The sequence below is a fragment of the Amblyomma americanum genome, chromosome 7, assembly GCF_052857255.1.
Source record: "Amblyomma americanum isolate KBUSLIRL-KWMA chromosome 7, ASM5285725v1, whole genome shotgun sequence".
Taxonomy (NCBI): Eukaryota; Metazoa; Arthropoda; class Arachnida; order Ixodida; family Ixodidae; genus Amblyomma; species Amblyomma americanum.
In genome coordinates, this window is record NC_135503.1 from 154,304,725 (window position 1) to 154,376,813 (window position 72,089).

Sequence of the window (72,089 nt, forward strand, 5' to 3'; positions counted from 1 at the left end):
CGAGCAGGTTTCTGCGCAGAATCAGGCCCCAGCCAATGCTTGCAGAGCAAAGTTGCGGCGGTGATTAAATCTGCAAAAAAGCAGAATTGCATTTAGCAGTACATTCCTCGTGCTGCTGCCATTGCCGAATGCGTTCCGCCTTCGGAAAGCACCTCTTTATCTTCGGTGTGGCTGCCAACTGTGATGCACCTGGTGGATGCTCGATGCCCCGATGAACACCTGAGGGTTGCTGCGCAGAATCAGGCCCCAGCCAATGCTTGCTGAGCAAAGTTGCGGCCGGTGATTAAAACTGTAAAAAAGCAGAGTTGCATTTAGCAGTACATTCCTCGTGCTGCTGCCGCTGCCGAACGCGTTCCGGTTTCCGAAAGCAGCTCTTTATCTTCAGTGTGGCTGCCAACTGTGATGCCCCTGGTGGATGCTCGATGCCCCGATGAACACGTGCGGGTTTCTGTGCTGAATCAGGTCCCTGCCAATGCTTGCAGAGCGAAGTTGCGGCTGGTGATTAAAACTGCAAAAAAGCAGAGTTGAATTTAGCAGTACATTCCTCGTGCTGCTGCCGCTGCCGAATGCGTTCCGGCTTCCGAAAGCACCTCTTTATCTTCGGTGTGGCTGCCAACTGTGATGCCCCTGGTGGATGTTCGATGCCCCGATGAGCACGTGCGGGTTTCTGCGCAGAATGAGGCCCCAGCTAATGCTTGCAGACCAAAGTTGCGGCCGCCGGTGATTAAAGCTGCAAAAAAGCAGAGTTGCATTTAGCAGTACATTCCTCGTGCTGCTGCCGCTGCCCAATGCGTTCCGTCTTCCGAAAGCAGCTCTTTATCTTCAGTGTGGCTGCCAACCGTGATGCCCCTGATGGATGCTCGATGCCCCGATGAACACATGCGGGTTTCTGCTCTGAATCAGGCTCCAGTCAATGCTTGCAGAACAAATTTGCGGCCGGTGATTAAAGCTGCAAAAAACCAGAGTTGCATTTACAAGTACATTCCTCGTGCTGCTGCCGCTGCCGAATGCGTTCCGCCTTCCGAAATCACCTCTTTATCTTCGGTGTGGCTGCCAACTGTGATGCCCCTGGCGGATGCTCGATGCCCCGATGAACACGTGCTGATGTCTGCGCCGCATCAGGTCCCAGCCAATGCTTGCAGAGCAAAGTTGCGTACAGTGATTAAAACTGCAAAAAAGCAGAGTTCCATTTAGCAGAACATTCCTCGTGCTGCTGCCGCTGCCGAATGCGTTCCGCCTTCCGAAAGCACCTCTTTATCTTCGGTGTGGCTGCCAACTGTGATGCCCCTGGTGGATGCTCGATGCCCCGATGAACACGTGCGGGTTTTTGCGCCGCATCAGGCACCAGCCAATGCTTGCAGAGCAAAGTTGCGGCCGGTGATTAAAACTGCAACAAAGCAGAGTTGCATTTAGCAGTACATTCCTCATGCTGCTGCCGCTGCCGAATGCGTTCCGCCTTCCGAAAGCAGCTCTTTATCTTCAGTGTGGCTGCCAACTGTGATGCCCGTGGTGCATGCTCGATGCCCCGATGAACACGAGCGCGTTTCTGCGCAGAATCAGGCCCCAGCCAATGCTTGCAGAGCAAAGTTGCGGCCGGTGATTAAAACTGCAAAAAAGCAGAATGGCATTTAGCAGTACATTCCTCGTGCTGCTGCCGCTGCAGAATGCGTTCCGCCTTCCGAAAGCACCTATTTATCTTTAGTGTGGCTGCCAACTGTGATGCCCCTGGTGGATGCTCGATGCCCCGACGAACACGTGCGGATTGCTGCGCCGCATCAGGCCCCAGCCAATGCTTGCAGAGAAAAGTTGCGGCCGGTGATTAAAACTGCAAAAAAGCAGAGTTGCATTTAGCAGTACATTCCTCGTGCTGCTGCCGCTTGCGAATGCGTTCCGCCTTCCGAAAGCAGCTCTTTATCTTCAGTGTGGCTGCCAACTGTGATGCCCCTGGTGGATGCTCGATGCCCCGATGAACACGTGCGGGTTTCTGTGCTGAATCAGGCCCCAGCCAATGCTTGCAGAGCGAAGTTGCGGCCGGTGATTAAAACTGCAAAAAAGCAGAGTTGCATTTTGCAGTACATTCCTCGTGCTGCTGCCGCTGCCGAATGCGTTTCGCCTTCCGAAAGCACCTCTTTATCTTCGGTGTGGCTGCCAACTGTGATGCCCCTGGTGGATGCTCGATGCTCCAATGAACACGTGCGGATTTCTGCTCTGAATCACGCCCCAGTCAATGCTTGCAGAACAAAGTTGCGGCCGGTGATTAAAGCTGCAAAAAACCAGAGTTGCATTTACAAGTACATTCCTCGTGCTGCTGCCGCTGCCGAATGCGTTCCGCCTTCCGAAAGCACCTCTTTATCTTCGGTGTGCCTGCCAACTGTGATGACCCTGGTGGATGCTCGATGCCCCGATGAACACGTGCAGGTTGCTGCGCCGCATCAGGCCCCAGCCAATGCTTGCAGAGCAAAGTTGCGGCCGGTGATTAAAACTGCAAAAAAGCAGAGTTGCATTTAGCAGAACATTCCTTGTGCTGCTGCCGTTGCCGAATGCGTTCGGCCTTCCGAAAGCAGCTCTTTATCTTCAGTGTGGCTGCCAACTGTGATGCCCCTGGCGGATGCTCCATGCCCCGATGAACACGTGCGGGTGTCTGCGCCGCATCAGGCCCCAGCCAATGCTTGCAGAGCAAAGTTGCGGCCGGTGATTAAAACTGCAAAAAAGCAGAGTTGCAATTAGCAGTACATTCCTCGTGCTGCTGCCGTTGCCGAATGCGTTCTGCCTTCCGAAAGCAGCTCTTTATCTTCAGTGTGGCTGCCAACTGTGATGCCCCTGGCGGATGCTCCATGCCCCGATGAACACGTGCGGGTGTCTGCGCCGCATCAGGCCCCAGCCAATGCTTGCAGAGCAAAGTTGCGGCCGGTGAATAAAGGTGTAAAAAACCAGAGTTGCATTTAGCTGTACATTCCTCGTGCTGCTGCCGCTGCCGAATGCGTTCCGCCTTCCGAAAGCAGCTCTTTATCTTCAGTGTGGCTGCCAACTGTGATGCCCCTGGTAAATGCTTGATGCCCCGATATACACGTGCGGGTTTCTGCGCTGAATCAGGCCCCAGTCAATGCTTGCAGAACAAAGTTGCGGCCGGTGATTAAAACTGCAAAAAAGCAGAGTTGCATTCAGCAGTACATTCCTCGTGCTGCTGCCGCTGCCGAAAGCGTTCCGCCTTCCGAAAGCAGCTCTTTATCTTCAGTGTGGCTGCCAACTGTGATGCCCCTGGTGCATGCTCGATGCCCCGATGAACACGAGCAGGTTTCTGCACAGAATCAGGCCCCAGCCAATGCTTGCAGAGCAAAGTTGCGGCGGTGATTAAAACTGCAAAAAAGCAGAATTGCATTTAGCAGTACATTCCTCGTGCTGCTGCCACTGCCGAATGCGTTCCGCCTTCCGAAAGCACCTCTTTATCTTCGGTGTGGCTGCCAACTGTGATGCACCTGGAGGGATGCTCGATGCCCCGATGAACACCTGAGGGTTGCTGCGCAGAATCAGGCCCCAGCCAATGCTTGCAGAGCAAATTTGCGGCCGGTGATTAAAACTGTAAAAAAGCAGAGTTGCATTTAGCAGTACATTCCTCGTGCTGCTGCCGCTGCCGAATGCGTTCCGGTTTCCGAAAGCAGCTCTTTATCTTCAGTGTGGCTGCCAACTGTTATGCCCCTGGTGGATGCTCGATGCCCCGATGAACACGTGCGGGTTTCTGTGCTGAATCAGGTCCCTGCCAATGCTTGCAGAGCGAAGTTGCGGCTGGTGATTAAAACTGCAAAAAAGCAGAGTTGCATTTAGCAGTACATTCCTCGTGCTGCTGCCGCTGCCGAATGCGTTCCGGCTTCCGAAAGCACCTCTTTATCTTCGGTGTGGCTGCCAACTGTGATGCCCCTGGTGGATGTTCGATGCCCCGATGAGCACGTGCGGGTTTCTGCGCAGAATGAGGCCCCAGCTAATGCTTGCAGAGCAAAGTTGCGGCCGCCGGTGCTTAAAACTGCAAAAAAGCAGAGTTGCATTTAGCAGTACATTCCTCGTGCTGCTGCCGCTGCCGAATCCGTTCCGCCTTCCGAAAGCACCTCTTTATCTTCGGTGTGGCTGCCAACTGTGATGCAGCTGGTGGATGCTCGATGCCCCGATGAACACGTGAGGGTTGCTGCGCAGAATCAGGCCCCAGCCAATGCTTGCAGAGCAAAGTTGCGGCCGGTGATTAAAACTGTAAACAAGCAGAGTTGCATTCAGGAGTACATTCTTCGTGCTGCTGCCGCTGCCGAATGCGTTCCGGTTTCCGAAAGCAGCTCTTTATCAAAAGTGTGGCTGCCAACTGTGATGCCCCTGGTAAATGCTCCATGCCCCGATGACCACGTGCGGGTGTCTGCGCCGCATCAGGCCCCAGCCAATGCTTGCAGAGTAAAGTTGCGGCCGGTGAATAAAGGTGTAAAAAACCAGAGTTGCATTTAGCTGTACATTCCTCGTGCTGCTGCCGCTGCCGAATGCGTTCCGCCTTCCGAAAGCAGCTCTTTATCTTCAGTGTGGCTGCCAACTGTGATGCCCCTGGTAAATGCTTGATGCCCCGATGAACACGTGCGGGTTTCTGCGCTGAATCAGGCCCCAGTCAATGCTTGCAGAACAAAGTTGCGGCCGGTGATTAAAGCTGCAAAAAACCAGAGTTGCATTTACAAGTACATTCCTCGTGCTGCTGCCGCTGCCGAATGCGTTCCGCCTTCCGAAAGCAGCTCTTTATCTTCAGTGTGGCTGCCAACTGTGATGCCCCTGGTAAATGCTTGATGCCCCGATATACACGTGCGGGTTTCTGCGCTGAATCAGGCCCCATTCAATGCTTGCAGAACAAAGTTGCGGCCGGTGATTAAAACTGCAAAAAAGCAGAGTTGCATTCAGCAGTACATTCCTCGTGCTGCTGCCGCTGCCGAAAGCGTTCCGCCTTCCGAAAGCAGCTCTTTATCTTCAGTGTGGCTGCCAACTGTGATGCCCCTGGTGCATGCTCGATGCCCCGATGAACACGAGCAGGTTTCTGCGCAAAATCAGGCCCCAGCCAATGCTTGCAGAGCAAAGTTGCGGTGGTGATTAAAACTGCAAAAAAGCAGAATTGCATTTAGCAGTACATTCCTCGTGCTGCTGCCACTGCCGAATGCGTTCCGCCTTCCGAAAGCACCTCTTTATCTTCGGTGTGGCTGCCAACTGCGATGCACCTGGTGGATGCTCGATGCCCCGATGAACACCTGAGGGTTGCTGCGCAGAATCAGGCCCCAGCCAATGCTTGCAGAGCAAAGTTGCGGCCGGTGATTAAAACTGTAAAAAAGCAGAGTTGCATTTAGCAGTACATTCCTCGTGCTGCTGCCGCTGCCGAATGCGTTCCGCCTTCCGAAAGCAGCTCTTTATCTTCAGTGTGGCTGCCAACTGTGATGCCCCTGGTGCATGCTCTATGCCCCGATGAACACGAGCGGGTTTCTGCGCAGAATCAGGCCCCAGCCAATGCTTGCAGAGCAAAGTTGCGGCCGGTGATTAAAACTGCAAAAAAGCAGAGTTGCATTTAGCAGTACATTCCTCGTGCTGCTGCCGTTGCCGAATGCGTTCGGCCTTCCGAAAGCAGCTCTTTATCTTCAGTGTGGCTGCCAACTGTGATGCCCCTGGCGGATGCTCCATGCCCCGATGAACACGTGCGGGTGTCTGCGCCGCATCAGGCCCCAGCCAATGCTTGCAGAGCAAAGTTGCGGCCGGTGATTAAAACTGCAAAAAAGCAGAGTTGCATTTAGCAGTACATTCCTCGTGCTGCTGCCGTTGCCGAATGCGTTCTGCCTTCCGAAAGCAGCTCTTTATCTTCAGTGTGGCTGCCAACTGTGATGCCCCTGGCGGATGCTCCATGCCCCGATGACCACGTGCGGGTGTCTGCGCCGCATCAGGCCCCAGCCAATGCTTGCAGAGTAAAGTTGCGGCCGGTGAATAAAGGTGTAAAAAACCAGAGTTGCATTTAGCTGTACATTCCTCGTGCTGCTGCCGCTGCCGAATGCGTTCCGCCTTCCGAAAGCAGCTCTTTATCTTCAGTGTGGCTGCCAACTGTGATGCCCCTGGTAAATGCTTGATGCCCCGATATACACGTGCGGGTTTCTGCGCTGAATCAGGCCCCAGTCAATGCTTGCAGAACAAAGTTGCGGCCGGTGATTAAAACTGCAAAAAAGCAGAGTTGCATTCAGCAGTACATTCCTCGTGCTGCTGCCGCTGCCGAAAGCGTTCCGCCTTCCGAAAGCAGCTCTTTATCTTCAGTGTGGCTGCGAACTGTGATGCCCCTGGTGCATGCTCGATGCCCCGATGAACACGAGCAGGTTTCTGCACAGAATCAGGCCCCAGCCAATGCTTGCAGAGCAAAGTTGCGGCGGTGATTAAAACTGCAAAAAAGCAGAATTGCATTTAGCAGTACATTCCTCGTGCTGCTGCCACTGCCGAATGCGTTCCGCCTTCCGAAAGCACCTCTTTATCTTCGGTGTGGCTGCCAACTGTGATGCACCTGGTGGGATGCTCGATGCCCCGATGAACACCTGAGGGTTGCTGCGCAGAATCAGGCCCCAGCCAATGCTTGCAGAGCAAATTTGCGGCCGGTGATTAAAACTGTAAAAAAGCAGAGTTGCATTTAGCAGTACATTCCTCGTGCTGCTGCCGCTGCCGAATGCGTTCCGGTTTCCGAAAGCAGCTCTTTATCTTCAGTGTGGCTGCCAACTGTGATGCCCCTGGTGGATGCTCGATGCCCCGATGAACACGTGCGGGTTTCTGTGCTGAATCAGGTCCCTGCCAATGCTTGCAGAGCGAAGTTGCGGCTGGTGATTAAAACTGCAAAAAAGCAGAGTTGCATTTAGCAGTACATTCCTCGTGCTGCTGCCGCTGCCGAATGCGTTCCGGCTTCCGAAAGCACCTCTTTATCTTCGGTGTGGCTGCCAACTGTGATGCCCCTGGTGGATGTTCGATGCCCCGATGAACACGTGCGGGTTTCTGCGCAGAATGAGGCCCCAGCTAATGCTTGCAGAGCAAAGTTGCGGCCGCCGGTGCTTAAAACTGCAAAAAAGCAGAGTTGCATTTAGCAGTACATTCCTCGTGCTGCTGCCGCTGCCCAATGCGTTCCGCCTTCCGAAAGCAGCTCTTTATCTTCAGTGTGGCTGCCAACCGTGAGGCCCCTGATGGATGCTCGATGCCCCGATGAACACGTGCGGGTTTCTGCGCTGAATCAGGCCCCAGTCAATGCTTGCAGAACAAAGTTGCGGCCGGTGATTAAAGCTGCAAAAAACCAGAGTTGCATTTACAAGTACATTCCTCGTGCTGCTGCCGCTGCCGAATGCGTTCCGCCTTCCGAAAGCAGCTCTTCATCTTCAGTGTGGCTGCCAACTGTGATGCCCCTGGTAAATGCTTGATGCCCCGATATACACGTGCGGGTTTCTGCGCTGAATCAGGCCCCATTCAATGCTTGCAGAACAAAGTTGCGGCCGGTGATTAAAACTGCAAAAAAGCAGAGTTGCATTCAGCAGTACATTCCTCGTGCTGCTGCCGCTGCCGAAAGCGTTCCGCCTTCCGAAAGCAGCTCTTTATCTTCAGTGTGGCTGCCAACTGTGATGCCCCTGGTGCATGCTCGATGCCCCGATGAACACGAGCAGGTTTCTGCGCAAAATCAGGCCCCAGCCAATGCTTGCAGAGCAAAGTTGCGGTGGTGATTAAAACTGCAAAAAAGCAGAATTGCATTTAGCAGTACATTCCTCGTGCTGCTGCCACTGCCGAATGCGTTCCGCCTTCCGAAAGCACCTCTTTATCTTCGGTGTGGCTGCCAACTGCGATGCACCTGGTGGATGCTCGATGCCCCGATGAACACCTGAGGGTTGCTGCGCAGAATCAGGCCCCAGCCAATGCTTGCAGAGCAAAGTTGCGGCCGGTGATTAAAACTGTAAAAAAGCAGAGTTGCATTTAGCAGTACATTCCTCGTGCTGCTGCCGCTGCCGAATGCGTTCCGCCTTCCGAAAGCAGCTCTTTATCTTCAGTGTGGCTGCCAACTGTGATGCCCCTGGTGCATGCTCTATGCCCCGATGAACACGAGCGGGTTTCTGCGCAGAATCAGGCCCCAGCCAATGCTTGCAGACCAAGTTGCGGCCGGTGATTAAAACTGCAAAAAAGCAGAATTGCATCTAGCAGTACATTACTCGTGCCGCTGTCGCTACCGAATGCGTTCCGCCTTCCGAAAGGAGCTCTTTATCTTCAGTGTGGCTGCCAACTGTGATGCCCCTGGTGATGCTCGATGCCCCGATGAACACGAGCAGGTTTCTGCGCAAAATCAGGCCCCAGCCAATGCTTGCACAGCAAAGTTGCGGCGGTGATTAAAACTGCAAAAAAGCAGAATTGCATTTAGCAGTACATTCCTCGTGCTGCTGCCACTGCCGAATGCGTTCCGCCTTCCGAAAGCACCTCTTCGGTGTGGCTGCCAACTGCGATGCACCTGGTGGATGCTCGATGCCCCGATGAACACCTGAGGGTTGCTGCGCAGAATCAGGCCCCAGCCAATGCTTGCAGAGCAAAGTTGCGGCCGGTGATTAAAACTGTAAAAAAGCAGAGTTGCATTTAGCAGTACATTCCTCGTGCTGCTGCCGCTGCCGAATGCGTTCCGCCTTCCGAAAGCAGCTCTTTATCTTCAGTGTGGCTGCCAACTGTGATGCCCCTGGTGCATGCTCGATGCCCCGATGAACACGAGCGGGTTTCTGCGCAGAATCAGGCCCCAGCCAATGCTTGCAGACCAAGTTGCGGCCGGTGATTAAAACTGCAAAAAAGCAGAATTGCATCTAGCAGTACATTACTCGTGCTGCTGTCGCTACCGAATGCGTTCCGCCTTCCGAAAGGAGCTCTTTATCTTCAGTGTGGCTGCCAACTGTGATGCCCCTGGTGGATGCTCAATGCCCCGATGAACACGTGCGGGTTTCTGCGCTGAATCAGGCCCCAGTCAATGCTTGCAGGGCAAAGTTGCGGCTGGTGATTAAAACTGCAAAAAAGCAGAGTTGCATTTAGCAGTACAGTCCTCGTGGTGCTGCCACTGCCGAATGCGTTCCGGTTTCCGAAAGCAGCTCTTTATCTTCAGTGTGGCTGCCAACTGTGATGCCCCTGGTGGATGCTCGATGCTCCGATGAACACGTGCGGGTTTCTGTGCTGAATCAGGTCCCTGCCAATGCTTGCAGAGCGAAGTTTCGGCTGGTGATTAAAACTGCAAAAAAGAAGAGTTGCATTTAGCAGTACATTCCTCGTGCTGCTGCCGCTGCCGAATGCGTTCCGGCTTCCGAAAGCACCTCTTTATCTTCGGTGTGGCTGCCAACTGTGATGCCCCTGGTGGATGTTCGATGCCCCGATGAGCACGTGCGGGTTTCTGCGCAGAATGAGGCCCCAGCTAATGCTTGCAGAGCAAAGTTGCGGCCGCCGGTGATTAAAACTGCAAAAAAGCAGAGTTGCATTTAGCAGTACATTCCTCGTGCTGCTGCCGCTGCCCAATGCGTTCCGCCTTCCGAAAGCAGCTCTTTATCTTCAGTGTGGCTGCCAACCGTGAGGCCCCTGATGGATGCTCGATGCCCCGATGAACACGTGCGGGTTTCTGCGCTGAATCAGGCCCCAGTCAATGCTTGCAGAACAAATTTGCGGCCGGTGATTAAAGCTGCAAAAAACCAGAGTTGCATTTACAAGTACATTCCTCGTGCTGCGGCCGCTGCCGAATGCGTTCCGCCTTCCGAAAGCAGCTCTTTATCTTCAGTGTGGCTGCCAACTGTGATGCACCTGGTGGATGCTCGATGCCCCGATGAACACCTGAGGGTTGCTGCGCAGAATCAGGCCCCAGCCAATGCTTGCAGAGCAAATTTGCGGCCGGTGATTAAAACTGTAAAAAAGCAGAGTTGCATTTAGCAGTACATTCCTCGTGCTGCTGCCGCTGCCGAATGCGTTCCGGTTTCCGAAAGCAGCTCTTTATCTTCAGTGTGGCTGCCAACTGTGATGCCCCTGGTGGATGCTCGATGCCCCGATGAACACGTGCGGGTTTCTGTGCTGAATCAGGTCCCTGCCAATGCTTGCAGAGCGAAGTTGCGGCTGGTGATTAAAACTGCAAAAAAGCAGAGTTGCATTTAGCAGTACATTCCTCGTGCTGCTGCCGCTGCCGAATGCGTTCCGGCTTCCGAAAGCACCTCTTTATCTTCGGTGTGGCTGCCAACTGTGATGCCCCTGGTGGATGTTCGATGCCCCGATGAGCACGTGTGGGTTTCTGCGCAGAATGAGGCCCCAGCTAATGCTTGCAGAGCAAAGTTGCGGCCGCCGGTGATTAAAACTGCAAAAAAGCAGAGTTGCATTTAGCAGTACATTCCTCGTGCTGCTGCCGCTTCCCAATGCGTTCCGCCTTCCGAAAGCAGCTCTTTATCTTCAGTGTGGCTGCCAACCGTGAGGCCCCTGATGGATGCTCGATGCCCCGATGAACACGTGCGGGTTTCTGCGCTGAATCAGGCCCCAGTCAATGCTTGCAGAACAAAGTTGCGGCCGGTGATTAAAGCTGCAAAAAACCAGAGTTGCATTTACAAGTACATTCCTCGTGCTGCTGCCGCTGCCGAATGCGTTCCGCCTTCCGAAAGCAGCTCTTTATCTTCAGTGTGGCTGCCAACTGTGATGCCCCTGGTAAATGCTTGATGCCCCGATATACACGTGCGGGTTTCTGCGCTGAATCAGGCCCCAGTCAATGCTTGCAGAACAAAGTTGCGGCCGGTGATTAAAACTGCAATAAAGCAGAGTTGCATTCAGCAGTACATTCCTCGTGCTGCTGCCGCTGCCGAAAGCGTTCCGCCTTCCGAAAGCAGCTGTTTATCTTCAGTGTGGCTGCCAACTGTGATGCCCCTGGTGCATGCTCGATGCCCCGATGAACACGAGCAGGTTTCTGCGCAAAATCAGGCCCCAGCCAATGCTTGCAGAGCAAAGTTGCGGCGGTGATTAAAACTGCAAAAAAGCAGAATTGCATTTAGCAGTACATTCCTCGTGCTGCTGCCACTGCCGAATGCGTTCCGCCTTCCGAAAGCACCTCTTTATCTTCGGTGTGGCTGCCAACTGCGATGCACCTGGTGGATGCTCGATGCCCCGATGAACACCTGAGGGTTGCTGCGCAGAATCAGGCCCCAGCCAATGCTTGCAGAGCAAAGTTGCGGCCGGTGATTAAAACTGTAAAAAAGCAGAGTTGCATTTAGCAGTACATTCCTCGTGCTGCTGCCGCTGCCGAATCCGTTCCGCCTTCCGAAAGCACCTCTTTATCTTCGGTGTGGCTGCCAACTGTGATGCACCTGGTGGATGCTCGATGCCGCGATGAACACGTGCGGGTTTCTGCGCTGAATCAGGCCCCAGTCAATGCTTGCAGAACAAAGTTGCGGCCGGTGATTGAAACTGCAAAAAAGCTGAGTTGCATTTAGCAGTACATTACTCGTGCCGCTGTCGCTACCGAATGCGTTCCGCCTTCCGAAAGGAGCTCTTTATCTTCAGTGTGGCTGCCAACTGTGATGCCCCTGGTGGACGCTCAATGCCCCGATGAACACGTGCGGGTTTCTGCGCTGAATCAGGCCCCAGTCAATGCTTGCAGGGCAAAGTTGCGGCTGGTGATTAAAACTGCAAAAAAGCAGAGTTGCATTTAGCAGTACAGTCCTCGTGCTGCTGCCGCTGCCGAATGCGTTCCGCCTTCCGAAAGCACCTCTTTATCTTCGGTGTGGCTGCCAACTGTGATGCCCCTGGTGGATGTTCGATGCCCCGATGAACACGTGCGTGTTTCTGCGCAGAATCAGGCCCCAGTTAATGCTTGCAGAGCAAAGTTGCGGCCGGTGATTAAAACTGCAAAAAAGCAGAGTTGCATTTAGCAGTACATTCCTCGTGCTGCTGCCGCTGCCGAATGCGTTCCGCCTTCCGAAAGCAGCTCTTTATCTTCAGTGTGGCTGCCTACCGTGATGCCTCTGGTGGATGCTCGATGCCCCGATTAACACGTGCGGGTTGCTGCGCCGCATCAGGCCCCAGCCAATGCTTGCAGAGCAAAGTTGCGGCCGGTGATTAAAACTGCAAAAAAGCAGAGTTGCATTTAGCAGTACATTCCTCGTGCTGCTGCCGTTGCCGAATGCGTTCCGCCTTCCGAAAGCACCTCTTTATCTTCAGTGTGGCTGCCAACTGTGCTGCCCCTGGCGGATGCTCGATGCCCCGATGAACACGTGCGGGTGTCTGCGCCGCATCAGGCCCCAGCCAATGCTGGCAGAGCAAAGTTGCAGCAGGTTATTAGAAGTGCAAAAAAGCAGAGTTACATTTAGCAGTACATTCCTCGTGCTGCTGCCGCTGCCGAATGCGTTCCGCCTTCCGAAAGCAGCTCTTTATCTTCAATGTGGCTGCCAACTGTGATGCCCATGGTGGATGCTCGATGCCCCAATGAACACGTGCGGGTTTCTGCGCTGAATCAGGCCCCAGCCAATGCTTGCAGAGCAAAGTTGCGGCCGGTGATTAAAACTGCAAAAAAGCAGAGTTGCATTTAGCAGCACATTCCTCGTTCTGCTGCCGCTGCCGAATGCGTTCCGCCTTCCGAAAGCAGCTCTTTATCTTCAGTGTGGCTGCCAACTGTGATGCCCCTGGTGCATGCTCGAGCCCCGATGAACACTTGCGGGGTTCTGCGCCGAATCAGGCCCCAGCCAATGCTTGCAGAGCAAAGTTGCGGCCGGTGCTGAAAACTGCAAAAAGGCAGAGCTACGTTTAGCAGTACATTCCTCGTGGTGCTGCCGCTGCCGAATGTCTCTGGAATTCGTCAGGACACGATGACCATGACCAGCAACAGCTTGCGGAAGTTGTCAGCGTAATCGTACACGAGGAGCTACGACGACTGCTGCCATCCTCCCCACAGCCGCAAGCAGTGACTCTCAAGGATGGGGTACTGGCAGAGGTGCAATAGGCACTTGGCACCCCGAGAGCCACAGAACCATAGGTCATGACGTACGCAGCAGCAGTATACAGTCCTCAGCCCCATTGCTTTGGGGCTGATGAGTGCATAGGGGGTTTCTACCCCCTATGTCCTCTCCGACATGAACCACTTGTTCCAGAACGCCGGCTCCCTGCCCCCGCCGCCAATCCTACGAGCGACGCTCAAGCCCCAGGAAATGCGACGCCTGGACGACTTCCGAAAAACAGTCATTGTGCTTCCATTGTGGTGAGGCCGGCCATATTCTTCGTCACTGCCCGTACCGGCGTATACTTCTTCGAGGATTCACCGTTGACGCACCACGACCACGTTTCGGCCAACGCTCGCAAGAAATCGACGAGTACCTGCGCCGAGAGGAGTACGCGCCGAACCGCCGTTCGCGCTCACCATCGCCGTCAGCCTCGCGTTTTGCGTCGCCGCGCAGCAGCTACGCAGCCGCGGTACAATCTCAGCAATCTCTGGAGATGAGGTTGCTCACAAGCGAAGCGCCGAAGATCCTCCGACGACCATGCCGCATGAAGACGCCACCCCAGACACGCCGATGACAACCTCGACCAGGACGCAAACTGCCTTCAAAACGACGCCGCCACCCAGAAAAGCTCCCACGATCTGCCCTGCGAACTATTCACATTTTCGACGAAGCCGTGACCCGACGCCGAGCACGACGTGCAACGCAGAAGCCAGGACATCTGACTTATGATTTTTTATCGACGGCCAGAATGTTACTGCTCTGATGGACACAGGAGCCGATTACTGGGTGATGAAGGGATCATTCGCTCCCCAGCTGAGGAAAGTCAGGGCCGCTTGGGGAAGGGATTTTATAAATGAACATCCGGCGATCATCCACGTTCGATCCAAGCTCGCCACGCTTTTACGGGCGAGGCCATTCCTTCAATGACAATCATGGAGCAGCATGTGGCCCTGAGTGTCCTAGATGAGCAAGTGAGCGTCCCGCCGCGATCAAGCGTGATGGTCACCGTAGGTGCCACGGATGCGAAGAACATGGAAGCTCTCATCGAGGGGACCGCGGCGTTGCTTCGAGAGCGAGGAATCGGCATCGCAAGAGGCATTGCACAATTCCGAAATGGTCAAGCTGAAGTGCTGCCGACGAGCTAGAAAATTGGGAAAAAGGGTAAAAAAATCTTTGAAGTCCACATATTTACCACCAATGGCAGAGAATTATCCCTGCTGTATTGTAAGCAAGAATGAGATTTTCAGATTTCTTTTCCGATTTTGTGCACTCAAAAATTCATGAGAATGAAATTGTACTGTCTTTGTTTTTGAATTTTACAAAAGCATTTAACCGAATTTAGAGAGATCTGCTATTGTGTGAGCTAGAAAATTTGGGATTTCAGTGGTCTTTTGCGTCTGTTTTCCAAAACTACATTGAGAATCGTAAGCAAACAGTCAAAAGTGGGGAAAACTAAAGTGACCTAATGTTAACAAAATACGGACTTCCACAAGGTTCTTTGCTGGGGCCTCTGTTATTTAATTTTAACGTGAATGACCTCGAAATGCGAAATTTCAAATCAGTAATCTATCAATTTTCAGATGGCTCAACGTCGGTCTTGCCTCAGCCAGACATTCATGCGGCATATAATTATTTTCAGTCCGACATTTAAAAATTATGACCTGGTTTGAGAAAAGCTTCATATTTGTAAGCGAAACAAAAAGGAATCTACCGTGCTTCCACAGTCCCCACAAGAAATTAGATGATCCAGAACCAACAATTCTGCACACTGAGACATGAACAAACTGCATGTGAATCCGTATTCAATACAGCACCGATGCAAAATATTTCGGTATTGAGTTTCATGATGTTCTATCATGCAATAAGCAGGTCGAGTCTGTATCTAAGAAACAAGGACACTGTCAGCGCAGCTGTACCGCATCAAAAATTGCAACCCTATAGTTAAGAAAATGTGTGTTTAAATTACTTGGCGCAAATATGTTATGGAAGCGCCTTGTACGGACTTCGTTCGGGCCGCTTGAGGAATCAAATAAACAAGATCATTTACAAATGCGTAAAAAATATGACACACGGTGTTTCAACGGATGGCATGAATAAAAAACGTAGTGAAGCTCGCAGACGTTTTACTTATAGGGGAGCTACGTGATTGCGTCACATATAAAAAACAATATTTCAATCATGCATTTAAAATGAAAACCCTAAAAATAAATTTAGCCAAACGAAAACGGAACTTTATACAATGCCAAAAATATTCACGAAATTTGGTAAAAGGTGCTGAAAATTATATGTCCCACTCTAATTAAATAAGTTAACTGAGCAGGAATTATGCTTTTTCTCAGTTAAACATGCGAAGCGAGCACTCAGAAACATGTTTTTTACGACTGTTGTAAATTGTGATGATCACTAAGTTGAACTCATTGCTTCCTTATTTTATCTTTTTCCTGATTTCTGTAAAAAAGGTTTTTTAGAACTGTGCAATACTTGTGTACAAAGATGTCTTGGGGCGTGTTGTTAACTATCCGCCATTCAGAGGGAATTCTATATCTACATTTTGTTGACTTTGTTAAAAATAAAATTGTTACTTGTTTGGCATGACGAGCCGCTTGTGTATCTTGCTGGCTGCCAGTGCCGCACACAAGCACAGTGTGCTTAAGCGGCGCAGGATTATGAAAATGTAAATTGGTGCCAATAAAGCAATTGCAGCTACAAAAGCAATCACAATTACAACTTCAGCGATGAATACCGACACTGACTGCTTTCCTCGACAAACTATCCGCCGTTCGCGAGGCCTTCGCACTCTCCGACCGAGCCCCAGGAGGTTCACAGAAAGAAGATCACAAGCGCGTCTTGGACATAAAGAGAGCCATGCCCCTTAAAAAACATGACCAGATCCGCAATCTGCTTCGAAGATACAGACATTCCCTCTCGTCATCGCCGAAGGTCCGAGAAACTCCGATTGCTACGCATCTCATTGTAACCGACCAGCACGTCGGACCTCTCCGCCAACGCTACTAGCGTGTGTCGCCCCGAGAACAAGCCGTCCGGGAACAAGTGGAAGGAATCTGTGATGACGTCACCCAGCCATCAAAGAGCCCCTGGACGGCAGCGGTTGTTCAAGTGAGGAAGACGGCCCACTTGTATTCTGCTTGATTAACGCCGCTTGAACAACATAACAAAGAAGGATGTCTACCCAGTTCGCCGCATAGACGACACACTGAACTGGCTCTGCAAAGCCACGTAGTTCTGGTCGATTGACTTCAATAGTAGCTACTGGCAAGTGAGGTCGATGAAAGAGATCGCGAGAACACCACATTCGTCACTCCGGCAGGCCTCAAGAGTTCAAGGTTCTGTTCTGTTCAGTTCAGTTTTTTTTTTTTTTGCTACAGAGAGCAGTAGGCCCAGGGAAAAAAAGCCGTAGCTTGACAAGCTCCCGAGGCCCACAACATCCAGCAACAGTTCACGCAATTGGTCACGTGCAAACAAGAAAGGCGTACATCAACCTAAGGCATGATTCATAATCTGTGAATGAACAGCAGAAACACAAACTAAGCGCGCAATAAAACATAAAGAACAAGTAATATGTAAAATTCAAAGCATGCACTGAAAGCATTATTTAAAAATTCTATATGTGCAGAGATTATAGCACTTAATTTCACAGCAGTGAACACATTGACAAAGCATAAAAGAACAATTTTCAACATACATGAATGCAGACAGCATGATATTGGCGTGCTGACGGGTTACGATAAGCATTCAACTAGCCTGCATGTTGCTACCGTATACGTAAGAACCACAAACCATAAAAAAGAGAATTTTTTAGTGAAAGAACGCCCGGAGGTCAGCATTGCTGCATTTATTAATGGTAATGCCTGCATCAATGAGACGATTGAGTAGTGCGGGAAGATAATATCTAAGCATCTGTATCCCGTAGTTAGTTCGTGGCGTGTTGAGGGTGTAGTGCCGCAGACGGCGTAGCGGGTATGTAGGCATAAGGAGCTCAAGGTTAGCAATTTGAGATATTGTTGAAATTTTGTCCCGTGTTTCCTGTTTGTAGCGCAAGGACAGACGTATATCATAGAGACTAAACATTCTCGGCACGTTACTATTGTGAAAAAGGGCTGCGGAAGGATAATCGTAAGCTTGGTTAAAAATAATTCTTAAGGCCTTCTTTTGTAGGAGGTAAATATTTTGAAGAGTGGTCTTTGTAGCTGCTCCCCAAACTAGATTGCAGTAATGCAAATGTGACATGAAGAGGGTTTTAAACAGAAGCAGTTTATTTGAGGTAGAGAAAAAATAGCGATAACGTGATAGTACGCCAACTACACGAGCAACCTTAAGGCATATATGATCAATATGTGTATCCCAGAGCAGTTTTTCCGTAAACCAGATTCCTAATGTTTTTAAGGTGTTAACAATTTCTATACTGCTCGAGGCACAGCACAGTTGTCTGGAGAAACTTAATATTTTTCCTTTCGGACGAAAGAACATTGCTTTCGTTTTCGAAACATTTATCTGTAGAGCATTACAGTTTACCCAGTGGACAAGCGCTGAAAGCGTCCTATTTGCAAGGATAATGAGATCATCGAGGTTTTAACCACTGAAGAATATGCTTGTGTCGTCCGTGTATATTATAAAGTATGCATTCGTAGTAACAGTGGTAATATCATTGATGTATAAATTAAACAGAAGTGGACCTAAGATACTCCCTCGCGTGACGCCAGTTTTGATTTGAGTCATGCGCGAGGAGCATCCATTGATGTCGACATATTGATATCTGTGCGAAAGATAAGAACGAATTAGCTCTAGCACATGGCCCCTGATACCATATCTCTGAATTTTCGCAAGAAGAGTGTCATGACTAATGCTGTCGAAGGCTTTTTTAAAGTATATGAAAACCCCAAGTGTAATCTTTTTTTCTTCAAAGTTTTCTAAGATAAATTCTTTTTAGGCCACCAATGCAGTTTCCAATGCACCAATGCAGAAAATCCTTTCTGAAAACCGTGTTGAGCGCAGAAAGTTGGGCGTGTTGAGATCGGGTAATAATAGTGTGGCGATCCAAAAATTGGTGCACGCCTTTAGCAACCACTTTTTGAAGACCTTTCGAAAACGCTGGTAGAAGGGATATTGGTCTATAGTTGGCGATATTATTGCGATCACCTTTTTTAAATACAGGCAGTACTCTAGAAACTTGCATCTCCGTGGGAAACGTACCAGTGCTAAGACATAGATTAAAGATATGAGTCAGTGAGGGTGAAATAATGTCTATAACATACTTAACAGGAGAAATTTGAAGTCCGTCTGCATCACGCGCTGGGCTATTGTGATTATGATTATGGATTTTTATGGCGCAAGGGCATCTAAGGCCAAAGAGCGCCATGACACAAGGTATCTTTCTTTTTCTCAAGGTGGGGTCAAGGACCCGTTTTCCAAGCATTTCACCCTAAATAAGCCGAGCACCAGACCAGGGGAAAGCTTGTACCCATTGTATCACCGGTGGGTACCCGGCGGCACTGGGGATCGAACCCCGCACCTCCCGCATGCGAGGCGGATGCTCAACCACTTGGCCACCGCTGTGGTCCGATGGGCTATTGTGTAGTTGTTGTTGTTGTTGTTGACCTCACACAATGGCATATACCCACAAGGGGGATTGGCCATAACCAGGCGGTGACTATTTAAATGACCAGTTGCATGTGGCAAGCATGGGATGAACTACCTAAATTTGGATCGCACAGTTTCCGTAGCCGAGGTGGTTGCAGGAGGTTTGTGTAGTTCCCTGAAGATTGACTGAACTTCTTCGTTGTCAACTGCAGTAAGAAAAACACTCTGCGAGTTGTTAGTCTCTAGAAATTCGATCGCTTCCGGGTTATGCTGGGACCGCGAGTTATCAAGGAAGGAATCATTAAACGCATTAGCCAAGTCGAACCTACTCATCTCCACACCATTGACTGTTAAAATATCAGGAGTTTTGGTAATACTTGAAGGGTTAATGATGTTGCAATGCTGTTTCCGCAATATATCCGTAAGACCACCACTACTCTCAAAGATGTCACGGTAGTAACAGTCCTTAGCAGTTCTAAAATCACGGTTTAATTGGTTTCGATAAGCTTTGTACTGTGTCCAGTCATCAGGCTCTTGTTTTGAAAAATTTCCAGTAAAGTTTGTTTTTTACCTCGATGCGATGCAACAAAGACGATGAAATCCATGGCTTCCTAATTATTCTTCGTTTTGTTACCTTCGTAAGGGGGAAAATATTGTGATACAGAGCGATAAACTTGCGTAAAAAAGTGTGGTATGCGTTATTAGGACACATTAATGAAAAAATGTCATGCCATGTCTCATTTTCTACTTCTCTGCGGAAGGTGTTCAGTCTATGCTCAGAGATTATTTGGCGGTAATAAGGCTGATCAGACAGCCTCTTTCTACGATGTTTTTCTTTACACATATAAATTCACATGTGGTCACTAATGTCGCAGCAGATTACACCACTCTTAATAAGGGCTAATTCAAAATTAGTAATAAAAAGATCAAGCAACGTTCCCGTGTTGCAAGTAATGCGAGTGGGTTCTCTTATTATGTTTGAGCAGCCATTTGAAGAAAGAAGAATTTCAAAATTGTTCTCAATAGTATTATTACACAACATAGTAATGTTAAAATCACCGCCCCATACATTGTTATACTTCTTATCATCAATGAAATGAAAGAGAGAGTCCAGACGTTCCAGGAAAGCATTCTCATCACCACTGGGAGGGCGGTAAAAAACTGAGAAAACAGTACAGTTGCTGAGAACTGTGAGAACCTTGCAACACTCAGTTATGAAGCTTAGCTGTGGGAGCTAAGCTTCACACTTCATGGTTTGATTCACCAGCAGGGACACACCACCGCCTTTCCGTCCATTTTTGCGATTTAGGAAAAAAGTTTCGTGTAAGCGAAGCGTCAACACAATCATTTACATACCATGTCTCAGATATCATGAGTACATCAAAATCGGAACCAAAACTTGCCAGTAGCATGGAAATGTCATCAAATTTGTTGCAAAGAGACCGGACATTAATATGAAAGCATTTCAGTGGAGCGTCGAAAAGGTAGTCAATTCCAAGGTGGGTTTTTGAATCTGTGGGAAGGACTGGGACCGGCATTTTGGTGTTTGTCAATGTTTTCTACAGTTGCCACCCATTTTACCTCATGAGGAGTCTACAGTTGCGGAGGAGTCTGCGGTTGCAGACGTCATGAGATCCAAATCACGCATTGACGTTATACGTAGAACCGCTGACGTTTCGCTTTGCCTTGCAGGAATTTTGCCATTGCTCTTCCAAACAAACTTCCAGCCGGCTGCCTTCTTACGAGAAATAGCAGCACCAAGCAGCACCTTATTTGTTCGAGTGAGATGTTCATTAACAAAAACTGACTTGCTTGGGCCATCAAATCCAAGGGACTCAGCTGTTAGGCGTGTCTTCCGTGCCTTTGCCAAGATGCTATTTCGCTTTGACCACCGAGTGAAGCGGATGATTACGTTTTCATCACTGGAATTCGCACTTACAACTTTGTGGCATATGTCAACATCGGCATCTGTATGTTCGTCACCCGGTGTCTCAGCTATGGTTTTAACTGCAGCCACTTCATTACAGCTTTCAGGTAGTCCTTGATTTCTAGATTGTTCGACCTCTGGTACTGTTCTAGTTCGTCAATTCGAGCCTGCAAGGCCAGATTTTTCTCTTAAAGTTCTCTGTTTTTTCGAATGAGTTGTTTCATGTCGTCCTTCAGTTCTTTAATGCCTTTCTGAATTTCTATCACATTATCACAAGTGTCCGAGCAAAACTTGACACTGTCCTTGAGTGTGCGCATTTCAACGCGCATCTCTCTTCGGAATTAATCAAGCTGCTTTGATAAGTCTTTCGCATCTTTCGTCATCAAATTTCAGCACAAAAACAACAACGAAAAAAGATGCAAATATAGGGCACTATTCGGCAGCAACCACAAATAGCAAAGTAAAGAAAGTGATTAGAAAAAAAATTGTTCACCCGCAAAAGCAGGAATACGTTTTATTTAATTATTTATTTATTGAATACTGCGGACATGCTGTATGTCCAAGCAGGAGAGGGAGATACATACAGGGGAAAGAAAAGCAAGTACCGAACAATATATACGCCACAAAATATACAATGCAGACACACATTAAAATGCAGTTACAATACAGCAGTGAAAATATCAAGAATGATTAGCAAGCAACGGAGAGGTCTGTGGTAGGGAATTTCATTCAGAAACTGTTCTTGGAAAGAAAGAAAACTTGTACGTATTTGTGCGTGCAAAAATAGGTTCCAGGCTAAGGGTATGCTTGTGGCGCGAGGCTCGACTAGAATCTCTAGCGATGTGATTTTCGGGTCGACTACCAAGTCGAGAAAAGTATAATGAATGAAGGAAATTGAGACGGGCTTTCTTTCTTCTATCTGCAAGTGGTTCTAAGTCTGCAAGTTTGAGCATGGCGGAAGGAGAGTCTAGGCGCCGGTAACGGTTGAAAATAAAGCGAGCCGCAAGACGTTGTATTTTTTCAAGTTTTTGGGTGTCATCTGTAGTGTAGGGATCCCACACAATGCAGGCATATTCGAGAGTTGGCCTTACAATGGATTTATATGCCTTCAGTCTTAGGGCACTAGGGCAACCACCCATTCGAAACTTAAGAAATCCTAACTTTTTGCGGGTGGAGGAACATATATTATCGATGTGTTTCGTCCATTTGAGCCATGACGTTATCGTGACACCTAGATAGTTATATTCTTTTACATCTCTGATGGCACTGTTATTTATGTTGTATCTAAAATTAAGGGGCGTAGTCTTTTTACTGATGCAGAGAGAGACTGTTTTGTCAAAGTTAATAATCATTTCCCATTCGTTACACCATTTAGCTAATAATTGAAGATTTGCGTTCAGAGTAAGCTGGTCAGAAACTGATTTGATAGTATTAAATATAATACAATCATCCGCAAACAACTTTACGGACACAGAGGGTTCGAGAGCTTCTGTGAGGTCATTTATATAGATATTGAAGAGTACTGGACCCAAAACCGATCCCTGAGGTTTACCTGAATAAACCTCTAAGAATCGAGAGGTGGCTCCATCGATTTCGACAACCTAACTGCTTTGTTTGGGTAAATATGACGTGACCCAATTGATTATTTTATCCGGAATGCCTATTATTTTCATTTTTGTTACTAGTTTATGATGAGGGACTCCATCAAAAGCTTTGAAATAATCTAAAAAAATCATGTCAATCTGGCCACCATAATCGAGCAATTTGGCAAATTCATCTACACTGACCACTAGCTGTGTTGTTGTGGAGAATCCTCGACGGAAGCCATGTTGCGCTTTGGTCATTATTCCTGTCTGGTCTAAAACATTGTTGAGGTATTTGGTGAGTACGTGTTCTAGCACTTTGCAGGAGGTGGAAATCAGTGAAATAGGGCGGTAATTACCAACTTGCAGTCGGTTGCCACTTTTAAAAACCGGAACCACGCGGGAAATTTTCCATTCATCAGGTACTATGCCCGATTCAAGAGACTTATTAAATATTATTATCAAGAACTTAGTATTTCAGAGTACATTTTGAGAAAGGTAGTGGGAATATTATCGGGGCCGGGGGATTTCTTGGGGCTCTAGCCGCAGGACTAGTTCTACTATTCCTTCTCTGCTAATAGTAACGCTTCTTTCGAGACTATTCAGACAGCAACCATTAAACGTTGTATTAGATTTGGTAAACACGCTTTGGAAGTAAGTATTAGAAGCATCGGCGATCTCCCTTTTATCTGTAATGGCAGAGTCGTTGACAGTTACCTTGTCAAGTTTTCTAGTTTTTGTTTAAGAGAAACTGCCAAAATTTACTGGGATTTTCCGTCACAAAACGACCAAGCGTCTCACCAAAGTAGCGCTGTCTTGATTCGTGTAACTGTGACGCAAGTGTAGCTTTTAGGCTGATAATGATAGAAATGGCAGCGCTTTTTTGTCTTCGATATCGTTTCAGTTTGCGTTTAACGTGAATTATCTCTCTAGTTATCCAAGGACTTCTCTTATCTAACTTCTTTTTTCTATCTGGAACAAATTTGTGTAGGCAGAAGTGGCAGAGAGTCCTAAACCTTACCCAAAGTGTATTAACATCACCACTATCGAATGATTGTAGTGAATCTTCTAGATAGGAAGCAATGCTAGGATGATCCGCCAAAGCAAAGTTTTTTACCGTTACGCTCCTGGAAGAAATCTTCAGGGATAGACGTGGAAGTGAGCAAGAAAAAAATACCAACTTATGGTCCGAGATTCCATCATGTACTTCAGTAGTACAGTTTGTTATGGTATTTGGACAAATGATTAGGTCTAACACTGAAGCTGTTGATTCAGTTACGCGAGTTGGGAGTAGAATCACCTGCTTAAGATTATAAGCTAACAACATGTCCAGAAGAGTGTCTCCACTAAGTACTTCTTGCGTGCCAGCAGACAGAGATTCCCAGTCAACATTTGGAAGATTAAAATCACCTGCTATTATCATGTTGTGTCTTCGGTATTTACCTAGCTGATCATGCAGCTTCAACATAAAGTCATGGTGAACTCCAGGCGCTCGGTAGACACCAACGATAACAATAGGATTACCACAAAAGTAAATTTGACACAATACACTTTCATGCTCACTGTCGATGGGAGGCAGAGCGTAAGATGATAGTCCATATTTAACCAGAATCGCAACTCCGCCTCCCCTCGATAAGCGATCCTTACGGTAGCTAGTGTAAGGTGGGAAGGTACAACTGTCAAGCACGTGAGGCTGCAGCCAAGTTTCAGAGATAACCACCACATGAGGATCGTAAGAAAGTAAAACATGCTCAAGACGTTCCTGCTTATTACACACACTTCGCGCATTCAAACAAATAAGGCGAAAATCAACTCAGTCAACCCGTTATTGTCAAGGCTTCAGGGCTCTTCTGGCTGCTTCGTGCTATGCAACAGTATCCTGCAGTTCTTATCATCGTCCCACGCATAAAGGTTGTCATTTATCAACAGTTTATCATGGACCAGCTTTGCTTTATCATTTGGGTGACGATCGTCTTCAAAGGACTGCCATAATTTCTTTCTTTTCTGCTGTGTGACGTATGAGTAATCGTGCGAAACTGACACCCCAGAATCCTTGAGTTTGGAACAGTTTTGAAAGATTGCAAGCTTTTCGTTGTAGTTGAACACGCGGAAAATTACTGTACTCGAATCGAGTGTAAGCCAGACGTGTAGGCTACTCAAAAGAATAGCAAATAAACACGCGGGAATGAAGGAGACGAACCTCTTAAGACTAGTTCAGTCATTTGTAATCAGCAGAATCACATACGTGGCACCATACCTACGGCTAGCCAAAGCAGAAAAAAACAAGATTGAAATCCTAATTAGGAAAGGCGTCAAAACCGCTCTGGGCCTCCCCCCGTACACATCCACCTAGAAAATTCTGAACATGGGGATTTCAAACACCCTAGACGAGCTCATTGAGGCTACCAGAGTAGCGCAACAACAACGACTTCTACGCAGCCATTCAGGGCTAAAAATACTAGAAAAGCTAGGCTTCGAACCTCGAGCGCGGCTCAAACACACGGATAATATCCCAACAGACATAAGGAAGAAAATCATAATCCCACCACTCCCAAGGAATATGCATCCGGTACACCATGAGGGTAGGCGAAAGGACAGAGCGAAAGCTCTGCAGAAAAAATTAGCCAATAGACAGGACGTGGTTTACACGGACGCGGCGGAATATGAAGGCAGAACGGGTTTCGTAGCTCTGGCGACCAGAGAGGGCGGAGACCGAGTCTCGTGCTGCAGCACCCAACAGAGTGATGCAACAGCGGCTGAGGAGATAGCCATTGCGCTGGCTTTAACTCAACGGAATGTTAGGGTGATTACAACAGATTCCAAATCGGCTATCCGCAACTACAACGCTGGCAGGGTATCTGTCGAAGCAGTCAAAATTCTCACAGCCGGCCCGACACCGGCAGAACTAATTAACCTTGTTTGGACTCCGGCCCACGAGGGCCTCCGGGGAAACGAGACAGCGCACACATTGGCCCGAGGACTCACACACCGGGACCCCAATGCGGTCTCGTCGAGTAGAGAGTCCCTTCAGACGAGCGAGGAGCTGAACACGTACCAAGATATTCTTAACCATTACAGATTAGGAAGACAGACATTACCTGGAGCATGCAAGGGCTTCAGCAAAAAGGAAGAGGTCATATGGAGAAAGTTACAGGCGGGAGTTTTTCCGAACCCACTCGCACTAAGCAGATGGCATCCGGCGATCCAAGACCCCAGGTGTAAACAGTGTAATGAAATAGCAGACATGATCCACATGGTGTGGACATGCCCTAGCCACAACGAACCAGACAGGAATATGGAGTCCTGGGAGGCTTTAATGGCCAGCCAGAAAGAAGAAGAACAAAAAGAAGTCATCCGTCTGGCCCTGGACACCGCTGAATCCCAAGGGATCCCAGCCTGCTGAAAGGGGAGGAAGATGACGGCGGTCAAGACTCGTCTTTTTCGCCCTCTGATTCCTTGACGGGTGCAAATAAAGTTATTTCATCATGGCCGAGGTCGAACCTTGTGGGGTTTGCCAATTCTGTGGATCCGTTCAACTGTGCTCACTGAGACGCCTAGTTTGTCTTCACATACTTTCTGGAGGACCTTTTCTTCTAAATCAGCTGTCGTTTCTTTTGGACTTTCCTTTATACCAAACACCACAACGTTGTTCCGGCGAGCACGATCCTCGTAATCCACCATTTTCTTGCCTTGTGTTGCCAAGGCATTATGCAAATGCTTCACCGACTCATCTAGTTGCCTTATCCTTTCTTCGTTAGCTTTGCATAATTCCAGGACCTCGCCTAGTTTTGATAGTTTTGAGTTAATCTCAGAAAGTGTTGCATCGCGGCTCGCGTTACCTGCCTTCATTTCCTGCAATTCCTCCAGGATTCCTCCAAGTGATGCAAGATGCGATCAGATTTGTCTCGATTGTTCGCAACCATGTGGAGCCGATTTTACGTTGTTCCAGAATGTTATAGTAACTTTGTACGCTTTATCTCGAAAGTTCGCAATCAGCTTTAAATTGAGCACGACCGACAGAGACGGGGATTCTGTTCGACGACCGCCGACCACGCTTGTTGCTACGCCGCCGCCGAGTGATTGAGTCCATCGTGAGCGCAAGTAAGCCCTTATAAAGAGTTTTGTTTATACCGGATTTTCTCTGTCTTTGTCGTCAACGGATTGGAGTCTCCGCTAAGTGACAATATACAATCCGAAAGCGCTACGGTGCAAGCGCGACTAGAATTGCGAAATTAAGGTTAAGGGCCAAACCGTGCCAAAAGTTCATCAAATCAGGATCCTCGGCCTCGTTATCCAAGAGGACGGGTATAATGAAGGAACTACGATGTGCAAGAGGGAACTTCAGAAGGGTCGCGCTCAAGGGCAGGGGCCTCACAGAACGTAGCTTTCCTTAAATTGACGCAGGCGTACATTATTAGCCGAATAAGCTACGCCACGCCATCTCGCGATATTAAGGCAAACGAAAAAGATACCCGTAGGATCGACGCACTTATTCTGCTTTGCATCGAGAGGGTGCTGGGCCTACCCATCTACACCTCTACAGGCAACCTGCTGCAAATGGGGGTGCATAATAGTTGGATATCTGTGACATCTGCAGCCTCGACGAGACCATACCTCATATTCTTTGCGAATGCCCAGCGTACAATTCTGAAAGGCATTCTCTACGCCGTGCGCTGGAACACATCGATTCACGCTCGCTAACGGAGATTCTTGGGCACTGGCCGCGGCGATCATCGGCGGTGAGGGCCTGCTGGCCCTCCTGCAGTTCTTATGAGTGTCGTATCTGCACGACAGGCTTTGACTTTGCCGAAGCATTTTCCATTTTTACTTTTAGGAGGGTTAGCTCTTATACATCACGTTTCTCGATTTGTTGGGGTCTGCTACCACCTCCCTTCGGCGTGAAATTTTCTAAGCCCGAGGAATTCAATAGGCCGGCCTCCATAGTAAATCAATATAGCAACCCAATTGGTGATTGACTGGGGATGTCACTGATTTTATAGCGTCATAATGACCAAGTTACGTAACTATGTTTAATCGCTTATAACTCAGTATTAATGAGGTCATCATAAACTAATTAGATATCTGGTATCCTCTAGATGAGTAAAACACGTTAGAGACCAAAAATAACTAATGAGGTTAATAGTTATCGTTAGGCATAAATTTAATTACTTCAAATATACAACTAATGACGTGATCTAACTTATCCCACAATCGCAACGGGCCCGACGAGTAGAACATGTTAGACACCAGTATCAATTAAGTAATTAGGTTAACATTTAGTTAATGTTAGTCTTAGCATGGCAGCCGTGATGTCAGCACTCTGCAGCTCACAAGGCGGTAGGCGCCCGCTTGCCGTGAGGTATGAAAAGTAGCATAATCACATGGTAATACATCGCATTGACGATAGAATGCACTACGAAATCGCTGACGCTCGTTACTTCAACGCCTTCCAGACGGTGGCGGCATAATTTTTTCTTATCACTCCCTTTTCTCCCTCACGTTTATATTGCCTCATCCCTATAGCCAAGTGCAGGGTAGCAAACTGGTTTCATCTACTGGTTAAACTCTCCACCTTTCCTCCTCCTCTTATTCCCCCTCCTTCCTCTTTGGAATACAGTAAAGGGCACTGTCTCGCCGGAAACGGCTCGCATCCTGTCCGCAGCCAAAATCGATCGCATAATCACCTTAATCTGGTTCCCAGTCCACACATCCGTCCCAAGTAACGAGGCGGCCAATGCCTTAGCCCGAAATCTGTTCTTCCGAGTAACCGCAGAGCCGCCCGATTGCCAGCTGATGGACGAGCGTTTGTACACATACACGGAAATCGACGAGAACTATAGGTTAGGAGGACGTTCGTTGCCACCACCAGATTCAAGAAACCATCGCTAGGCGAAGATTACCGGCTGAAAATTTTGCAAACCCCGTCTTGCTGTCTCGCACCCAGGTATACGATAGAGAAGACGAGAAACGTAAGACGTTCTGAGCGAGGGGGACCCTCCATCACAAAATTTTGGAACGCCCAGGATCCCCGAGCGCTGGGGACAATATCAAAAGTAGACATGCCTGGGAGGCCCGACCGCGGAGCGAGGTCCCCGCCGACCAGAAATGAGCTGTCCACCTGGCGGCTGAAGCCGCGAAGAACCAAAGTATCTTCGTCAGTCTTTAGTCGCGGAGGTCCCGGCCCCCATCGCCTAGGCCTGCGTTACAGAGGCGAGGAGCAGGCGCCTCGTACAATGGTGGATATAAAGTTTAAACCATCACCACCATTAGCAGGTGTCTGGTGCGGGTTGTGTATGAATCCCCCTGACGTGCAGAAAAGTATACATAGGCCATACGGGCCGTTGTGTAAACCAACGACTAAGGGGTGGGGTGGGGGGGGGGGGGGAGGTTGGCACCAGCTTTTGATGAAGAACGGGAAAGGGTCCAATTTGCCATTACATTGTGGCGTATGCTCTTTGGCTACGGCTGGTAAGCCATGCCAGCCTTTGCCGCCTAGAACCAAAATATTGAGTTGCAGTCGTGACCAGACGGCACGTCAGTTTGCAGAGGCTTTTTCATTGAGGGTTCAGGTCATAAATGCGTAAGTGATATATCAATCAAATTGTATAAAAAAGAAAAAAGGTTGCTGGCATGTGCGCTTCAGGCGACGATTTCGCAGGCATAAAGTTATATATGTTATTTTTGATTGAAGTCAGCCGCGAGTATGCGTCCGTCCTTGTCTTCTTCCCGGCTGTGTCTCTTTTTCTGCGCATTTTCCTTGCTTAAGAATTGTTTTTCTTAAATTTTAAAACTGATGTGACTATTACTAACGCTCAGCTTCAAGTCGATAATTACAATCAGGAGCCTATCGGGAATATTTCGAAGGCAACATTTAGTTAAAGACTTCAGTAGTTCAGATAATTCACCTGTTTTTTAGCGTTCACTAACACGGGTGTTACTATCACATACAATGGTTTTCTTTTCCTCCAAAACCCTATATTTAAGAATTAGTCACGGACATCCTAGTCGAAAACAAGAGGAAGCAATAGGCTTGAGCAGGGCAAGTAATGCGAAGGCAGGATAACCGATGGTAATGGAGTGGATTCCAAGAGAAGGCAAGCGTAGCAGGGGGCGGCAGTAAGTTAGGTGGACGGATGAAATGAAAAGCTTTGAGGGTATACAGTGGCCGCAGCGGCCTAAAGACAGGGTTAATTAGAGAATCATGAGAGAGGCCTTTCTCCTGCAGTGGGCGTAGTCAGTCTGATGATGACGATAGTCGCTGAAAAACGTAGTGTCATGCTAAGTATCGCTAAAAACTCGAAGTAGAGCAGCGTAAGTTGTCTTCTCGGCATAGTATGCCGGAAACGCCTACTTCGAATCCAAGGAGCCTGATAGTTGTCCGAAACGTCTCCACCCCAAAAGAAGTCGCCGCTAAGGGCGCAATGTACAACACTCCACCCAAGCCCCCAACATTATAACTCTTCTCCCTGAACATGAACGTTTCCTAACAAGGTCAGTGAGGATCGCGAGAGGTGTCTTTTGGATGGAATGTGATATAATCCTGAGGACTCTCAGAAAAATTGTTTCTTCCCAAAGGAGCGCACAAAACACGTCGTCTCCTTTTTCGACAAGAATACTCTCCGACTTCTTCACATGGCAAAGCAGGGAGATTTGCGCTCGTGCCGGCTGTCTTATACAATTTAAACGCGGCCCAGGCAATATCGAGGAATTGGGTTCCTGTGAGCGTAAAGTCCTGCAGAGTGAAAACGGAAGGCATTCTGCTTTATAAAGATCTGCAACCATCCATCGCCACTATTGCAACGATCAGCGATTGCACGAAGGGGATCTGGGATGTGTTTTTTACCGTTAAGACCTGCAAGCGGGACTTGTCTTTCAAGAGCATCGTTATCACGTGCGGTTCGTGGCAACCGCAGGTGAGCCGGTCTGTGTTTAAACAGCCGAAAAAACTGCAAGTGGATGATTCCTTAGCCGCCAAGAATTCTACAGGGGTTGCAGCGTTCTAACGCGATAGTATCAAGGCTCCCGTTCTGCAGAAAAGCCGTCGTCGTCACTGGCGCTGACAGGAAAAAGTAGGCCGGGGTGGGCCACCTAGGTCACGTGATCTTGTGACGTCCTCATACTTTCCCACAGAACTGTGAGCATGCAAACTGCCCGCCGTAGCAGGTGTTAATTCAATTAATGATTAGTCGCGAGGGGTTGCTCGATAAGAACAACCTGGGCCTGACAAGGCCCACCGGCGGCTTCACCAGTCATAGCATGGCAGTGGCTCATCGCTTAAGCGCTGCACCACTGCGCTAGGATTGGTGTGAGGACTCCGAACGATCTATGTATATAAAGTAGAAAGTGACCTATACCGCAAATGCCCATAACTGAGCTGCGCCCTCAATGCGGAGCTCAGTTGTCCCCTACAGTTTTTCAAAAGAGCAAATAAAATCAAATCAAATCTTTATTAGCACTTCAAAACTTGTTAGATAAGTGAAAATAGAGACGAAGGTTCGATAGCTCATGGCTCCACCGGCACCTCCTGTTAGTAATAACGCGAAAAAAAAACATCGAAAAAGCACAACAGCAACAGTTAAGATATATATGTAGCTAATGAGTTCAGAAAATGATATTCATAAAAAAAATTTCCAGTTATACATACAAGGAGCGATTGATGTTCAAGCAAAGTTATACAGTGCGTGTGATATGCTGATAATGCATATGTATAAGCAAACATATACAAATAAATCTGAAGCATACAGTCAAGTAATCCAAGGACACGAATCAAACACTACTTGATGCACAGAACAGAGAAAAATATAAAAACATGGTAAGTGTAACTATAAAATTGAAGCCATTAGACAGCTTGCAAGCTCCAAATAATGAACTTCTTAGCCATTATTGGATTAGGCCAAAAGATCAAGTCTGCTTAATGATAGCTGGAGAACTGTTCCACAGCGACATAGCAGAAAAAATGACGGTGTGCTTACCGTAGCCCGTGCGAAGTGCTGGTAGTACAAAATTGTGTGTGGTGAACCTTGGTAAGTTCGAATTAAAAAGTGCATCTCTGGTAAATATGACTGGTGGGATTAGGTTATTAACGGATATATAAACGAGAACCATGAGGTGATAGCTAACCAAGTGAGTAATTGGCAGAATGCGATGATCATGACGCATCGAAGAGATTACATAGATATGAACTGAAAGTTATAATGCGCGTGGCCTGATTTTACATGTGCTGAAGCTGTGATAACAGCGTGTGGTAAGTGTTTTCTATGACGTAATACAGGATGTGAAGTTACCGTGAATGATTGCATAATAAACCGACAACAGCGTCGATTGTGAGAAGTAGCTGTACAAAGGAGTGTTGTTATTCCATAACTACACTTTGATTCGATATGCGAGATATGGTCAGTAAAAATTAAAATTGATCAGTAAACTGAATATAAAACTTCTATTATATATATCTTTTCTGTGTATATCGAAGCTTTATTCTATTCTTTTTTTAATCGAAGACTTGCCATGTGGCGTACGACGAAGCTGAAGATGAGCTAAATTAGGTTGTGAGCATAATCTCTTCAAGAAACATTAGCAGACTCCGGCTCTTAGATTTTACCCTTAGCCACGTGGACAGGTGTTCCTCCCTTGCTGCCGTAAGTATAGCATCCCGTAATCATCCACCGAACGAGTACTGCGTTCCTTGACAAGTCCATCTCAGCGGTCGGCGTTGAACTCTTTGGATATGTGCTGAGCACTACATCTTCCTGAGAGCCCCATCAACCCGTCACCGGCAGGGTAAGGGCCGCCCCAGCCCATATTTTTCTACTTAATACCACCTCCAATGTTTTTAAGTTATGAATGAGGGGGATAAGAGCATGGGGGAATCAACGCGCATGTACACCTTATACCGGGCGACAAAATGGGAAGAGCGGAGCGGAGATCCAAAGGAGGCAAGTGGGCGAGGCCTTCGTATTAGGGGTTTGGTGTGTAAGGACATCTGCGTTCCTCTGGGGATCATTTTGACTATATATTTGTGGTTTATGGTTCATGGGAATTTAAAGTCCCAAAGCGGCTCAGGCTATGAGGGACGTCATAGCGAAGAGAGGCGGAAATTTCGACCACCTGAGGTTGTTTAACGGGCACCGTCATCTACGTTGCAACCTCCAATTCCGTACGGCAGTGTATTAAATCTAGTGGGGCTATCGCATTTAAGGCCAGTGAAAGTAACAGGACTAAGTGTCGGTAATTTTTGTCGCTTCTTGTGTTCTACCTTAGGTACAGAGTAGTCGTTTAGTGCGAAAGCACTCATACGGTCACCAGCATCGACCAACAATACCGTAAGTACATTCTTTCGATCTTGTCCCGTTGCCTAGAAATACGAGATACTACCACAGCTTAACCGAGTTACTCGGGTAAGCTGTGGTAGTAACTCGGGTAGCTTGGGTAAGTTCGGAGGAGCGTCACTCCACCTGCGCGGGAGGTTGCTCGAGAAGAGCAACATGGGTCGCACGATCCCTAGCGGGGGTTGCGATAGAAACATCCTCCTGCCAGAGCAGTGGCGCATCGCTTAACCGCTGGGCCACTGCGCTTGTAGTGGTATGAGGACTCGCCGTCATCAGTGTATGTCAAGTAGACAATGACAAATTCTGCATTTATATATGAGATAAACCCACTTAACATATTATGCCATACCCTTGTCGCGAGTAGGATGGGAACACCCTTGGTTGTGACGGAGAGTCGTAGAATTCAGATAACCGAACCGGGGGGTTTGGCTATTAATTCCAACACCTTGCTTGAGGGTCCGACAGCAGGGGTATAAAATACTAATGCAGCGGGACGCTGCCGTGAACGATTAGGGGAGCTGATCGGGGGGCCGTGGAAGAAACGAGGGCTTCCGGTGTTCGACCGGTGCCGCAACGCTAAGTCCGCGGGTCCGAGTAAGCGATATCTACACTGCCTCGACCGGGAACCATCGGATCAGTGAGGGCTTTTGGTGGGCACCAGTACCGCAACGCTGACTCCGACGGTCCACGGCAAGCTCGGGAAGAGAGGGGTAAGACCAATGCTTCCGCGCAGCCCGGAGACTACTGCCTCCCGTCGCTCCAGACTGCCCTTTTTTATACCCTACGGATTGCACCACGGGAGTGAAGGAAGCCGCGGAAGCCCTTAATTGTTTCCAGGTTTGATTTCGGACCTCATCGCAGGCTATGTTCGCTTTATGTCTTCTTCCAGGGTGCAGGCGCTGCGCTACATTCCTCCCCTGTACAAACAGCGGCGAGTGTCCTCACTCGCTAGTTCTCGATACAAAAATAATGCGATCACAAAGCAATGCTTTTTGCACTGGCAAGGTAATACACAACGCTGCAATACACTGTAGATAAGGCGGTAGGTCATGGAATTATTTCACAGCGCGTTGTGGCGCAGTCACATTCGCTCACGTGATCATCCTTTATACGCGCATGTTCATTGTGGTTACACAGCTTTGGGCTAAAGGGAAGAGGGAGTGGGGTCGAAGTGGACTGTTCCTTTGGAGAACGAACGCGTGCACGCACACTCTAAACTTGTTCACGCACGTACGCGCACACACGAAATGTCGTCACGATGTCACAATCACTGCTGTCACGAAATGTTGTGCGGTTCCTGTGTCCAGTTTGCTTTCTTGCTTGTATTTTTTTTCGCGCACTCACGAACGTATCGCACTTCACACACGTACACACGTTGCTTAATATTAGACAAAGTCATCGCGTCGTGGAGGCACTATATGGCGACGGGTCCTTTCACTGGTAGTTATAGCATAGTCGCATGGGACCGTGTTCGATGCATCGAAGAACTCTTCATCGTCACTGTCACTTGGTGGGAGCTCATCTGTGCTCGCTTCTGGGCACGGCTCCGTTGCATCCTCTTTGCGGATGGTGGCGCATTCTTCGGAGTTGCGTTCCTCGGGACCGGTGGCTGCGTTGTCATCGCGGTCAACCTAGGGTTTCATCCGGTTAACGTTGACGATGTCGCGACGTCCGCGGCGATTTTCCACTTCCCAATCGTTTTCCGCAGTTTGTCTCACGAAGCAAAAGGGACCATGGTAGGGATGCAGAAATTTGGACGTGCGGCCTCGCTTGTATGTAGGCATGCGTTCATAAACGAGATCACCAGCGGTTAGTGGTTGCGTGCGGTGTGCTTGGTCATACCGCAGCTTATTTGCCTCCTGTGCCCTTCGCTCTCTCTCTAGCCCCAGCACTCTCGCGTTGTTCCATCGGCGCGCTGTCTCCTCGTTTGTCGGACCCATTATATCCCCACACACTAAACACAAATCAACCCAGATGGGTGTTTTTGGCTTGTCCTCTAGCGTCCTCTCAAATCGAGGTTCGATATACACCGTTAGACCTGGAGGACTTACGGCTGGCGAAGGGTGTAAATTTTTACACCAAAAAATACGAAGCACTTGCGGTTGACAATGGGAGTATATTTGGTGTAGAGTTTTACAGCAAAAAGTACGATGCACTTCAGGTTTGCAATGGGAGGTTGCAACCGCGGCGATACGCTGAGCGGTGGCTGCGGTGTCGTGTTTATGCAGGCGCCGATTTTGCAACGCCGGCATCTAGGAGGAGGTGATGACAGCGATCCATTTTTCTATATTGAATTTTTGCTCTTTCTTACAGGGCTACTAGAACAGCTAACTATATAGGCGGAACGGTGCTAGTTAGTTAATCACAATAATCAGGTTCGAATGCGCTTTGTAATCATGAACAAAGCCCAATCGAACTTCAATTTTGAGATATAACGAGCCCCGTTCCTTCCATGCCGTTACGAAGTAGTACTGTAAGGAACAGGGCAAGAACGCTGGATACAAAGTGCATCGGACCGCTGTCTTCACCTCCTCCTGGATGCCTGCGTTGCACGATCGTGGCGCCATGCATACACACGACGTCCCAATCACGTCGCAGCGTGCTGCCGTACATCGCGGAAAAACGAGACCAGCGGTGGCGGCAAGGAAACGTCTTTAACCTGACTCCGCTGAGTATACGGCACTTCTGTAAAAAATACACAAACCATGGCTCCGGCGCTAGCCAAAAGTGTCTTGACGGGGTGGTTCGCAGTGGGCAAAAGAGCAGAGTTGGGGAGACGACAGGCAATGAAACTGAAAACAAGACCGTGGTAACGGATCTGCGTGCCAAATTCCTGCAACACATTTTTCTTCTCGTAAAAGTATACTATCTCTTCACTGGGGTATAAAAACCGAATCCCTGAAGTTAAAGAACATGAATGGTGCACAAGCCACTTGCGGGCAGCACCACATTGGACAAATAATGTTTGCCATCTATCTGCCTTTAGAAGTTTTAAAATAGAATGCATTTGTATGTTGTATCCCTAAAATCTGTTCATTACTGTTACTTAAATTATTTGTGCAGCCCATAAAGGACCTTTTTAAATAAAATTTTGAATTCCGTGCTCCACTCGCGCATTGAAAATATTTTTCGAGCATTATTTTCATCCAGTCTATAAATCTTCAAAGTCGATAAAAGCAGGATTTGCAGTAAGGATTACACAAAAACATTGCATATAGCTTCTGCTCCGTGGTTTTATTTTCGAACAAAAATATAGTACTTGGATTTCACCTTCGTAGTGCGAGGTAGGTGGGTAAGTTTAACAATTTTTTTTTTCGAGACTGCAGTTTTAAGCACTTTGCAGAACATTGTTACTAGCACGTCCTCAAAACACTGTTCCCAATTTAACTTGCGCATGCGTCTTACATTCATTCCATTGGATGTTCGAAAATACTGAATTACGCAGACCACCGCTACAAATAGCACTGGATTATCACAAATGTCAGTTACTAACCTACACACATATCTGAAATATTAGCACCAGCAGCATTAAAAGGCTGCTTAACATGTCAAGCTTATTCAATTGAAAAGAAATTGAAGAGCCTGCGTAAAGTAAAGAAAAGGTCACAAAGACCTGTAGATTACGATTTTATTTCTTTAAATGGAGGACAATAAACAACATTTGAAACCACAATTTGTCGACAGGTATTAGGGATAAGGACTAGCTTGAAATCAGCACCTAAAAGTAATCAAAACGATACAATAGCAAATTTTGAAAAACAATATAGAGTTGACTTGAAAACTTCTTCGCTACGTTTCAGTCTAGCTGGTGCTGTCAGATAAGATTAGCTAAAGAAATGTTATGCATCAGACAATACCCAGTGGCTAATTCCAAGTGGCTAACTTCAAGATGCAGATTACAAACTACAGTAAAAGAAATACTAAACAGACATCCTAAAGCAGCCCACTAAATCTACAGTAAAATATCACAGGCATCCAACCTCTAATGTTTGTGTTTGTTATTGAGAAACACATAGGATGAACATAACCTTAGAAAACGTATACAATGCATTCAATTTAACACAATCATATAAAAAGAACACAAAACAAAACTTTACACTCAAAATATGGAGGCCTATGCTCTAGAGAAAGTTTATGTGCCCCGAAAGATATGTTAGCCACCCATTTGAAGGAGCTTGTCGGAAATGCAGCACTCATAAGTTATATGGAAAAAATTAGAACACAGAAACACATGCACACATGCTTTTCAATCTAGCTAACAAGTAATGACGCTGAAACGCAAGGAATTAGTCAACCTGGTATTATGTGACTGTGTGCACTACAAGCAAAGCAAAAACACGTGGGCTAAGGTCAAAGCGCTCAGGACACAGGCATTCTCTTTGATCGCGAGAAAGTTATTCATCACCTTCACTTTAGGACGAAGTGAAGAAAAATTCCAGAAAAGTTCCCATGGCTACTGATCTGGCTAAGGACTAGTAACTTTGTGATTAAATAAGTAATTGAATTTCTGAAGACCTGTGTCTAAGCACATATTTGTTTGCAAACTTAATTGTTCATTAAATACATTATAACCATTATTTTTTTTTCTAATTAAAAGATATGTATAAATGCTATCAATTGTGTCATGTGGAAGAACGGGAAGTCCATTAAAAAACAAAAAATTACAAAATGCTGACAGTGCTCCCAGGAAGCTGTCTGAGCTAGATGCAAAAAGATAAAAACAATGACTAGCCCATGCAGGGACAAGAAACCAGTGGTGTGATGAATCTTAGGGTCAACGAAATGTTGCTATTCCTGTTTGTCATGTCCTTCCATGCTGCCACATAATCCAAGTACCGCATTTGTCGAAGTTCAGAGCTCAAGGAATTCGCTTCTGAGCCTTGTTGTGCATTGCTAGCATTCCAGATCTCTTGCAGGTAAAGAAAAACTTGCCCTGACCACCGTGAATGTTGGACATCCATGGATGCTCAGAGGCCTTATTACACGGCTTAGAAGCCAAACCCTTTGGCTCTGTACTTTTTGACAAAGGCTATACACCAGTTTTCTCACAGATTCATGCTGATATTCTTTTCCTTTTTCTTCGCTCTGGCCAACAGTATCATGTTAACATTGATAAGTTATAGCAGCACAGTTTGTGTACCACTACCAGTATTCCAAACAGTACTAAAAAACTAGACATGTAAAACAATGTACAGGCAGATATAAGAGGCCGCTGTGAAGGAAAGACGAAGTGGTTTTTAAACACTGATGAGCTCAAAACCATCGAAGCGTGGTTTACTTTAAGCCAAATATCTAAAAGCACTCTCAAGAAAGGTCAGCAGACAGAGTGCCTTGTTTAGATTTTCCAAACGGAACACCCAGAAGGCTGCAAACAGCAGAATCCCCACAGAAGCGATGAGGTTTTCACTACAGGGTGATGGCCAATGAACAGGAAAACTGCGCCTTGATAAGTGAGGAGGCATGCTGTAAGTGCTTGGTCCTGCAAAATTAAAAACGAAATATCACTGACATTTCTAACACTTGTAGAAGTGCAAAATAATACTGTCGCATTTCAGTATAATGCACATTATGACTACACTATCCTAGGGATGAATTCATGAGGGGGTGGTCTCCCCTACTGAAAGTGAGAAATTTTACATAGAAAAACCATGCTCAACCCAATTTTTTCAAGAATAAGGTCAAAGAAATGCGAGGTTCAAACATGTCACTGACCGATTTTTAAAGATAATGGCAACCAGGTTATAATGTTCTTGGAGCTATCAACACTGTCTAGCTTCAACTTCATTGCCCACCACTGTGTGCAGGAGACCTTGGTGACAAGTTTTGTATCAAAACTTTTTCATTCATGATTCGTTAGTATGGATGAATCACTTTGCGAGAATTTCGCTCGGAAACCAAAGTGTCCATATTACAGAGATGCAACTGTACATATGAATTGTCCATTAGAGCCATGATCACATTTAGAGGGCCACCACAACTATGCAAAAGTTAAACAAAATGCTGCAATGGCTTCCCTGCCAAAGATTTGAAAACCATATTCTAGCTATAAGACAACTGGGCTGCTCAATCTCATTTAATTGCCACCAGTGCAGCAACAGCCTAACTGTAATCGAACTAGAGGCTAAAGAAACAATGGTGAGCCACTGCTCATAAGGGAGCGTGATACAAAGTGCGTATTCGAAAGGTACAGCCGCACACGAAATCTACCACCCTTGTTTTATCCGTGACATTTGATACATATGACGACTACAGGAATTTTTGCTGAGCATCGAAGAAGCAAATGTTCTCTAGGGAATCACATTTTGAGCGCCTATAACAGCCGGGATGCAACAATCAGTACTCCCCATGAATCATATTTGCGTGTGTATAATGAAGACTTAAAAATACAAAACTGGTATGGTGTTGTTCAAAGTGTATATCGCCATTATACACAGCTTGTGAAGTAGCCCTCCACAATGATTGGATGCCATCGAAGACAGCAACACAAAACACTCTTTTCCAACTGAAAATAAAAAATAGCTACACCGTATCCAGACCTCATTACCATTTGTCAATAAAATTAAAAAAAACCACAGTCGCTAAAGCAAATAATGGTGATCGCCTCTCCATAATTTCGTGCAAGTCTAAAGAAACCACAACCGTCTCAACATTGGATTATTGGTTAGTTGAAAAGAGTGTTAGTAAACACGCGTGAAAATGAGACAGTAGCAATGCAAATCCCAAAATAGCAGCGTGTCAGTACGCTTTATCTGGTTTAGTCATGAAATTACTCTATTTTCAGAACTGAGCATAGTTGCAGCAGTTACACTGGCTCCTTATTTCTACTATTGTATTTTTGTTTTAATTGCACAAGTAACTATGCCTGAATTTTAACGAAAATCTCTTGGGGGTCCGCCGCTCCTCACTGTCACTGTTTGCATCCCGCCTCTTTGCAAGGTAACGAAACACCAGGGCTTTGTGCCAGACCCATTCTAAAATAAATAATCACAAAGCCCAAGGTTTGCTAAGGCTCGTGACATCAATGACTAAATTTGAGTAAATTTTGTGCCTAAAAGGTAGTCATCAGATGGTCAGATAAATAGGGAGCTGCTATTTTTGTACAAAAATTTCAGTTCCTGCCTATGTCCACCAATAATTTGCACAAAAATACCCACAAGTTTTGCAGGGGGCATCTTTCTTTGCGACTTAACTCTGAACTGTTTGGTACTGCTTGTAGAATAAACTGATGCAACCTTGGAGTTCTTCATAGATTAGAACCTGTATAGAACAATGTCCAGTCAGGTTTGATACCAAAGAAATCATTATGAATAAAATGTATGTCGTTCGAATTACTGACTCCAGTAATGATAGGTGGCCAAGGCAATGAAGTATGTGATGCTTTGGAATTAAAGCAGCTGTTATATTTTCACAAACTGTGACAGCACGTTTATACTCCACGCATCGAAGTTATGCCGCAACGAACCGCAGAACATAAGGCAAGAACTGACAGCCGTTGCTTTCTCGCTTTCACTCGTGTTCCAGTGACAAAGAAATTGCGCCATTGACTGAAAGCAACAAATAATCAGATTGGAACTCTAAATGTGGCGGCCGAATCTATGTCGGCAGAATACAAGTATGCACTTCAGAAGCTTTGAACACATTCATAAATTTGCTGCGACGCGCACGATAAGCAAAATTATGTTTTTTGTGGGGAACCACGGCATTTCATAAAAAGCGACCTGATTTTTTTTTATGTTAATAGCGATGCCGCATACCTCGTTCTGCTAACATGCATGAAATTAAGAGTGGCCACAAATGCTGCACATATCCAAACTAAAATGACACAAATGATTCGGAGGGCACTAAAATAACAATGCCGAAAACATACAGCCGCTTGCAAGGTGTACTTCAGTGCAGACGCAAGCAGACTTGTACTACAGAGCGCTCGTGCGGTGCTTTGCGGAATAAAGACGAACTTATAACGCAGGCAGTGGGATTGACTGACAATGCAGGTGCTCAAGCGCTGGCGCATAGTCATATAAAACAACCCATACACTGGCAGCGCGTCGTTAAGAAAACTGCGCTAATGTTTTGCTCCATTCCGCAGCACAGTGCTTCAGCGCTCCACACAAGCCTGCTCACGTCTTTATCGTACGACGATATTTAAGACGCAAAATCACCATTACGGCGAGACGGATGTGAGACGGCAGGGATTCAAAAATATCCTTCCGGGCAGCAGTTCCGGGCAGAAATTTCTCTCCCACTGGCCAAGGGCGGGGCAAAGCCAGCTCTTGTCTCAATTCGCTCACAACGGCGCCATAGCGCCATTCGCAAACCAGAGCGAGGGGAAAGCTCAGCCGTCGTTTACGATATCCACTTCGGTGAGCTCGGTTAAGCATCCATCTTTCCTTTCTCCGTCGCGCATAGAAAAGCAGCAGCGGCAAACGCACAGTCGCCGCTCACTATATCCGTTCCAAGAGAGGCTCCAGACAACCCGCCGCGCTCAATGGACCATTTCGGAAAGTTGCGCGCGCCCCCTACGCGACCGCCGCAAAGCAGGCTGGGAATTGTGAGCGAGGTTGCCGGGCAAGATCCGCCGGAGCAGTGGTACGCTATGGACGCCGCGCAACAGCAGGTAGAAAAAAACGTTTTTTGGAGTGCTAGTAATACCTTTGTTGCATATTTGCGCCGCACAAGTGATCTTTACATTGCCGTACAACTTTTCTGTGGTTATGCAGCCGACGCTACGAGCGCCAAGCGATTATTTTCGCACGTGAGCGCACGAGAAGCGCACACATGTGCCAGTGTCGCGCGCTCGCAGCTTGCGTTGCATAGCAACACCGTTGTCAGCGTTTTATATATCTATGCTGCAGAAGCCACGAGCGCGATCCTACGGCTAGCAGGCGTGTTTTGCTGGTGAGCACGCGCTAACAGTGCATTTGTTTACTGGTGGCCCGTCGCGAACATTCCAAGTTTGTGCGGCTGTCCCGGCGGCAGGCGTAGTACGTAGCGTACAGTACATTCATGTTTCTTGCAACAGTGCGACACGCTCTTGCGAGAATGTATGCGCTGTATTTTAGCAAAATACGTCGTTATCGAACACTGCTCATTCATTCTTTTGGTTACAGCGTGCTATTTAATCTATATTTATTCTACGGACGACTCTGAAACAAGTATATGGTTGAAACAGACAGAGCATACGTTAATAACGTACACCTTGTAAGAAGTAAGTAGTTGAGTTGGCGCTTAGCTTGTGCCAGCGCATTTTCTTGTCTTTAGTGTTGTTTGAATAGCGCGCAGCAAGTACGAAGCAGAACCAAGCTCTTGTATTAGCACTGTTACATTCTGTGTAGCTGTGCATAGCATCTCGATACAGATAGCAGTTGCTGTTTGTGCCATATTCAACGAGTTTGACAGCTCATACCATCTCGGTCGCGGTCTCCATGTCTTACTACCATGGAGTGTAGATAGACGCAGCCAAAATATGAACGTGCCTCAGTGGCTACAAGTAACGCGAACGCGGTCGAAAAAAAAAACTGGGGCGGATGTTTTGACAAACCTGAAAAACATGGACGCGCCAGTACTTTGTGCTAGGGCGGACTCAGAGTTTTAAGTTAGCTAGATGTTTACCGAGCCCGTCCATGTGCAACATTCTTCACGGCCGCGCGTAATAAACGAAACAGGGTTCAGCGTTGCTTTTCAAACGTGCTTGCCACAATTGAACAAACACAATGTATAAATACTATTTTATTTCAAGATCGCATTGGTGGTGCCATGATCAGCTGTGTATGCTTGCATGCTCTGTTTATATGAGGAGTGCCAAGGAAAACATTTTGACACTTCCTTATACCCATGGTGCAGGTACCACTACGAACCATTCATAATGCAATTCCTCTTCAAGAAAGGTTACCGAAAGGACCATGGACAAAGCAGTCAAAAGACGTGCCGGATGGATTCTCAGAGCAAGAAATCTTGGCACATCAGAATGCACATGGTGCTCAGAAACATACTGTAAGCGGATACAGGATGTTTAAATCAGAGAAAGTTCAAAATGTTCTTATTTGCAAGGCTGACAGGTCCACTTTTGTTAAATCAACCGTGGAGGCATCGTTCTCTTTGGCAAAATCATATAACACCGCTGCTGTGCTCTCGTCAAATGGAACTGTGGTTGAAGGAACCTGCAACTGCCGGGCTGGAGCCGCATGTGTTTGTAAACATGTAGTTGCATTATTATGGTTTGTACTAGACCTGAAGCGCTCTGGGGCAGCCTACGTGCGAGACACGCAGTCGTGTACAGACAAACCCAGAGCATCGGGTACTGGTACTAAGAAGGCCAACGTGCACACACTCGAGTTCTCACAGCTACGTTTTGTGAAACATACGCCAATGAAAGCTGGCAGGCATCTGACTCAAGAAACCCCAGTTTCTCTGAGAGTGACAGAAGACCATATTAAGAGAATGCATCAGACACAGAAAAATATTCCAAACGCCATGCTATGCAAGACGCTGGAGGACAACCACTTTCTGCCCGCACCATTGAAAAGAACACTTCACGAGGAGGCTCTTATCCAGATGCCAATCAGGTTACCGGTGCAATCCCTGTGGGTTGAGCATGTGCCAGCTGGGTACAAGTTCGGCTCCTGTGAGCTTACTTTAGAAGACTCATGGGCCCTTGAGCAAGCGACTAGGATGCAAAGCAGCTCTACAACATGGAACTTCGAGAGATCCGAGCGCCTGACTGCTTCACACTTCGGAGATGTGTTGTCACGGCAGAAGCCAGCTGACGAGACGTTTTTCAAGAGGCTCTTCGGGTCTAGCCAGATGCAGACCAAATACATGGCTGATGGTTTAAGGAATGAAGATGCAGCCGTGCAGCGTTACATAGGAAAGAGAGCAGTGCCAGTTAGGGGTTACTGTTGTGGGTTGTGTGTCAACCCTGGTGTCCCTGTTCTTGGTGCAACGCCTGACCGTGTTGTAGAGGAGGGAGGAGATTTTGGTCTCCTTGAAGTTAAGACCCTCTCAGCTGCCAAGGAACGGGGTGATGAATTAGAAAATGCTGTGAATACGGCACCCTACCTGAAGAATGGAGTTCTTAAACCAACGCACAAGTACTTTTACCAGGTCCAGGGGCAAGTGGCTTTGACTGGACTCTCCTGGTGTGATTTTGTGGTTGATAATGGCACAGACTGCACTTTTCAGAGGATCACTTTTGACAGCTCGCTTTGGATTTCCAAAATGCTGCAATGTCTTCTGGAATGCTACAAGAACTACCAAGAGCACTGTGCTTGTGTGTGAATTTCAATGACTTATTTCAGTTACATTGCTCTGCAGGACAAAGATGCTTGGACTCAAAACATGCTTTGGCGTGTGTTCATACTTATATATATTTGGTTTTTAAATATCTTGTATGGCATTAGTCTCTATGAAGAAATGAAGAAAGTGTTTTTCTGTGTAATATTATGACCATGTGTATGGGTTGCCACCACCTATTTAAATGTGTGTGCAACTAGCAACTAATCGGTGTGTAAAAAGTAAATGTCAAGCACCACACGTCTTGCTGCCCTGTCATTGAACACATACATAATGCACTCTTAGTCCCAGGAACCTGGGCAGCTACATACTTCAACATTTACTATACTTAATGATAATAGTGACCTCACATTGGTCTCTGTAAGGAAACCACATTGAAAGTTGCAAGCAAAATTTTTGCAAAATGACAAGTGTGTTCTCCGTAGTCTAGGTACTCTTTCACTTAATACGACTTGTAATATACGTGGAGTGAACCAACGAAGGCTTATGCTTTACAGTAAATCAATGTTTAGTCATAGAGAGCGCCCAAAGTGCACATTCAGCATACTTTGAACTCTGCTCTGAGGGGTTAATGCACAAGTTCCGAGCAGCACTTGGCTCGCACTGCTTCTGACGACCAAGCTCAAACCTGCCGCATCTAGAGTACTGCAGCTGATATTGAGTGCGATAGCATTAATTCATATAAGTTCGTTCTCAAGGGTTCCATGCAGGACATTACATAAGAGTTGGTAATAAAGCTGTCAAATTTCATTGGCATGAAATACTCGCATACATATACAAATTTTTTACATATACAGTACACATATATACAAATATACAATACATATACATATCACAATTTTTTGAAAAATAGGAGCGCGTCACTAACACATGTCAAAATGACAAAGTGAAATTCACTTTACAGATTTCATTCCAAAAAGTTAGGAAAGACAATCTGTGGTAGAAAAGACAATGGCTACAAACAGCAACTTTCCATCTTGTCTGTGTAGTTCAGCAATGAGACTGGTGATTTGGTTTCAAGTCATGACTCGGATTTAGTACTGCCACATTCTATGCTGAACTCATTTGCTCAACACTGACACAGAAATAAGATATTGCAGCCCTATGTAGCCTGTACAGTGACTTCAGACTTCAGCAGAGCAAGAAATGCTGCTCTAGTCTGCTGTGCATGAAGTAGTGTACTTTAACGTAAGTTCAATGCCTTGCACTGGAGCAGGGATTCTCAAACTGCGTTTTGTAGAATTCTCTGGTTTCTTGGAGGACTTCCTAGATTCCCCAAGCACCTATGTTTATGCATGTCTTCATCCGCCTTAGCCAAGAATTTTGAGACTAATGCTGTAGCTGCTTACTGCTATCTTACTATACAGCCAGTCATAACTGAATTTAAGTATTTGTTCCGGTGCTGTGCAGTTTGCGTACCCCTTTTAAATATGTCGGCCAGTACCTTTTGAAGTCTCAGCCGCAGCGGTCGAATTTCGATGGAGGCAAAATTCTAGAGGCTCATGTACTGTGCAATGGCAGTGCATGTTAAAGAACCCCAGGTGGTCGAAATCTCCTGAGCCCTTCTCTACGGGGTCCCTCATAGCCTCAGTCGCTTTGGGACGTTAAACCCCCATAAAGCAAATCTTTCCAAGACAGGCTCCGTGACCGAAGCTGGCCAAAACATAAATGAAACTTGTTAGAAGCCGACTGCATTTTAGCCAAATAAAGATGGTCTTTCTTCAACTGAGAAAGAAAAAGTTTGAGCACCCCTGCGTTACAGTAGACCATGCACAACATACAAAACATAAAAAACGCCACCATCGCTCATCGGTTTAGAATGCATGAAATTATTGAGATAACAAATTTTCCATATCTTGTTCAGCTTCTCTGCCATAACATTAGGAAAGACAGCACGGAGTATCCTGAAGTTTTTAACTTCCCTGATGACACGCTCAACATGGATTCGCAAACTGGCTATCTGCCGTGTTACTAACTCATCTGCCAGTGACGACTGCGTGCGGCCATTCAACATAGGTGGCATGTTTAATTTGACTCCAAGCTGACGAGGTCATCTTCAATGAGGAATCCTCTATCCGCCATTACACTGTCCCCTTTCTCGAGCAACTCATACAGGCCACTGTGTCTTGTGATTTCTCGATCAGAAAGTCTTCCAGGAGCAAGATTAGACACGAAAAAAACGAAGCCGTTTGGAGTGATGCCATTGAGCCCTTTTGCGGTGTTATGTCCTTTATACGAGCTGAAAGTGTCGCTTTGTGTTTTGTAGTCAGACGGGTTCTCGATAAAAATTTCTGTGCAGTCCAGTACAATGCGTGTAGATGGGTACAATTCTTTAAAATTGTCTGGCATGAACAGGTCCACTGTGTTACGTGATGGCCACATTGGTACCTGGATTAGCATTTCATACAAAATATTAACCCAAAATGAGTACATAGCACTCACGGTCGCCACAGACACTTTCAGGCGATATGCCAAATCCTGCTCTAGCAAGCCAACTCTGAGCCTGCAAAGCACTGCAATAAGCTGTTTTCTCATTGTCAGTGCTGGTGGCCTGCCAGCACCCGTTTTCAGTGCCTGGTACATGCATTCAACATGTTCAACGAACGCATCAAATTTTTTGATGGAGTTGAAGCCCGTATAAAACACGAGTCGTTTCTCATCTGAAACGAAATCGCAAACTTTGGAGACACAATCTTTTAGTTTTAGTTTCTCTTTGAGTGCCTCAACTTTCACATCGTGCAACTGAGACTTCAGATCCTCGACCTCTTTCTGGAGCTCAGATTTGTCTTTGCGGAGCAAGCTATTTTCATGCTCGAGTTTTTCGCAGTGTTCGAGAAGGTGGGCGACTTTTCTTAGTGCGGCATCAGATGCTGCGTCTGGAGGCCCCATAGAGTATGAGGGGTGGGCACCTAAAAAAAATGAACTGTTTAATGATTTTCGACCAGTTAGGCCCTGTTTTAATGCAGATTTCAGGTTTGAAATAGTCACTTCATCCCACAATGGGTGTTCTGAACCTTTGCTCTCGGCTTACATTGATATACAGACAACAAAGAACCAGGATGACGAAGCCATACAGCCCAACTCTCTTTCACTCCACTGATCCACCTGTGCAAGCAGCTTACCAACCAGCAAACCCAGATCAATACTATCCAGTTATACTTCTAAACCTCATGAGCTGTTTGTTTCCCCTCCTGAGCATGCAGTTCGACGACGTTGCAGCTTGTGCTACCAGCGTACTGGTGTGGAATCGCCAATCATGGTGCATGACCGTATCCGTAGTGAACCAAAATACATAAATACTAGGTGTCATGCACCCAAGAGGTCCGCCAAATTTGCACTACATTTTGATAGCCTGACTTTTGTGACATTTCTCCAAGCTGGGGTGAAGGGAATAATGTCGAGGAAAAAGAAATGAAATGGGTAAGTTTCACAATGCGTGCACTGGTGGATAGGTACCGCGTTTATCATAAAACTCGCTGAAGTGGTAACATATGCACGGTAGAAATCACTGATGTCATTTATGTCACAGAACACATGAGGTTCTGCCACTCCTAACATGCAACCTATCATGCAGACGTCCCATGGCTAGCTGCAAAAGCTCGCGGAAAACTGGCTTCGCGGGAAAAAGTTTTGTCAGTTTTCACTGGATGAAGAAGCCGCTCGCTATTAATGTACCGGTTGCCACAACACCCGTGGACCCCGGTATCAGTGGGCGCGATAGGGGTCCGTTAAAAGCGGAAAATAAGTTTTCATAGTGGAATGAAGAAAGCGACTATTTTTAACCAGCACTAACCTTCCGTTTCCGTGCAAGGCGAAGCCGGTGCACCGAAGGTCAGCTGGGTGGGCTCCTTGGAAACTGCGTCGCTGTCTGCGTACAAAACGCTTTCATGAAAATGCGTACACACAAAGCCGAAGCAACAGAAAAAAGATGGCACAGTTAAAGCATCGCTTACTTTGATCGCATTGGGGCACGTCAAGTACGCAGCCGATCTCCAACTCGTTCAGAAGGAGCACCGGTCTGGCAGAGGCAGTTTTGGAGCTCGTATTCTTGCGTTTCGCGACTGGAAAGGATTTGGAAGTTATGATAATATGCAATAACCGTCTGAATATATATATACTTACCGGTATTAAAGGAAGGAGATAGTTGATTAATGACTTTATGGGGGAAAATTGTTGGCAGCCGGTCCATATAACGACGGCGTCCACTTGCGTTGAAGTGGGCTCCGCATATCCGGTGGTGTTAAGGAGATTGCCACAAAGAGAAGCGACCAGCACTTCCCTGGCGGTTGATTCTTCTCACCCACTCCTTTTTTCTTTTTCATTTGCAGGGAACGCATGAAATGAAACGTTCTTGTCTCTCAGCGTGTTGCTGTCGCAACCAGGCACACAAGTCTGACCACCGCCTCGGCACTTCGACGACATCGCGTGCAGTAGCAGCTGCGGTCACTAAGTGACCAACAGGCACGTAACACTTAATATAGCGCACCTGCAACCACCCACCACCAAAAAATACACGAAATCTCAAACCAAACGAAGTACGCACACACACACACACACACACACACACACCACAGCTATGCAAACGCAGGAGACAGGAAAGATGGCCGGTCGATCAGTGCTCGCTCACTTTTCCAATAATGCGTCGCGCGCCCGATAGGTTTTTTTCGCGGCGCTGCGATTTCCGAAAAGGTGCATTCTGCGACGCAATCAGAGACGGCCCCGCTGGCGCTGCTAGGCCTAGCGCCTACGCCACTTCGGTCACAGCGTCCGCACTCACAAGTCACGACTCTCTCGCCGTCTTCTGATCCTTTGCGCCGCCTGCTGTCGATTGCATCTCGACCGAAACCAAAACTTGCTGCTTCGTTCCGGAACTAAGCGAAAGAGATAAAAGTACACAGTTCCAATGACGCGTTCTTTTGAACAGCAGCAGGAAGTCGACCTCGCTCCGTCTCAGTTGCCGTACGGTGTTTTTTTCTACACCGTTCGGAAGGTTCCGAATGGTGACAACCACTCCGTTAGAGACGGCTGAAGAACGATTGCGGACCTCGTTAGCATACCGTCAGTTCTAGCTGGTGTTGCTTCGGTGTTTATGATATCATGTGCACCGTTTTACCGGTGTTCTCGTCTGGCGATGCGGTGTTTTAAAGTGGACGAACACGGGTAAACCTCCCATCCCGTGTAATTCGTGTTTAGTGTGCAGGGACTGCCCCTAGGGCCGCATCAATCGGCAGTGTTGGCTCGTGGCCGTATAGCAAAAAAAGGGAGAATAACCAATCGTCTCTTGCACGGATGAGTTGTATGCGAACGTCACGAAGGGGAGGAATTGGTCCCAGTCGCGGTGATCGGACGAGACGTATTGGCTGATCATCTCGGCGAGTGTCCGGTTGAAGCTCTCGCAAAGGCCGTTTGTTTGAGGGTGATACGACGTTGTGCGCGTGTGGTTCGTGTGAGTGAGACGGAACAGCTGTTCCATCATATCGGCCACAAAATGTTGTCCTCGATCTGTGATTACTTGCTCTGGCGCTCCGTGCACCGTTTGACCGGTGTTCTCGTCTGGCGATGCGGTGTTCTAAAGCGGACGAACACGGGTAAACCTCCCATCTCGTGTCATTCGTGTTTAGTGTGCAGGGACTGCCCCTAGGGCCGAATCATTCGGCAGTGTTGGCTCGTGGCCGTATAGCAAAAAAAGGGAGAATAACCAATCGTCTCTTGCACGGATGAGTTGTATGCGAACGTCACGAAGGGGAGGAATTGGTCCCAGTCGCGGTGATCGGACGAGACGTATTGGCTGATCATCTCGGCGAGTGTCCGGTTGAAGCGCTCGCAAAGGCCGTTTGTTTGAGGGTGATACGACGTTGTGCGCGTGTGGTTCGTGTGAGTGAGACGGAACAGCTCTTCCATCATATCGGCCACAAAATGTTGTCCTCGATCTGTGATTACTTGCTCTGGCGCTCCGTGCCGTAGAACCACTGTTTCCAGGAAAGCCTTCGCGGCGTTTGCAGCTGTTGCTTCCGGGACGACGACAGTTTCCGCCCACTTAGTGTGATAGTCAATCAGTAGAATCACATGCCGGTTTCCGCCCGAGTAGGGCGTCAGGGGGCCCAAGAAATCCATCCCAAGCCGCTGAAAAGGGCGCCGAGCGGGTGGCACGCGCTGCAACAGGCCGGATGGTTTAGTCGGTGGGGTCTTACACGTCTGGCAGTCTGGGCACGACAGAACGTATCTCGTTATCTCGGAGAACATTTTTGGCCAAAAGTAGCGCTGGCTGATTTTCTCCAGAGTTCTCTTCATGCCTAGGTGCCCTGCTGTTATGTCGTCGTGACAGGACGCCAAAATTTCTCGGCGTAGTGATTTTGGGATGGCTAAGGCCAGTCTGCCTTCCCTGAAACCTTTGGCTCTTCTGAATAACACCCCGTCTTGTAGGCTGAAGGCTCTAGCTGTCCGGCGGATTCTTCTCTGCACCGGCTCTTCCGGGCTTTTCAGGTGGTCGATAATTGGCTTTAAGAAGTAGTTCTCCTCTTGCAGTTTAATTGTCCTTTGCCTCTGTTCGTCCGCAAGGAAAAGCGGCATATCTTCACAGGGACGGGTGGTATCATCTGCATTATGTGGGAGGCGAGAGAGAGCGTCTGCGTTCGAGTTCTTGATACCTGGCCGATGTTTGAGGCTGACGTTGAACTCCTGGAGAAGTAAGCTCCATCGCGTGAGGCGGCCGCTCGGATTTTTGGTTGTCATGAGCCATGTCAGACTGGCCTGGTCGGTGACGACAGTAAATGGAATCCCAAATAGATACGGTCGAAACTGTCTAACCGCAAATACTACGGCGAGGCATTCCTGTTCGGTGGCGCTCTGGCTCTTTTCTGCCTTATGTAGATGTCGGCTGGCGTAACTGACCACGAACTCTTTTGTGCCGTTCTTCTGCACAAGGACTGCTCCGATCCCATACCCGCCGGCGTCGGTGTGGACCTCAACCGGCAATTCGGGATTAAAAGGCTGTAGCACCGGTGAACTGGTAAGGCGCTGCTTGAGCTCTTCGAATGCATTTTGGCATTCGCCGCTCCATTCCCAGGCTTTACCTGTTTTGGTGAGTTCCGTGAGTGGCCGCGAGATGCAAGCAAAATCTTTCACAAAATGTCTATAGTAGTTACAAAGGCCAAGGAAGCTCCGTACTTGTTTCACGTTCTTTGGTGCCATCGCTTGCTCGGTCGCATGGACGTTGCTGGGGTCGGGTCTTGCCGACTGTCCATTGATTATGTGGCCAAGGTACTTAATATTGTTTGCCACGATGTGGCACTTTCTGGTCTGTAGGCGGAGGCCCGCTGAATCCAGTGCGCCAAGCACACCTCTGAGGTCCCTTAAGTGGTCGTCAGCGGTCTTAGAGAAGACAATGATGTCGTCAAGGTATGCAAGACAGCTGGCACGTTAACACCCTGTTAATCATGCGTTGAAATGTGGCAGGAGCATTACAGAGGCCAATGGGGACAACATTGAACTCGTAGAGTCCGTGCCCCGTGGAAAAGGCGGTTTTCTCCTTGTCAGCCTCCTGGATGGGAACCCAGACGCCATGTCCAATGTTGTGAAGAAATCGGAGCCTTGCAGTGTATCAACGACATCGTCTACTCGAGGAAGCGGATGTACGTCCTTCTTAGTTACTGCATTGAGCTTCCTATAGTCCACGCAGAAGCTCCAAGCTCCATCCCGCTTGCAAACGAGAACCACCGGGGTCGACCAAGGACTGCGGGATTCTCTTATGACCCCCTTTGCTAACATATCCGTCACCTGCTCCTGAATTCTTTGCCTTTCCGTCACAGAGCTCGATACGGATTCCGCCGAACAGGTCTTGCGTCGCCAGTGTTGATCTCACGCTCGACCACGTCTGTATGGCCGAGGCTCGCGGCTGGATTGGCGAAGAGGTGTTCATATTCTTCCAACAGCGACTGGAACTTCTGACGCCAATCTTTGTCTAACTGGCTGCCGTACTGGACTTCATTTACTCCGGACCCACTGATGACGGGGGGTCTTACGCAGATGTCGACGTTCAGGAGAGGTGTCGTCTTCCCGAGTGCTGTACCCTTGACAACATTCATGGTGGTCGATCCTGGATTAACGACGCGGATATATGTCGTGCGATCCTGCACGTCAGATAGAGCTCGGGATATCTTTGGATGGGGCCTATTTGGCTAAGGGGTTCTACAAGGCATGCCCCGTTTCTGCGGACAGTGACAGGAACAAGGACCTCAGTGGATGGCGGGATCTGCGTATGTTGCTGGCAGTAGACGTCTTCCGGGTTCACCATATCTGTGTCGAGGTCGTCCAGCCGGAGCTTCATGCTATGTCCTCGCAGAGTGACTGTTCGCATTGGGAAACTGATCACCATTTCCGAGTTTCCACACAGAGGCACTCCACCTAAGAGGTCGTAGGGCAGTGTATCCAGCACTAAGAAGCATTCTTGCAGCTCGACCGGTCCAATACCCACATTAAGTGTCACTTCGCCTGCGGCGCTGACGAGCTTTCCGTTGACGTTCCTGAGTGTTCCCTTGGTTCCGCTTACTTCTGCACCTATCCTGGATATGAAGCGCTGCGAGCCGATATTCACAGAGGCGCCTGTGTCCACTATCATTGTGGCCTCCTGGTCTTTTACTGACACGGGGCGGGTGATGAGATGCGACCGGTGTGCGTAGCTAGCCTCTCCTGAGGAGTTACCTTTTTTTGTCTCGGGGCGAACTCGAGGACCCCGCGGTACTAGTTTCCCGATGACTGGGAGCCTTGTAGCACTGTGGGCTCTGACGGCACGTTACACTGCCGCATTATATGTCCCGACAGGCCACATCGGTAGCATTGAACCTGTCCCGTCTGATTTCGCGACTGTCCTCCTGGAAACCTGCGTGGTGTAGGTCGGGCTAACTGTTCGACGGCACTGGTGAGGGCCTTCACGCTCTCTTGTAGGGCGTCAAACATTTCGGCCGTTATGACTCGTGCAGTCGATGCCTCATGACTCGGAGGCAAACCCCAGTTGTGTTCAGGAGCAGTGGTTCTTGAATCATTGGGCGCCGCTGGTAGAAACGGCGAGGCCGCTGCAAAGCTTTGGAGGGGATGAGTTGTCATGGCTGCCATGGCGTGTCGTGCCATATCGCCTACGTGTGTTAGGCGTTGCAAGTGCTGCAGGAACTCGGCCGGTGTTTTTGGGTTGGATATGGCTACCCTTTCCATCATTTCTGGCCGCAGCCCTCGCGACAGGCAGCGCACTTTTTCGGAATCTGTCATGGATGTGCTGGCCCGAGCACAAAGGTGCAGTACGCTCGCCACATACTCTCGAGGCGTTTCACCGGGCTGCTGTCGCCTCCCTTGTAGCTGGATGAAAGCCCAGTCCCTAACATCTTCTCCGGAAAAACTGTCGCGGAGGGCCTGCTTCCGCTGGTCCCATGTTTCGAGCTGTCGTGTTGGCGATTCCCGTAGCACGGGTCTGTACCACCGGCGGGCCTCATCCTCATCAGTTTTTGCGGAAAAACGCGGAGGGGGACCATAAAGCCTCCCTTGCTGCTGATCGGTATCAGTGCTGCCGTCCATAGCGATCTTGATTGTGCGGGTACGCAGAACGCGCTCGATACAACCTTTTGTCATTAATTTTACGGTGCTTTTTTAATCTGATGCCCCTTTAGCCGTGGTCGAAATTTCGAACAGCCGGTCGCTCATTTAGAGACCTCGGTTGATTTTCCGACTCGTCTTGCCATTTTTCGTTCGGGTTGATTCGTGGCGGACTCAGGCTTCCCTCAGTGTGCTTCCGCTGGTCGCGACATTGCTGCGTTCGCGATTTTTTTTTTCATCCATGGTACAGGTTGAGTCACCCAGCACCACCACCACTTTGTCGCGAGTAGGATGGGTACACCCTTGGTTGCGACGGAGAGTCGTAGAATTCAGATAACCGAACCGGGGGGTTTGGCTATTAATTCCAACACCTTTCTTGAGGGTCCGACAGCAGGGGTATAAAATACTAACGCAGCGGGACGCTGCCGTGAACGATTAGGGGAGCTGATCGGGGGGCCGTGGAAGAAACGAGGGCTTCCGGTGTTCAACCGGTGCCGCAACGCTAAGTCCGCGGGTCCGAGTAAGGGATATCTACACTGCCTCGACCGGGAACCACCGGATCAGTGAGGGCTTTTGGTGGGCACCAGTACCGCAACGCTGACTCCGACGGTCCACGGCAAGCTCGGGAAGAGAGGGGTAAGACCAATGCTTCCGCGCAGCCCGGAGACTACTGCCTCCCGTCGCTCCAGACTGCCCTTTTTTATACCCTACGGATTGCACCACGGGAGTAAAGGAAGCGGCGGAAGCCCTTGTTTCCAGGTTTGAGCTTGTGACCGTTGCTCTCCCTGACGGATCTCATCGCAGGCTATGTTCACTTTATTTCTTCTTCCAGGGTGCAGGTGGCGGTTCTGCGCTACACCCTTAAGGCGGAGCTTAAAAGTCCCCTGCAATAGAAAAAGGGACACCTGCTTTCGCACATCTATTCGGGCTAAGAATATGTTAAACCCCTACCAATTTCTGAAATCAGAAAGATACATTAAAAAACGCATTTGTAACGGCTCCTGTTTGCCCCATTGCATAGCCTCCTATATTTTCCACCCTACGTTTTCCTTGTATTCGGATGCCGACCGTTTAAAGAATGCCGACCGTCGCACTTTTCCTCAAGGCGGCGAGCGCTGCTTCTCGGCGATCGGCAGAAGTATGCGTGTGGCGATGAATGAGGCGCTCGCCACGAAGGGGCGCTCGCATCGGAAAAAACTTGAAACCTCATTCATTGCCTGGTTCTTTGCGGCACGCTTAATTTTTCCGCTGAAAACCTTCCAACAAATCCTACAACGCCTAACAGCACTACTAGACCACCTCGCGGCTCTAGAAGCAACCGTGCAAATGCTCGTGCAGCAACTGCCACGAAGCCCCCCTCAAACAACTCAGTATGGTCCCTCGACCTCAGAAAATTAAGATCTGGCAGTGGAACTGCAGGGGCTACAAAAACAAACACGACAACCTGCAGCTCCATATTCGGCAGCTATCCAAAAAACCGGATGTCATAGCGCTACAAGAAGCCAGTTACCCGATCAAATTAACGGGTTACACGCCTCACATTCCCCCTAACACGGATCCGAAAGAACGTATCTAGGTCACCGCGACTTTCGTTCAACGCAACATCGCAGCCATACAACACGAAAACGAAGACACGAAGGTCCAGCACACGGTAGTGGAAATTCCGCCGCGCAGAAAAGGGGATGGAAACGTCTGCATTCTTAACATCTATAGTTCACCCAAGGACAGAACTAAAGCAACCTCCGACATTATCCTTAAGGCCGTAAAACTAGCAGGGAAATCCCAACTTGTAGTGGTTGGTAATTTCAACGCGCAACACCTGGCCTGGGGATACCGGATAGCGCACGTAAAAGGAACGGCGCTATGGCAGTCCATACAAGAATAGGGTATGACGATCCTTAACGACGTCAAAGCCCCTACTCGGATAGGCAATAGCGTCAGCATGGACACAACCCCCGATCTTGCCCTTAGTAAAAACATTAACTCAGCCATATGGACAAATACAGGCCTCACATTAGGAAGCGACCACTACATACTGGAAACAATCCTCGAGACGGCCCAATACAAACCTCCCCCGTTAATAACGAGAAGGTTCTGGAATTCCAAGAATTTACATATGGTCACCTGCTTGCTCTTTATACGGGTTGCGGACGGTTTTCCCGCACCAAATTTCTTCTCTATTGCTTGCATTGTCTCCTCGCTGTATATACCAGATGGTACAACGAAGAAGCAACTTTGTTTGTCTGCTTGCATGAGCTGCAGTCAGATGTTCTTGCATTATGTCACTACCTTGTCTGTTCGTGCTTTACCTTTCAGGGCCGGTTTGTTCAGTGTGATCCTCGCCAAGCTGTCTAAACCGTCAAGGACGTACCTGTCTTCATTGTCTTTTTCCGCTTTCTTTGCTACGCGGTGATTAAAAGCCAACAGCTTGTGAATCGGGACGTTGGCCTCAACACAGTATTTCGATCTCTTTTCAAGGACGTCCGTTTCAAACAGCTACTGTTCCAAACAGAGCCACCCGTAGGCCCCAACTCGATGGACACGTCCTACGCGTACCGGCGGAGCGCCTACGCGCACGGGCGTACCCTGGATCCTGTCTCCGCATGCGCAAAACGCGACGCACGCACAGTAGCGAGCAGCCCCAACTCGATGCACACATCCTAGGCGTACGGCGGAGCGCCTACGCGCCCAGCGCCGCGCCGCGACGGGCGTCGAAAAAAGGCATCCACCTCCATGCTCCCTGTGCTGGCACGTTCCCCCCTCTAGCCGACCGAAGGAATTTCAAGCGTGAAGAAAGATGATTTGGGGGGCGCTGAAAGGACAAGTTGAACCGCGAAGAACAGTTCCAGTAACCTGAGAGAGCTTCACGCCATGAAGAAAAGTTCCCGAGAGTTCCGCGGTCCTCCTAGTGTTGTTAACCGGACCCCGCATCCGACGCGCGCGCTAGCGAGGCGCGGATATCTGACATGTACAGATATCTAAACACTGCTCGTGCCTGCGCGCGCGTCGCGCTTTGCGCATGCGCAGACAGGAACCAGCGTACGCCCGTGCGCGTAGGCGCTCCGCCGGTACGCGTAGGATGTGTCCATCGAGTTGGGGCTGTACATGTCAGATATCCGCGCCTGCGCTTGCGCGCGCGTCGGAAGCAGGGTCTAGTTTACAATAGTAGGACCTCGGGGCTCCGGGGGACTGTTTTTTCATGGTTTTGAAGCTCTTTCAGATTGCCCTCACTTTCCTTCGTGGTTTAAGTTGTCCTTTCAGCGCCCCCCAAATCCCCTTTCTAAACACTTGAAAATTTTTCGGTCGGCTCGAGAGGGGGAACGAGTCAGCACCAGGAGCATGGAGGTGGATGTCTTTTTTTCGACACCCGTCGCGGCGCGGCGCGCAGGCGCGCAGGCGCTCCGCACATATGCGAGAATGTGTCCATGGAGCGTTTTGTCGGCGATTTTCGCCCGATGGCGTGCATTTGACGCCCGGCCTCGAAAAAAACGCCCGCCGCCGACGATCTGGCCCCCACAGATATTGACGCGCGGCGTCCGGCGAGACCAGAAGCGGCAGCCGGAGCAAGCCAATAGCAGCGCAGAAAGCCTGCTCTTCTGGTTTGGCTGCCTCCGCCGCCGCCGCTGCCAACATGGCCGCCATGGCCGAAGAGGACTGCTGTATTTATTGCACAGAAATGTTATTATCGTGGAAATAAAGTTTCACTAGACCTGAAATGTCACTTTTTTTTGAAGAACACGACCGAATCTTGGATCGAAATGCCAGTCTTCCCTCCCTGAAGCGAAGGTACCGAAGAAAACCGCAGCCGATGGTACCCACGGCTGAGCGGGCATCGAAAGGTACGCGACCGCATGCATTCAAGCACTCAAAACCTTGTAGATATCCATGCACGCGTGCTGCAAAAAGTCCAGTGGTGTCTAAATGAACAATTTAGTTATTCTAACCGAGGAGTCAGCGTCGCTGCTCTCAAAGAGCTCCTCGCTCAGTGGTATTTGCCACTTGTTGATCACATTGCTTTCGCGCGGAGAGATACGCGGCGGCGGGCTGCCGCTTATTCGCTCCATGTATCGCTGGCCGGGCGTCGCGCCGCCACGACGTCTTCTGCCGTGTGAGCATCGTCGAAAAAAACGTCACATGTATCCCGGGCTTTATGCGACCGCCCCTCCCCATCCACCGGTTACGCCGACACCGGACGACTGCGACACGAAACTCAGGGACGGGTGCTTAACAGCTATCGCTGTAAAATGGGGCTGTGATGCATCATAGCTGCATAAGCATAGTCGCTAGGAAGCAGGTGGCAGGAAGGGTTTGGGTCGTAGGTTGCGTGCGTATTACGCCCTAATTTCGGCGACGGCAGAAGCGACAGATCGCCTCGTGGCCGCTGCCATCAACCAAACTCCGCGAAGGCAACCACACGCTCCGAAGCCATCGCCTCAACCTCATATGTAGAGACCCTCCACGGAATTACTTTTTTCTCACTTTGGAACGTTGTAAACTTGTCTCTTTTATGAAATATGTGTTTAAGCTTCTAATTGTTAAGGATCACTCGTAATAGTGGTCCTCCTTATTCTCATCGCTATCCCTTGTCAACAATGCAGTTACCTTTGCTCTTTTGTTTTTACCTTCCTTGGTAGGGTTTTAAAGTCACCATTATCAGCCTAACTACGCCCACTGCAGGTGAAAGCCGCTCATATGTCTCTCCAATTAATCCTGTCCTTTGCAAGCTGTGGCCAGCGTGTCCCTGCAAAACTATTAATCTCATCCTCCCACCTAACTTCCTGCCGCCTCTGCTACGTTTGCCTTCTCTTGGAATCCACTCCGTTACCCTTATAGACCAGCGGTTATCTTGCCTTCGCGTTACATGCCTTGCCCAAGCGTATTTCTTCTTGATTTCGACTAGAATGTCATTAACCAGTGTTTAATCTCTCACCAACTCTGCCCTCTTCTTGTCTCTTAATGTTACACCTAATATTTTCCTTTCTATTGCTCGCTGCGTTGTCCTTAACGTGACCTGAACCCTTTTTGTTAGCTTCCAGGTTTCTGCCCCGTAGGTGAGCACTGCTAAGATGCAACTGTTATGCACGTTTCTTTTGATGGATATTGGTAAACTGTCATTCATGATCCGAGAGACCTTGCTATATCTGCTCCACCCCATTCTTATTCTTCTAGTTATTAATGCGAAAGCATTATTTGGCTATGTCAGCGAGGTCTTGTCATCATAACGTGTCCGCAGCCGTTGCGGTGCTCTCAGAAGAGGTAGGATCAAAATGCAAACGAGCTGAAATAAAGTTTGAAATGAATTGAAATATGTTTTATGAGTGATAATTAAGTGAAGAAGTTTCAGAGATATAGAGTAAGTAGTTCATTAATCGGTGGCAAATTGCATTAGACGGTTGAATAGGTTGGGTGGTGTTATAGTAGGCGGACGTGAAAGCAGCACTGGCACCAGATATGAAAACCAATATGTGACTAGAGTGAAAGGAGATGTCGCCAACGCGGCTGCCATGGTAACACATAACGTCTTGTTGCCTCGTTTAAATGGGGTCAACGTGACGTCAGTGGAGAGGGTGGCGCCTCGGTGGCGTGAGCGGTGGCGCGATGGAAAGAACCTTCTACCACGTTCGCGCACGTCGCCTCCGCTTCGGCACTGCGGTCTTGCGTCAGTCGTTGCCCCGCCACCTTCGAGTTCGCGGGTTCTTTTCGTATGCGTCGAACGGTGCGGTATCTCGCTGTGTGGTTGTGCACGGCGCGGGCAGGTCAATTGTTTTTTTCTTTAGCCCAATCTAACCTCTGTGTGACTGTGGGCGCGTTGACACGTTTGCCTTCGCATTCTCCCAATACGGGTCGCCGCAGTGATCTTTAACGTTTTTGCGCTCCCGTGATTCGGATCTGCGGTCACTACATTCCCTAAGTAGACGTATTCCCTTATCACTTCCAGCGCCTCGTTACCAATTGCAAAATACTGTTCCATTCCGAGACTGCTGATCATTACTTTGGTTTTCTGGGTAATAACATTTGCTACATAATTTTTGCAGTTCACCTCCTGAGTGGCTCAGCAAGGCAATGTCATCAGTGAATCGGAGATTATTTGGGTATTCTTCATTAACTCTTATCCTCAACAGTACCCAACTCAGGCCTCGGAATAACTCCTGTAAACCGGCGGTGAATAGCATTGGAGAGATTGTATCTCCTTATGTGACGCTCTTCTTATTGGAATTTTATTGCTCATTTTTTGAATGACTGTGGCTGTTGTGCAGTTACTATATATGTCTCCCAGAATTTTGACATAAGGCTCTTCTACACCGTGGTTCCCCAATGCCTACATGACTACTGACATTGCATACCATGCGAAGAATACCCGACTTCACAACGAAGGCCCCCGCTAGCCAAACACATGCTAAATGCTTAGTCTCTGCAGTAAATTCCCGGCTCCGTTAAACTAAATGGAGATTCTGCGGGTGAATAAAGGTGGCGCTTAGGTTGTAAAAGGCCTACATGAAACCACAGCACCCCGTATGACTAGGTACACGTGCGGCGTCTTTTTCTAGAATGGCAATGTCAGCAAATCGGATATTACTAAGGCAATCTCCACTAACTCTTATCCCCAACTGTTCGAATTCCAGGCCTCTAAATGTTTCCACTAAACAGGCGGCGTGATCGTAAACAACACTGGCGAGATCGTGTCTCCCTGTCTGACGCCCTTTCGTATTTGGATTTTATTCCTAATTTTACAGAGCACTACGGTAGCCGTGCACCCGCTATAGATATCATTCAGGTCTTTTACAGTATTTTTAAACTATACACTCTGATTCCGCAATGCCTGCAAGGCGGTTAATATTTCGACCGAGGGAAATGTCTTCTCGTGATCTATAAAATTTATATAAAGCGGTTGATCATAGTTTGCGCTTTTCTTTATCACCTGCTTGATGGCTTGAATATGGTCTATTGTCGAGTACCCTTTACGAAAACCTGCCTGATAATTTGGTTGATTGAAGTCTAAGGCTGTCGTGACTCTATTAGAGATGACCTTAGTAAATGCCTCAGGTAACGGACAGTAAGGTGATCGATCTGTAATTCTATAAGTTCTCGACGCCTCCTTTCTTATGGATTCAGATGTTAGCGTACTTGTAAGCTGGTGGTGCAATTGAAGTCATAAGTAATTGAGAATACAGGGTGGCTAGTTTTTCTAGTACAATCTCGGCTATGTCCTTAAGCAGATGTGCTGTTACCTGATCCTTCCCAACTGCCTTCCCACACGTACTTAAGATGTGTTTAGCCTGGTTGGTTCATGGTTCTGCTTTTCTGTGTCGTTGGCATGTTTGGGGACGATATCAGACTCAGGCTAGGCTGTGATCAAGGCTAAGCTGACCTAATCTGTTCGCGCCCAACATGAAAATTGATGAGGACGATGAGGTGCCATGCACAGCGCGAGATGCGTTGATTTGAGCTTCATGTCTCCTTAGGTTTACGGCCATGCCTATGTGGCACAGTTCCGGTAATCCGGTTCGCCAGTTTGCCCGCTGAAAACATGCAGCTAAAGATTTTTTGCCGAAACGGTGTCAAGCTCATCCCTGTGGCGCTGGTCCCTGTAGGAGATGGTTTAATTAAGATCAAAAACTCTCGTAAGATGAAGGAGCAGCTGAAGGTTGTGACCAGCCGATATTTTGAGATATCCGAGTTGCGACCATTTGGGAAAAGAGGAATTTTGTGCAAATCAGCTTACTTGGATTGTGTGACAGACTTGCTGCTGTGCACTTCTTTCGTCTCACACCCGGTGAAAGAGTTTATTCCTGAGCAACTTGCCTGCGTAAAAGGAATAATGCGTGGTGTGGGAGCCTCCGCTATGCCAGGAGAAATTGTTGAAGACTTCCAAGATGCCGGTGTTGGCATGTTCTCAGTTTACCGCTGCAACAGAGAGGCTGGAGGCTCTCAAATTCCAACTGAATCAGTTAGCGCAACTTTTCAGAACACATCTTGCCCATGTTGGACAAAAGTCCGGCCCATTGTATACAGTGTTGACCCACTGCAGCCTCCACCATTACTATCTAAGAACTGGTGGCGTTTTGGTTACCGTGGCAGATCTTGTAAGTCAGCAACGCGCTACCGCGTTTACGGCGGTGGTCATGATCAAACATTTGCGATTCTGAGTTATTTAGCTGCTGCCTTTGCCACTCTGACCACTTAGCTCACAATCCAACCTGCTGGAAGCGTGCCGATGAACAGCGTGTCTTAGACATTATTCAGTGGGACCAGTTCTCGCGCGCGGATGCTTTTGCCCTACTTGACAGAAGGCAGAGCTCGTACGCAATTATTTTCCGCAGGACAGCCACCGACGTGGAGGCAAGCTTAACTAAGTCGGTTCCCGCTGCAGTGGAGAAGGCTGTTGCTGGTGTACTTGGCCTGTGCGTTCAGTTATGCATTATCACAAGTTATTTCCTGCGCAGGCTGCTTCATCGGCTTTAGGTACCCTAACCTCGTCTGCCTCTTTTCTCTCCTAAGCAACTGTGGGTAATATTCAATCAACCACCTGTTCTGCCTGCACGCATGTGGCTGTAAATGACTCTGACCCAGTCTCCCTCTCTCATGCTTGTCAGTCACATACTGAAATGACATCTCCATCTCAGCAGCGTCGGGCTTCCTCTTCTCTTTCTAAATCGCACCATCCGCATGTCAAGACAAAGAAAGGTTTGACAGGAACTGCAAAGAAATGAGATGTGTTGAAAGAGGTAGTTTCTGCATCAATTTTAAAGCAATAATCATGGCGGCTATATCTGTACTCCAGTGGAACTGTCGTTCTGCCTAAAATTCTTTCCGCGACTTACAAGAGCTTATTCTCTAATTTACTGTAGACATTACTTTACTACAGGAATTGTACGTGGCTCTCTCCTAAACGTCCGTTTGCAATTAAAAACCCGTTTTTAGAGCTGATCGCCCAAATGGCAGAGGTGGGGGTTTGTTAACATTGATTTCAAGAAAACTGTTCATCGTGGTAAAGAGCCTCATAAATTTATGTGACCTGATTGTGAGATTCTTGCAGTTCACATCCTTGTTGCGCAGTGTTCCCCTGTTACAGTGGCAAATATATCCTTGCCCGCAGGCGCCCGCAGGACGGATGGGCTAGATGCTTTACTGCGCAACAACAAAAATGTAGTTGCGGCCGGGGACTTCAATTCGCATGATGTTATATGGGGTTTGAGGACAGACTACAGCGGGCATTTACTTTGGTCTTGGATGTCAGCAAATGATGGGTGCTGTTACAAATGTCGCGCCATAACTTACATGAGGGCAAATTCTCATTCACCTATTGAGTTAACGTTAGCTGCTAATGGTATTGGGGTATCTTTGTGGTCTACAATTGACTACAGTACGTCAAGTGACCGCTACCCAATCACTTTCACATTGCATACAGTCCGCTTAGGGCGACTGGTTACGCTAAAGAAATTGTCGATAATACACTTTTCAAGAAACTTCTAATCGAGGCTTTCTCGTCTCTTGTCCCCTTCGATAAATCTGACCGGGGTCCTCCAGTATTAACTTCCGTGTTAGACGTCACTCGGCGATCACTCTTTACAGTTCAGTTAGCCGTTAAAAATAAGACTCCTTAGAACTCCTTTGACTCCTTTGAAAAAGCCTGTCGTCCGAGGAACGCCGCATGGAAGAACGTATAGCATAACCTGTGCGCTGAGAACTCCATAAATCACAAATTCTTTGCAGCACCTTTTAAAAGAACATTGTCTAAGGCTAAAGATGATTACAATAAAAATCTGAACACCTATTTGTACTAACGTGCTGCCCGCTTCTCATATCATTCAGTCCGCAGTGTTGCCCCCTGGGGAAGAAACAGACCAGCTGGAGTCCACAGCTCGCGGCCTTGCTGCATGTTTTCAAGATCTCACAGCCTTTCCTTCAACCCCATTTCATTGAGGTGGAGACTTCAATGAGATCTTTATATCTGATTTAGCGTCCTTAGTTAATTGTCTGCAGTCTGCTGCCCAGAGGTTGACGGAGTAACGGTTGCCTTGCTGAAAATACTACGGAAAGACTGCCCTGGACCTCTTGTAGTTTGTGAATTAGTCTTTTGAAAAACCCTGGATTTCACATTACAAGAAAACAGTGAAAATATTTCATCGCTAAAAGACCAGAAGCAGGGTTTTGATGTCGACAATATTCGGCTGATTGCTCTCACTTCATATTTGGTTAAACTTTTTGAAGGAATGGTGTTCACCGCCTCACGAATTATGTTCTGTCTCTTCAAGGCTTCAGCGACACTCAGAATGGTTTCCGCCGTGGATGTTCGACTTAGACGGCGCACATAGACTTGGAGAGCCCTATTATGGTTGCCATGAAGCGAAAAGAGGTATCAGCTCTGTTAGTTGGATATTGCAAAGGCGTATGACAGCGTTGAACACAGCTGGTGTTCAAGCTGGTGTACAACCTCCTTTGTACGTCTTCGCGTGGATAAGGCAGTTCTAAAGGAATAAATTATTCTTTTGCACTAAGGGTTCGTTAAATTCTAACACATACGCCCAATCTAGAGGTGTCCCACAAGGATCCGTGCTTTTGCCGTTGTTGTTTAATATACTGATGTGTTATAATCCCTATTCACCCATTCATGAAATTTTATGTGTATGCGGATGATATTCTTTTTATAGCTGCTGCCAAAAATGTTCATATCCTGTCCCAACCGTTGGAAGAATAATTAAATGCTCAGGAAGTTTGGCTGGACAGCCAGAAGTTAACTTTCAATGTCAACAAGTGTGCCGTCTTTGTTTTCCCTCAGGCATCCCCTCTTGACATTTCTTTGTCGTATCACTCTATCCTAATCCCGCAGGTTAATTCTATTAAATACTTGTGTATAAGACCTGCTGTTAGACTGGCGGCCCTAAATTAGAAGCATTGTGCTTAAAGGTGAGCGTGTCCTTGGCCGGTTGGTGAGGATCAGCAACAAAAATGGCAGTGGCTTAGCTCGGTTATGCCAGGATATATGTAGCGAAAGAGAGTGTGAAAGTCCCCGGTTGGCCTTGTTCACATATTCCACAACGTATGAAGCACAGGCATAAACGTCCGGTATGACCGGTAGGTCCATGTTTGATTTCAGCACCGAGACTATCCAAGGATTGAAGGGGTCGCGCCACTCTTACGCCTGTTCTCTAGGCTAACGGCACATTCTTCTTCGGTTTCTTGAGCCCACCGCTGAAGTCTCTTGGTCGCATTCCATCTTTCATCGCGGGCCGTCTTCAGTGAAGCAGGATTCAGGTCTCTCCTCCGGCTGCGGTCGCTGCTGCTAGCGGTCGAGACACCGGACGTTAAACGTGCCTGTCTCGCGGCGGCATATTCACGGCGGCGTTTAGCCAGTCGTTCGGCGCGCTGTTCCTCTGATTCCTGGGCGATTCGTTTTCTCTTCTTTTCGTTCCGCTGTCGATTTTAGGCCCCTTCCAGCTTATCAGAATTGTCGCCGTCTATACTGTCGCCTCAACTGTGGTTGCGGCGTACGCCAGCTCTCCTTTTCAATCCTGTGACCTCTTGTCACGCATGCGACGCAGATGTCGAAGCGAGCGGAGGCGAGCGCAACGACGAGGAACACGGTGTCACGTCCTACCAAACGGCGGCGGCGCCGAGCGGCGCGGTGTGACGTCATGCCAGATGGCGCGGCGTGCGCGCCAAGCACAGTAACCTTCCGCGGCGAGGCGCGCGTTGTGACGTCACGTGCCTCGATGGAGTACCGCCACGGCGAAATCGCATGTTTGCGGCCAATAAAGCTTTCGCTTTAAAAATTTGGTTTGCGTCGGGACACTGCTCTTTATAAGAATTATGTACGGCCAATAGTTGAATTCGGCTCCGTTTTCTTTTCTGGGTGCCCAAGGTCAAAGATTGAACACCTGTTTGTTATGGAACGACGCGCTCTGCCCCTTTGCTTAGGTCTGCATAAATCAGTGGCTAATGCTGTGCTGTACTTGGAGGCGCGGATACCTGATCTAAAGAATCGCGGTTTCAGATTCTTACTGTGCGGACGCTTTTAAGGTCTTTGAAGCCTGTTCTTAGATTCGCTACTTTACAACGAACGCATATCTCTTCTTTGGAAATATTTGGCCTAGGTATAAGCTTCCTCAGGTTGTGTTCGCTAATTCGCTACTGTCAGAAATTTCTATACAAAAAAAATCTTTGGTACCAATTAACCACCCCCGCGCTGTTACTGTAGTCTCCTTTGACGCGACAATCCCTGGGAATGCTAAGAATCTGCTTGCCAATGTACTTGCTCATTGGGCTTATTGTAACAGGCTTATGGAGGGGCATCTGGATAATTTTCCTAATCATATTGCCGTTTTTACGGACTGTCACATATCTCGGTGGACAGCCGAACCGCGCCGTAAGGGAAGGGGTAAAGGGGGAGTGAAGGAGGTAAGGAAGAAAGAGGAGCCGTAGTGGAGGGCCCTGGAATAATTTCGACCAGAAGAGAGAGAGAAAAAAACTTTATTGTTGAAGAGGAAGTCGGGGCACGCCCCTGGGTCTCCGCACGACCCCACTGCACTCAAGTGTTTATGTGCCTAAGGTCCATAACACTGGCAGCCCGGCCGGTGGCGATTGTCTGCACAGCCGGGTCCTCCAAGCGCAGCAGGGTCTCCCAGTCCTCCCAGGTCTTGAGGTCCTCTATGCTGCGCGGGGGAGGGTCCGCCGGGCAGAGGGAGAGGATGTGGAGGGAAGAGGCGAATGGTTCTGGGCACAAGGTGCAGGCAGGAGTGGGGAAGGAGGGGTGATAGTGGGCTAGGATCAGGGGTGAGGGGAGTGTGTGTGTCTGTAGTTTGCGCCAGAGTGTTGCGTGTTTGTTATCTAGGGAGGTGTGGGGCGGGGGGTAGAGCTGGCGCGAGGCTCTGTAGGGTTGCGTCATCTCGCTTAACGAGTGCATTCGCTCCCTCGCAAATCCCAGATCCGAGGCCACCTGAACCCGGTTTAAAGAACCTCGGGTTAAAAGGCTGGCGGCCTCGTTTCCGGGATTCCCGGAGTGCGCAGGCACCCATATAAGCTCTACATGGCGGGGTGGGGGTAACATCGGGCGAGCCCAGTATGCCAAAAGCAGGGACGTGGACTCGGCCTCGCTCAAAATTTAGAATTGCAGTTTTAGAGTCTGTTAAAATGTACTGGGCTTCCGTTCGGGTGATGGCAATTGCGATGGCGGCTTCTTCTGCAGCCTTTGGGGTGGTGTCAGGGGGGAGAGGTAGTGTGAGGAGGGCGGATGAAGAGCAGTCCACCACGGCTGCGGTTGCTTCGTCACCCGTGCAGGCGGAGTCCACCAATACGGCGTCCGGCTCGGAGCCGTGCACTCGGTGGAGTGCCTTCGCACGGGCTCTGCGGCGCTGCTCATGGTGGGAGGGGTCCATATTTTTTGGCAGTGGCTTGATGACCAGCTCTCGGTGAAGGGATCGAGGAATGGGGAGGAGGTTTGGGTCGTTGGCCGGTATTCTGATTCCGAGGGAGTCCAGGATATACCGGCCTGTGGAGGTTTGTGTAAGCCTTATGTATTGGGCCTGGCGATGAGTCTCCACGAGTTCCCCGATCGTGTTGTGGAGGGCCAGGCCTAGTAATCTGTCTGTGGGGGTGTTGAGGGGAAGATGAAGTGCGACTTTGAATGCCTTGCGGATCAAGGCATCCAAAGTATTTATGTAGTGTTTGGATAGTTCTAGGTATGGGGTAGTGCAGAGCACACGGCTGAGGACAAAGGCATGAATGAGGCGACAGAGGTCGCGCTCCTTCATGCCTCTATGATAGCCCGAAACTCTGCGGATGAGATGCGACATCGCGCCTGCAATCTGCTTGAGTTTCTTGAGGGTGGTGGTGTTTTTGCCATCGTTCTGGATATGCAGGCCCAATACGCGGAGGGTGTCAGCCTCCGGTACCGGGTCCCCATTCAGTTCGTTGACAATGGGGGAGCGGGGGGAGCGTTGGTTCTTAGGCCGGATGAGGAGCAGTTCGGACTTCTCTGGGGAACAAGGCAGTTCGATGGCGCCTGTGTGCGGTGCGATGTCAGACCACGTTAAAGATCCCCAGGTGGATCGGAGGTGGCTTCCTAGCCTTACGGAGCTGCGATCATGGGGCTCTCGCAGATGTGGCGAGGGCTTCCTGTCAATGGGAGTATCTGTTGCCAAACCGTCATCGTCGCTTCAGATGTCGCGGTTGCTGCGACGGGCGTCCTTTCTTTCAATCTTTCCTCTCATACGTCTTCTAACGCTCCTATTGTCTGAGCGTGGCAGTGATTGTGGCTCAGCTTGAGCCAGTGGGCAGGCCCGTGCACTTTCCTTTTTATTCTTCCTGCAACATCAACCGCAATAACAAGAACAGGTGGTCGAAATTATTCAGGAGCACTCCACTGCGGCCCCTCTTTATTGCTTCTTTCCTTGACTCTCCCTTTATCTCTTCTCTTGCGGCGCGGTTCAGGTGTCCACCGAGATATGTGAGACAGTTACTGCGCCATTTCATTTCCTTAAAACCACTTTTCCACCTGGGAATCTTTAATGTGTCCTGACATCACACAACTTAATACACATGAAATTCTTAATTTTGAAGCCAGTGTTCATGCTACGCTTTACAATGAGAGAGGAAGGTTTCAGGTAGGAGTTCAAGAAGAGATCACCCATGAACGGTGAAAAGTTCTTTTAGGTTGTTAGATGTAACCTGTACATGTTTATTGTCGTGTAAATAATTTTTGTGTATATTACCTCTCCCCCATATCCTCTCTTCTTGTCCCCTCACCTCTTTCATTTGTTTTCTCCATTCTGCCTGCTATGCTTTGAGTCAGTAACGATGGCAGATTCCGGGGCTAGCAAAAATCTTTTCCTTCCTTTTTATTATTATTTCAATGAACCATTTACTACTACTTGTTAGACGCCTCAAGAATTTTCTCTGGTAATGGGTATAGGCTGTGGCGCGTGCTATCTTTCAGTCATCTAGATGTGTTCGCGTGCAGCGTAACTGCGCATGGTAGAACTGCTGCTCGCAGGACGTGGCAAATGACTGCTGAGCAATGACTTAATAAGGGCGGCGAAAGCACGAGCAGGGGATTTCGACGGGAGCGCTGCGGCGTTGCGGTCACGCTATCGGCGGCCAGCACGAGCCGTCGTGATGTGCTATACACGGACAACGGGGTGGCACCTTACCAGGAAAACAGAACATGGAAGCGACCTCTCCGAACATGAAATAGTTTGAAGATGTAATGAAAACGGCGCTGCAAACGGGGACAATAGTAGACCACACAGAACCGAACCAGCGCCAACTAGCCCAAGCAAGAGTTTTATTTGCGGAATAACTGTTCGGCGTGAGTGGCTGCTACAGGAGCAGCCTGGTGTCTTATGCCGCTTCGAGCCGCCTTTTTTTGTGCCGCTTCGTCCTATTTGCGCCTCAATGTGTTTTCCCAACCTGATGTCTTAGCGCCCGTTTTGTTGCGGTCGGAGCACTGCGCTCTCGAGAGTGTAGACTGCATGCCGGGTTCTCTGCCTCAGCGTTCCCTGTTATGCCCCATTGAGAGCTTTCGTTTGGTCTGGAATAAACCGCTCTTTTATGCTGACTGTGGGTACGTCTCGCGCACCTTGTTCCCTAGAAGGCGACGCCTTCAATCTCAACAAGCAATCTTCGCGCCAGTGACCAAAAGTCGTGGTTTACGAACACCCTAAGAAGACTAGAAAATGAGAAAAAGCGTCTTTATCGAGCTGGTAAAAATAACGGGGGCTCACATTGTTAGGTGATATACTACGAAGCTAAAAACACAAATCTCATAGCGATCAACAGAGCAAAGCGTTCTTTCTATGGTTCAAAACTCTTAAGCTTACTATCCAGTAACCGAAGTGAGTTTTGGCAGGTGCTAAACCCTTATCCAGATTACTCTATCACACGAAGCGATTGCTCATACCGAATGCGCTGACATGGGACACGTTTTACTCTGCATTTTCGATAGGTTTCATAAAAGAACTCGACACGTCTTTAAAGCGAAGCTTGAATGTACCATTAGTAGCAAAACCCGGTGTCGTTATAGGACAAGTTGTCGGGCCAGTTGGTGCTGATCCGTTGTTGTTGACAGCGCTTAAAAACACGGACAGAGGACAGAAAACATGGAGACATCTTCACAGGCTCTGAACTTGAACTTTATTCAAGAACCACCAAAACACGGCATACAACCTTTGTCCGTAATGTTTCGAGACTGATTTATTTTTCTCCTCTAGAAATGATTCCCCAAAACAAATATTGCTGCGTATGTGTTGTGCCCTCTTTTCGGTCGAATCTGAGCTATTTACGGTAATTGCTGTGAAAGCGCCTAGACGGCACTACATGTAGAAAAATGCGTTGTCACTAGTTTTCTGCGCATTCTATTGGGAGTGAATGTGAAAAGATGAACGTCCCCCTCGAACACCGTGTAAGCTTGGCAAAACAGCCACACAGACGTATGAGCTCCTTCGTTACCCTTACGGCAGCGAGGCATTATCGCGGGCGCGAGTTTTCGAGTGGCTCAAGAGGTTCGTTTCGGGGAGAACGTCGATGGAAGGCGACACATGGCAGGGCGCCCTTCAACCTCACGGAATGAAAACAACGTGGCTCGCATCAGGGAAATCGTACAGCAGGACCGCACCATTACAGTCTGCATGCTATCAGATGTTCTCGACATAAATAAGACAACATGCCGCCAAAAGTTTCATGTGAACTTGGGGAACCGAAAGCCGAAAGCCACACTTGTGCCGCACTCCCTCACACAGGACCAGAACGACACATGGGCATCGGTGCGCGCTGAATAGCTCTCCGATGCAGAGAAAGATGCTGCAGTCGTCGACAGCATTTTTTCTGAAGACGAAACATGGTGTTTTTAATACTATCCTCAAAGAGGCAGATTGAGCGCCGAATGGTGGCCCACAAGCGCTCTCCGGCCTCGAGAAAGGTGCGGCGACAGAAGACCAAAACAAAGACGATGCTGATAGTTTTTTTTTCGATGCCAGAGGTGTCATACACCACGAGTTAGTTTCACAAGGACAGACGGTGAATCAGGAGTTTATATCCGCGTGCTGCAAAACATCCGCCATGCATTCTGACGCCGTAGCCCTGATTTACGGGCATCTGGACAATGGAGCCTTCTCCCACACAAGGCAAGGCCGCAGACTGCTCTCTGCGTGACAAAATTTCTCGCCAAGCACAGAATTACTGCACTTCCCCATCAGCCATATAGTCGCCTGACCTCTCCCCATGCGATTTTTACCAGTTTCATCGTGCGAAGAGAGCCTCAAAGGTCGCTGGATGGGGAGCGTGGAGGCCATTCAAAGCACCACGACAAAGGCGCAGACAGCCCTGCCAAAAGAACCGTTTTCCAACTGTTTCCAAGACCTCAAGAAGCGTTCGAAGCTGTGTATAGACTGCAAGGGAGACTATTTCGAAGGGGGGCTGCTTAAATGATTTCAATGTTAAAGGCATTTTTTTCAATGGACTCAGTCTCGAAGCTTTTCGGACAAAGGTCTCATATATCGCTGGACACCTGAACCGGGCTGTAACGGAAGGGATAAAGGAGGGAGTGAAAGAAGAAAGGAAGAAAGAGGTGCCGTAGTGCCGGAATAAGTTTGACCACCTGTGGATCTTTAACGTGCACTGACATCGCACAGCACATGGGCACCTTAGCGTTTTGTTTGTATAAAAACGCAGCCGCCGCGGTCGGTTCGAACCCGGGAACTGATCTGGAGTTCCCGCGTTCGAACCCAACAGCGCCTTCTGCATTTTTATGGACGCAAATCGTTAAGGCGTCCGTGTGCTATGAGATATCAGTGCATGTCAAAGATCCCCAGGTGGTCGAAATTATCCCGGAGCTCTTCACTAAAGCACCTATTTTCTTCCCTTCTTCTTTCACTCCCTCCTTTATACCTTCCCTTACGGCGCGGTTCAGGTGCCAATGATATATGAGACAGATACTGCGCCATTTCCTTTCCCCAAAAAAACAATTATTATTATTATTATTATTATTATTACGGAAAAAGTATGTATATACCCAGAAACACAGGCGCCATCAAGCGGCGAAAATTTTATGCACTCGTGGCAAGACAAATGATTTGACAAGAGTTAAAAAATGACACAGGAGGACAGGATAACACCAGACAAGATGAGACAAAAAAATAACTTTTGCGATGTCATTTAAAAAAGGAAAAACCTCCGACACGTGAATTAGTGGTGCGGTTTGACTAAAGGAATTTTTTAAGAACAGGTCGACAACATTGAACCAAAGCATACTCCCAAACAAAGATCAAACGCGGCGAAAAAAAAGGCGTAGTGGCATGAACAAAATACGCAATGCAAACACAATGCTGATCGGGTACAGAAAAAAAAATTTGACAGGTGAACCCAACAATTAACACAGCTAAATACAAACGATGAAGTGCACAGGATAACTAAAATGATAAAAACTGGGATGAGCAAAAGAGGTGAAGCCGACAAATAACATGGCTAAAGGTATAAGATGAGCTGCAGTAAAACCGAGAGAGAAAGATGAAATATCAATAAATGAAATTCGACAAAAAGTAAAGATAAAAGAGGGATAAACAAAATAAAAGCGATAACACAGAGATTGGCAGAAAAAGCAGAGAATGTAACTCTTTTGTAAAACCAAGGTTAAAACAAACAGATCCAGAAAGATAGGCTAACTCTTTTTCCGACAGTGAAACTGAGGGTGCGCTTACACATTCACCCTCGTGCCTCAAAATCTCGGTGGCTTCTACTATTTCACGTGTCAGCTTGTTCTGGTGCTTTTTTAACACAATGGATTTTTTGAGCATGGGTGGCA

At 48.1% G+C, this 72,089-nt stretch overlaps 1 pseudogene; it reads right to left on the reverse strand.

Moving 5' to 3' along the window:
- Positions 1-45,467: 45,467 nt before the first annotated feature.
- LOC144098181 (uncharacterized) lies at positions 45,468-52,328 on the reverse strand (annotated as a pseudogene).
- Between the last annotated feature and the right edge of the window lie 19,761 nt (positions 52,329-72,089).